At 49.1% G+C, this 71,321-nt stretch overlaps 4 protein-coding genes across 4 annotated transcripts; 3 read left to right on the forward strand and 1 right to left on the reverse strand.

Annotated features, from left to right (window-relative positions):
• Positions 1 to 39,969: 39,969 nt before the first annotated feature.
• Positions 39,970 to 41,604, forward strand: LOC125536567 (remorin 4.1-like). The gene is made up of 2 exons (XM_048699803.1): positions 39,970 to 40,896; positions 41,004 to 41,604. The coding sequence occupies exons 1-2, from the start codon at positions 40,162 to 40,164 to the stop codon at positions 41,193 to 41,195; spliced, it is 927 nt and encodes a 308-aa protein (XP_048555760.1). The 5' UTR covers positions 39,970 to 40,161; the 3' UTR covers positions 41,196 to 41,604.
• Positions 41,605 to 43,322: 1,718 nt separating this feature from the next.
• On the reverse strand, positions 43,323 to 48,545 carry LOC125536568. Its single transcript, XM_048699804.1, has 3 exons — positions 48,146 to 48,545; positions 46,611 to 46,963; positions 43,323 to 46,505 (listed from the first exon to the last, which is right to left on the reverse strand). The coding sequence occupies exons 1-3, from the start codon at positions 48,351 to 48,353 to the stop codon at positions 43,512 to 43,514; spliced, it is 3,555 nt and encodes a 1,184-aa protein (XP_048555761.1). The 5' UTR covers positions 48,354 to 48,545; the 3' UTR covers positions 43,323 to 43,511.
• Positions 48,546 to 48,646: 101 nt separating this feature from the next.
• LOC125536569 lies at positions 48,647 to 50,119 on the forward strand. The gene is made up of 2 exons (XM_048699805.1): positions 48,647 to 48,957; positions 49,683 to 50,119. Exons 1-2 carry the CDS (start codon positions 48,699 to 48,701, stop codon positions 49,928 to 49,930), a joined length of 507 nt encoding a protein of 168 aa, XP_048555762.1. The 5' UTR covers positions 48,647 to 48,698; the 3' UTR covers positions 49,931 to 50,119.
• A 14,811-nt stretch (positions 50,120 to 64,930) lies between these two features.
• LOC125536570 (polygalacturonase inhibitor 1-like) lies at positions 64,931 to 66,375 on the forward strand. The gene has a single exon (XM_048699806.1). The coding sequence runs from the start codon at positions 65,041 to 65,043 to the stop codon at positions 66,046 to 66,048; it is 1,008 nt and encodes a 335-aa protein (XP_048555763.1). The 5' UTR covers positions 64,931 to 65,040; the 3' UTR covers positions 66,049 to 66,375.
• Positions 66,376 to 71,321: the final 4,946 nt, after the last annotated feature.

Below are 71,321 nucleotides of genomic sequence, written 5' to 3' on the forward strand. Positions count from 1 at the left end.
CACCTCGTGTGTCCCCTGACGTGGGGTCCAAGTCCATCAGGTGTGTTTCCTTCCAAAAATAACTTCTCCAGTTGATTTCGTCTCGTTTCGACTCCGTCTAATATTCCTTTTCTTCGAAACACTGAAATAGGCATAAAACAACAAATCTGGGCTGGGCCTCCGGCTAATAGGTTAGTCCCAAAAGTAATATAAAGTGGATAATAAAGCCCAATATTGCCCAAAATAGTAGATAATATAGCATGGAGCAATCAAAAATTATAGATACGTTGGAGACGTATCAAGCGCCAGTCCGGGTTAGTTCCATTCAAATCATGCAAGTTAGAGTCCAAAACAAGGGCAAAAGTGTTTGGAAAAGTAGATACGATGGAGACGTATCAACTGCCCCAAGCTTAACCCATTTCTTGTCCTCAAGCAATTCAGTACGTCGGGCATGATGTCCTTTGAGCATTGGCCCTCTACTATTCGGGCACCCACCAGGACATCGTCGAAGTACCGCTCTGGCTTGAGATGGTCCTTGCCTTCAGGTGGGCCTTCAGTTTCCACAACGGTGGCATTCATCTTCACCCAGTGCATCTTGACACGGGCAAAGGCCATCCACGCACCTTCTATGCACGCCGAGCGCTTCACAGCTTCAACTCGAGGTAGTGCATCGGTGAGTCGCTTCACCAGGCCGAAGTAGCTGCTAGGAATGGGTTCGTCTAGCCAAAGATGGACTATGATATCCTTCATGGCCAGACCGGACATCCTATGTAGCTCTGACAGTTGCATCATCTGGTTGTTCAACATCGTCGGATGCTCTGGCGCCAGAAACTGTGACCAGAATAGCTTCTCTGTCGTGTTCCCCTCCTGGGCTCGGAAGATCCGCAAAGGTGTCTGGAGAACTCCACAGTCGAGTGAGCAAGGAATTTCTTTGAGCCCCAAATATACTCTACAAAAGAAAGGACTTACCAGTCGCTATCTGTTCGGCCTGTCGAATCTCTTCACAAGCACTCCGGGACTCGGTCCATGCCTCCTTGGCCTCATGGAGGGCTTTGGTGAGTTCGGCTGCTTGGGCTGTAGTATTCTACTCCAAAGTCTCACATTTGCTGATGGCGTCTTTCAGCTTATGCTCCACTTCGGCCACCCCCTCTTCATGCTGGCAGCGAACGACCTGTTCGGTCTTTAAATCCGCAGCTGCTTTATCAGCGGCTGCTTTGCTCGCTTTCGCCTCCTCCTTGGCTTGGGCAAGGGTGCTCTTGAGGGCCTCGACCTCGGTCGCGCTACCTGCACCCATAATCACAGCAGTACATGAGTTACACTCTGAATTTGCATAAGTACTTCAGATATATGATTAAACTCTTTTAAAAGTACACGCATACCTTGTGCCTCATCGAACTGCTTGTTAATACGGTCGGTCTCATCATCGGCCAGCTTCAGCTTCTGATTGAGTTCGGAAACTTCAGCGGCCTAGGCGGTTGCCGCCAACAGGGAAGCCTGTTGAAAAAAAAGCACGTCACCTTCTCCGAATTCAATGAGATCCTCTGTTCGGCTTTTTTCAAAAACTTGATAGAGTACGAGGGGCTACTATCTATATACAGGTATATTTCCTTCATATGAAAAGCATCTAGAGCATTGCGTCGCATACCTCGAAGCCTGTTAGCAGGCAGGTAAAGGCTTCGTTCAGCCTGCTCTTGGCGGACTGAACCTTCTCCACCACCACACCCATCAAGGTGTGGCGCTCCTCCATGATGGAAGCACACCATAGTGCTTCAATCAGAGCATTCGGCGCATCTAGATTAGTAGAGGTCGCCGTTGGAGCTGATGCTCCTCCCTCCTTCAAAGGGAGCTGCTCGCCAGATTCCGGAACCGTATTGGTCTACGGAATGGTGTCCGGCCGGGGCTCGGACTAGTCAGGGACCCCGCCATTGGTCGCCATGGGGGTCGCAACACCCATGTCTTCGGCAGCCGAGGTATTACCCTCGGGCACCGTTTCGACCACCTTGCTCACTCCTTTGTGGCCTGGAGAGGTCCTTCAAGACAACACTTCGGTGTCATCCGCGGCGGGGGCGGAGAGGCTCGCGGAGGCGTCTCGCTCTCCGCCATCTCAGGCGGCAGAGAGCTCCCCTCAGATAGTGAAGGGTTGTGGAGGTCGCGAGTAGGGCTAAAATACACACTGCATAATATGTTATATTAAAAGTATAGAGGACCAAATACTTGTAATGAATCCTTTTGTACTTACGATTCGTCCAGGGGCTTCGCCCAGGGAAGCCTCTTGGGGATGGGTTCGGCCTCTGAATCTGAACCATCCGAGAGGGTCACCTTCCCCCTCTTGGACACCCCCTCCTCCGGGTCTAAGGAGGCTTCCATCTTTTTTTCCCTCCCCTTGAGAGGGGAGTCGCTTTTCGCCTCCTCTTCCCCTTCGTCTTCATCTTCCTCGTGGGAGGAGGGGATTTGGGTTTCTCCAAACACCGCATCCAAAGTACCCATACGGCGGGAGACACCCTTGGCCTCCTTGCCCTTCTTCTTGGCCTACTTCTTCGGTGCCTGATAGGGCACCGGGACAAGCATCCTCGTTAGCTGGGGAGTGGCCGGATCAGGCAGCGGAGTCGGACACTTGATCCGCTCCGCCTTCGCTATCCATGTAACACCCGGACACACCCGCCGGTGGTCGTTACTCCTGGCGGGATCTAGACTGGCCCCATGGATCAATACTAGCCTTTTCTGCGCACTTTGTCCTCACTCGTGCGCTCCCGCGAGCAACTTCCCGGTCGGTCACCCATCCTGAAACTACTCCAAGCTGAGCATGCTTAACTTTGGAGTTCTGTCGGAATGGGCTCCCGGAAAAGAAGGAATTCCTTATTGATATGAGTAGTCTATCATCCCTATTAAGCCAAGTGTAACGCCCACGATGCGGCTATATCTCCCACGTGTCGAAGCACGACTTAGAGGCATAACCGCATTGTAAGCAATGTCACAAGTGAGGTAATCTTCACACAACCCATGTAATAAATAAGAGAAAGTGATACATAGTTGGCTTACAGTCGCCACGTCACACAATGCATAAATAAAATTACATTCATCCAGTTACACTCAAGGTCCGACTACGGAACCAAAATGAAAAACAACCCTAAATGCGACAAAGATCCCCGATCGCCCCGACTGGGCTCCACTACTGATCAACTGAAAAACGAAACAACACAATGAACACGATCTTCAACGAGCTCCTCCTTGAGCTCAGTTGCGTCACCTGCACGGTATCAACGGCACCTGCAAGCTGGTTTTGGAAGTAAACTGTGAGTCACGGGGACTCAGCTATCTCACACCCTCGCGATCAAGACTACTTGAGCTTATAGGTAGGGTAAAAGGTACGAGGTGGAGCTGCAGCAAGCACTAGCATATATGGTGGCTAACTTACCCAAAAGAGAGCGAGAAGAGGAGGCAAAGCACGGTCGAGAATCTATGATCAAGAAGTGATCCTAGAACAACCTACGTCGAGCATAACTCCAACACCGTGTTCACTTCCCGCACTACGTCGGAAAGAGACCATCATGGTTACACACGCGGTTGATCTATTTTCATTAAGTTAGGTTTCAGGTTTTCTACAACCAGACATTAACAAATTCCCATCTGCCCATAACCGCGGGCACGGCTTTCGAAAGTTCATAACCCAGCAGGGGTGTCCCAACTTAGCCCATCACAAGCTCTCACGGTCAACGAAGGATATTCCTTCTCCCAAGACAATCCGATCAGACTTGGAATCCCGGTTACAAGACATTTCGACAATGGTAAAACAAGACCAGCAAGACCGCCCGATGCGCTGACATCCTGATAGGAGCTGCACATATCTCGTTCTCAGGGCAACACCGGATGAACACTACGTACAGCTAAAACCATCCCTCAAGTTTCCCGAGGTGGCGCCGCAAGTGGCTCTGTTTCGAACCAACACTTATACAAGCACTGGCCCGAGGGGTTAAAATAAAGATGACCCTTGAGTCTGCAGAACCCAAGGGAAGGTGGTAGGTTGTTAGTGCAAATGGTAAAACCAAGGTTGGACCTTGCTGGAGGAGTTTTATTCAAAGCAAATTGTCAAGGGGTTCCCATTATAACCCGACCGTGTAAAGAACGCAAAATCAAGGAACATAACACCGGTATGATGGAAACTAGGGCGGCAAGAGTGGAACAAAACACCAGGCATAAGGCCAAGCCTTCCACCCTTCACCAAGTATATAGATGCATTAATTAAATAAGAGATATTATGATATCCAAACAAATATCCATGTTCCAACATGGAACAAACTCCAATCTTCACCTACAACTAACAACGCTATAAGAGGGGCTGAGCAAAGCGGTAACATAGCCAATCAACGGTTTGCTAGGACAAGGTGGGTTAGAGGCTTGGCTTAGCAGTATGGGAGGCATGATATAGCAAGTGGTAGGTATCGCGGCATAGGCATAGCAAAAGAGCGAGCATCTAGCAAGCAAAGATAGAAGTAATTTCGAGGGTATGGTCATCTTGCCTGAGATCCCGCAAGGAAGAAGAACGAGTCCATGAAGAAGACAAACGGACGAAGTCGAACGAATCCTCACAACTCTGGAACGAAACCGAAGCTAACGCGAGAAGAAACCCGGAAAGAAGCAAACAACAAAGTAAACAACCATCACCTAAGCATGGCATGATGCACAACCAAGTATGATGCATGTCCGGTTTAAATATGCATGGCATGGCAAAGTGCAACAAACCAATCTACAAATTAAGTGGAGCTCAATATGCAACGGGTTGCATATTGATGGAACACCACATGACTTATTTAGTTCTCTCTCGTTTAGGTACTCAACAATATTAAATGTTGTTAAACATGGCAAGGGGTTAAGCAAATGAAAACTACCTATCTAGGCAAGTTTAAATGAGGCCGGAAGAACAAGCAACAAGTCCGGAAAATCCTCATGTGCATATTTATGGATTTGGTACTGTTCTGCCCTAAGCCATATTTTAGAGTTGTTAAACATGCAAAGTGATGCCACCATGTTAAACTAGACATTTTCCACCCCATTTACCTATAAAGATTATTAGATTTGGAGCTACGGTTATTTAGTTATGAAATAAATCATTTTAGCATGGCAAGGGAAAAATTTAAACAAACAACGTTTTAAGCATTTTACACATAGATGAAAATGGCATATTATTAATCTACACATAATTCTAAGCATTTTTCATATATAACTTGTTTTAATATGATGCACAGTTTGAGAGATAAAATATGCATGAACAACAGGGGGGTTTCTGTAAAACAGTCATCTCTGGAATAAAAGCTAAAATCGCAGGCAGGAAAAAAACATAACAGGCTGAAACTAAGCAGAGGCCCAACAGGGAATAAAGAAATAAAAAAAATACAAAGGAGGCGCTGGGCCTCACCATGGGCTTTGGCCCAGTTGGCAACGCAGAGGAGGGCCGACAGGGGAGCTGGGCATGGAATCGGGACGAGGCCAGGAGGGCGCTGGAAGCGACCCACGCGGCAGGATGCAGTTTGACGCGTGCATTTGTCACAGTCGTCGATCCAGAGGGTCATCGAGGGGCACGCCTTGCTCATCCTCGTGCTCGAATCAGAGGAAGTAGAGGCCGGCAGCGAGGCTTCGGACGACAGCGGCTTGGACCCGGCAGGGGAGATCCAGATCAGGTTCCACCCTGGTGATCAACGAGGGCAGCGGCGCCATGACGGTCGACGACCACACCTGCAGAGAAGAGAAAGGGACTTTCAGAGAGAGAGCAGCGGGGAAGGAGGAGAAGGAAGCAGGGGCTCGTGAGAAGCGCTCGGGGATGCGAAGGAGGAACGGCGACGCGGCGTTCAGGAAGGCTGGGTTCGGGGGGACTTGGCGGCCTCCATCCATGGTAGCTCGAGGTCGTCGGCGCTGGGTGGTCTCTGGGAGACAGAGAGCTCCAAATGAGAGAGAGAGAGAAGAACGGGAAAAGGAGGAAGGGAAGGAGAGGGCGCGAAGGGTCCTGGCCTGATGGATGAGGGCGACGCCGTGGTGGTTGAGGTCCCCGGCAGCGACGGGGCTGACGAGGATGCGGCCGCAGCGCGCTTGAAGATGATGATGGTGAGGGAGTCCTGGATTAGGGGGTGTTCAGATAGCCGAATTATACCTTCAGCCGGACTCCCGGACTATGAAGATACAAGATTGAAGACTCCGTCCCGCGTCCGGAAGGGACTTTCCTTGGCGTGGAAGGCAAGCTTGGCGATACGGATATGAAGATCTCCTACCATTGTAATCGACTCTATGTAACCCTAACCCTATCCGGTGTCTATATAAACCGGAGGGTTTTAGTCCGTAGGACAACATACAATCATACCATAGGCTAGCTTCTAGGGTTTAGCCTCTCTGATCTCGTGGTAGATCTACTCTTGTACTACCCATATCATCAATATTAATCAAGCAGGACGTAGGGTTTTACCTCCATCGAGAGGGCCCGAACCTGGGTAAAACTTCGTGTCCCTTGCCTCCTGTTACCATCCGGCCTAGACGCACACTTCGGGACCCTCTACCCGAGATCCGCCGGTTTTGACGCCGACATTGGTGCTTTCATTGAGAGTTCCTCTGTGCCGTCGCTGTCAGGCCCGATGGCTCCTACTATCATCAATGACGATGCAGTGCAGGGTGAGACCTTCCTCCCTGGACAGATCTTCGTCTTTGGCGGCTTCGCACTGCGGGCCAATTCACTTGGCCATCTAGAGCAGATCGAAAGCTACGCCCCTGGCTGTCAGGTCAGATTCAGAAATTTAAACTACACGGCTGACATCCGCGGGGACTTGATCTTCGATGGACTCGAACCACCGCCGAGCGCGCCACACTGTCACGACGAGCATGATGTAGCTGTGCCACCGAATAGTGCCCTGGAGGCCGCACCCGCATCGGCTCCGACCCTTAGTTCGGAGCCAACCACGCCGATCGAGGATGGGCGGTTGGACGCCACCTCGGGGGCTGTGATCCCAACGGCGGTTGAGCCGAACACCAGCCCCGTACTCTGCGAGACTCATGACTCCACGAAGCCGGATTCTTCTCCGGACTCCGAACCCTCTGCGCCCCTGCCGATCGAATCCGATTGGGCGCTGATCATGGAGTTCACCGCCGCAGACTTCTTTCAGCACTCGCCTTTCGGCGATATCCTGAAGTCACTGAAGTCTCTCTCTTTATCAGGAGAGCCCTGGCCGGACTACGGTCAGCAAGGTTGGGGTACGGACGATGAAGAAATTCAAAACCCACCCACCACCCACTTTGTAGCCACTCTCGACGAATTAACCGACATGCTCGACTTCGACTCCGAAGACATCGACGGTATGGACGCCGATGAAGGAGATGATGAAGAACCAGCGCCTATGAGGCCCTGGAAAGCCACCTCGTCATATGACATATACATGGTGGACACCCCAAAAGAGGGAGAGGGCGATGGAACAGCGAAGGATGACCCCTCCAAGAAACAGCCCAAGCGCCGGCGTCAGTGGCGCCGCTCAAAATCCCGCCAACACAAAAACGGTGATTCCAGCACGAAGATAATAATACTCCGGAGAGTGCCGAAGAAAACCCCCTCCAGCAAGGTTTAACACAGGAGGATCGAGAAACCAGCCCTCATGAGAGAGCGGCAGACAGAGAGGTCGAGGACGATAATTATATGCCTCCCTCCGAAGACGAGGCAAGCCTCGACGACGACGAATTTGTCGTGCCAGAGGATCCCGTTGAGCAAAAGCGTTTCCAACCCAGGCTTATGGCCACGGCAAGAAGCCTCAAGAAAAAACAGCAACAGCTCCGAGCTGATCAAGATTTGCTGGTTGACAGATGGACCGAAGTCCTTGCGGCCGAAGAGCATAAACTCGAACGCCCCTCCAAGAGTTACTTGCTACCCCAATTAGAGGAGGAAGCACTTGATGCGGCCAAACGGCCACCTCGTGGCTGCGACAGAGAGGCCTCCCAGCCCTCCACTCAAGCCGCACCCCGTACCAAGGCACGGGAATATGCGCCGGACTTACAAGACTTGTTGGAGGACAAGGCAAGGCAAACACGATCGATCTACGGATCGCGTGGGCACCCCACGGCTCGAGACGATAACCGTCACGCCGGCCACAAATTCGGCAGGGCCAAACACAGTAGACAAAACTCATTGGAGCTACGTCATGATATTGCCCAGTACAGAGGCACCGCACACCCACTGTGCTTTATAGACGAAATAATGGATCATCAAATCCCCGAGGGTTTCAAACCTGTAAACATCGAATCATTGATGGCACAACAGACCCTGCGGTATGGATCGAGGATTATCTCCTTCATATCCACATGGCCCGCGGCGACGATTTTCATGCCATCAAATACCTCCCACTCAAGCTTAAAGGACCAGCTCGGCATTGGCTCAACAGCTTGCCAACAGGATCAATCAGTTGTTGGGAGGACCTGGAAGCCGCATTCCTCGACAATTTCCAGGGCACTTATGTGCGCCCCCCAGACGCCGATGACCTAAGTCACGTAATTCAGCAGCCAGAGGAATCAGCCAGGCAATTCTGGACACGGTTCCTAACAAAGAAAAATCAAATAGTTGATTGTCCGGACGCTGAGGTCCTAGCAGCCTTCAAGCACAATATCCGTGACGAGTGGCTGGCCCGACACCTTGGACAGGAAAAGCCGAAATCTATGGCAGCACTCACGACATTCATGACCCGCTTTTGCGCGGGAGAAGATAGCTGACTTGCTCGTAGCAACAATATGACCAAGAACCCTGGTAGTTCGGACACCGGGGATATTAGTGGCAGGTCGCGTCGCAACAAGCAGAAGCGCCGCATTAACGACGACAATGCTGAGAATACGACAGTTAATGCCAGATTCAGAGGCTCTAAATCCGGTCAGCGGAAAAAGCCATTCAAAAGGAATCCTAGGGGCCCATCCAGCTTGGACCGAATACTCGACCGCTTGTGCCAAATACATGGCACCCCCAAAAAGCCGGGCAATCACACCAACAGGGATTGTTGGGTGTTCAAGCAGGCAGGCAATTTAAGCACCGACAATGAAGACAAGGGGCTACATAGCGACGACGACGAGGAGCCCCAGCCGCCGGACAACAATGGACAGAAGGGTTTCCCCCCACAAGTGCGGATGGTGAACATGATATATGCCACCCACGTCCCAAAAAGGGAGCGGAAGCACGCATTAAGGGACGTATACGCGGTAGAGCCAGTCGCCCCAAAGTTCAACCCATGGTCCGCCTGCCCGATCACCTTTGATCGAAGAGACCATCCCACTAGCATCCGTCATGGCGGATTTGCCGCATTGGTTCTAGACCCAATTATTGACGGATTTCATCTCACTAGAGTCCTCATGGACGGCGGCAGCAGCCTGAACCTGCTTTACCAAGATACAGTGCGAAAAATGGGCATCGATCCCTCGAGGATTAAGCCCACCAAAACGACCTTTAAAGGCGTAATACCAGGTGTAGAGGCCAACTGTACAGGCTCAGTCACACTTGAAGTGGTCTTCGGATCCCCGGATAATTTCCGAAGCGAGGAATTGGTCTTCGACATAGTCCCATTCCGCAGTGGCTATCATGCACTGCTCGGACGAACCGCATTCGCCAAATTCAATGTGGTACCGCACTACGCATACCTTAAGCTCAAGATGCCAGGCCCTCGTGGAGTAATTACGGTCAATGGAAACACCGAACGCTCCCTCCGAACGGAGGAGCACACGGTGGCCCTTGCAGCGGAAGTACAAAGCAGCCTCTCCAGGCAGTTCTCCAGTCCGGCCATTAAACGTCCGAACACCGTCAAGCGCGCCCGGAGTAACCTACAACAAGACCGCCTGGCACGTTCCAAGCAGGCGTAGCAATGCGGCCCCAACCCCAACCCTAGCAAAAAGGCGACGCCAGTACTTCGCGTACATAATTACGCTCTAGAAATACCATGGGCATAGGGGGAGGGGCACCATCACGGCACTCCCAAAACACGGCTTAAACCGCACCAGGGGCTGCCGATTTTTTACTTTTCTCTTAATTCCAGGACTCTACTCTTCGGAAGGCCTGTTCGACAGTTCAATTGCCGCACAAACGATGCAAGAACCAGGGAAGCAGACAAGTCATGCCGCATTACGGAAATCCCAGGTGGTCTCTATCACGAGCAGTATACCTGTTTCGCATACTATTCCACAGCTTGCCCCTGGAGCAGACAGGTTAAATAGTCCAACTTTTCGTTTATCGCATTATTTGTATCGTTCTGCTTTGATCGCAGCTATTTCTAATAAACAATGCATAGCTTTTGTCTATTTTTGCACTATCTTTTTATAAATAAATGTTCCTTAACGACATGTTGCACCCGTACAACTTGGTACGGCCAAAATACGCCAGGGGCTTTTTAGCACCCCTCAATATGGTGTGAGAAGTCCGAACACTTTCACAAATGCGGCACCCCGAACTTATAGCATTATATGCATCGGCTCCGAATCATGTCTTGGGTCAATAGTTGGGTTTGCCCGGCTCCTATGTTTTGGTGCCTTACGTTCCGCTATATCGGCTAAGGTAGCACTAGGAGAACCACTGCGATTATGCCCCAGTTGAGCTGGGCCGAGCACCTCAGTGGAGAAAGCTAAAACTGACTGTCATGATGAAGCGAGAGCTGGTCGCTGTTCGAGAGGTTTTTTCGAGTCCCTAAAGACTTATGCCGCTTAGGGCGACGAGTCGGCTCTGTCCGGCCAAGGCGTGGATAGCGCCCCGAACTCGGTCTTCCGAATACTAGGGGCTTCGCCGAAATTTAAAATTATAGAATTCTATGGCTAAGTGAGAGTGTTCATGCATTATAGTCCGATTGCCTCGTTCGTCGGGCTGAGCGCCTCCCTCGAAGGACCCAAACATGGGAAAAAGAGCGTCCAGATTTATCCCCGAACACCCCAGCACTAGTGGCAAGGGGGCAGAAGCCAACGACTTGCCATCTCTCAGTATTGATAAACAGCCGCACAGAAGGTAATATTTTAAATTCAAGCAGCATTGCTCAGCGCATATGAACAAGTTTTCAGCGCACAGGACAAAAACGAGCGAGTTTTACTCAAAAATTACATCCCTAGTACATTCATCCGCCACAAGGCGGGCACCCTTCAGAACATCCTTATAGTAATTTTCGGGCTTGCGATGCCCTTTCCCCGCTGGTGGCCCGTCCTTCACAAGCTTCTCCGCATCCAGCCTGCCCCTGTGCACCTTAGCACGGGCAAAGGCCCTACGGGCACCTTCAATACAGACGGAGCGCTTGATGACTTCGAGCCTTGGACGGGCCTCCACCAGCTGCCGCACCAGCCTGAAATAGCTCCCAGGCAGAGCCTCTCCAGGCCACAACCGAACTAGGAGGCCCTTCATGGCCTGTTCGGCCGCCTTGTGGTGCTCGACCAGTTGCTTCAGCTGGTCGCTCAGGGGCACGGGGTGTCCGGCCTCAGCATAATGAGACCAGAACACCTTCTCGTCGAGCTTCCCTCCTCGGCTCGATAGAATGCGGCGGCATCGGATACACTCCGGGGAAGATCTGCAAATGCCCCTGGAGAGCTCCGGATTCGGGTAAGTATCAAGTAACTCACATTTATGTGTTTACTTTGCATAAAGAATGCCTTACCCGCCGCTATTTTCTTCACCTCATCCAACTCCTGGAGGGTCTTCTGGGATTCGGCCTTGGCAGACTTGGCATTTTCAATAGCCGCCGCGAGCTCGGACGCTCGCGTCTTTGAGTCAAGCTCCAAACTCTCATGTTTCTTCATGAGAACCTGGAGCTCTTCCTGCACCTTGCCAACCTCGGCCTCATACCTCTCCCGCTCGGTGCGCTCCGCGACCGCACTCTTCTCGGCCTCGAGCAGCGCTTGCTTAAGGGTCGCCACCTCAGATGTGGCCCCTACAATAGCCATGTTAATCCTGTCATTTCTTGCAATTGCACCTTTTTATATACATATTCAACCAAGGTATTTCTTACCTTCCTTCTCCTCGAGCTGCTTCTTGGCACGCCCGAGCTCTTGCTCGGACTTCTCGAGGCTCTGGTTCAGCGTGTCCACTTCCGCAGTGAGTACAGCGGACGCCAGCAGAGAAGCCTGCACACGCATATTGACTCCTTTTGTTAGACTCATGTGAATTTTTTGATCCTCTATTCGGCTTTTCTTCCCGAACGCCCAACAGAGCATCAGGGGCTACTGTCTATGCGGTAATATCATTTACACATTATTTACTTACCTCAAAGCCTGTCAAAAGGCTAGTACAAGCTTCAGTCAGTCCGCTCTTGGTGGACTGAACCTTCTGGACAACCGCACTCATAATAGCGCGGTGCTCCTCGTCGATGGAGGCTCCTTGGAGCGCCTCCAACATATTGTCCGGCGCCTCCGGGTGGACGGGGGTCGCCGGCACGGTGGACTTGCTCCTCTTGGAAAGAGGTCCCCCGCCGGACTCCGGAACCCTTGAAGGTTCCGGAGCGGTGTCCGGCCTAGAGCCGGACTTGGAGCCCTGGGGGGTTTCATCCCCATTACTCCTGGAGTCCGGGAGGTCGCCTTGCGGCGCCTTCGGGACCACCTCCTCCCTGCTTGGAACCTGTTGGGACGACACCTCGGTGTCGTCCATAGGGCGGGGGGAGGAAGCCGTCGGAAGCGAGTTCACATCCGACGAGTCCAGTGAGCCGCTCGACGACGCGTCGAGCCGGTCTTTGGGTGGGCTGCATAAGCATATTCGACATAAGGGAAAGCTGTGCAATAAACGAATACTATGAATTACTCCGGTATCCGGATACTTACGATTTTGCCAGGGGCTTGGCCCTGGGCTGCCACTCCTCTTCGCCGTCGTTGGCGTCATTGGAGTAGTCCGGAGGAAGAGTTTTTCCCTTCTTGGACCCTCCGGCCTCCTCAAAGAGGGCGGCCTTCCTTTTCTTCTCTCCTCCCGCTGTAGGGGGAGAGGTCTCTTCTTCTTCCTCCCCGTCTTCACGAGAGGAAGGCGCTTCAGGACCGTCGGATGATGAATCTGACACCTCCTGGCGCCGGGCACTCTTTCGAGTCCTCGTGGCCCTTTTCGTGGCCTTCTTCTCCGGCACCACATAGGGCGCCGGAACCAGCAGCTTCGCCAAGCGAGCGTCCGCTGGGCCTTCGGGCAAAGGAGCCGGACAGTTGATCTGTCCGGACGTCACCTCCCAATCCTGTCAAAGATAAGGGAGCTTAGATCCCGCATAGAGTCAAACTATGAAAAACTGATACCCTGTAAAAGGACAAAAACAGCTTACCGCATAAGCGTGATGCTGAGTACTGAATCCGCGGTCCTCGGTAGCGGATGCGGGAGCCTCGGCGCCTTTGAAAAGCATCCTCCAGGCATCTTCGTACGTCGTGCCGAAGAGCCTGTTTAGAGTTCGATGCTGCGCCGGGTCGAACTCCCACAGGTTGAAGGCCCGTCGTTGACACGGGAGGATCAGGCGGATGAGCATAACCTGGACTACATTGACAAGCTTGAGCTTCTTGTCCACCAGGGTTTGGATGCATGTTTGGAGTCCGGTCAGCTCTCCTTTTTTACCCCAAGACAGGCCTATCTCCTTCCAAGAGGTGAGCCGCGTAGGGGGGCCGAATCGAAACTCAGGGGGTGCGACCCATTCGGCGTCGCGCGGCTCGGTGACGTAAAACCACCATGATTGCCACCCCTTCAGGGTCTCCACAAAGGAGCCCTCGAGCCACAGGACGTTGGCCATCTTGCCAACCATGGCACCGCCGCACTCCGCCTGGCTTCCGCGCACCACCTTTGGCTTGACGTTGAAAGTCTTAAGCCATAGGCTGAAATGGGGGCGGATGCGGACGAAAGCCTCGCACACGATGATAAACGCCGAGATGTTGAGGACGAAGTTCGGGGCCACATCGTGGAAATCCAGGCCGTAGTAGAACACGAGCCCCCGGACAAATGGATGCAGAGGGAAGCCCAATCCGTGGAGGAAATGGGGGAGGAATACCACCCTCTCATGGGGCCTAGGAGTGGGGATGAGCTGCCCCTTTTCGGGAAGCCGGTGCGCGATGTCGCTAGCCAGATATCCGGCCTTCCTCAGCTTTTTGATGTGTCCCTCCATGATGGAGGAGACCATCCACTTGCCTCCCGCTCCGGACATGACTGGAGAAGGTTGAGGTGGTAGTGCGGACTTGGGCGCTGGAGCTCGAGTGCGCAAGAATGGATAGGCAAAGGAGGAAGAAGGCGTGGGTGAAAAGGTGGATCCTTATCCCCTTATATGGGTGGACGCAACTACATGTCCCCACCAGCCTGGTAAAACTCGCTTATCTCCAAGCACCGTAATCAAAGGCGCGGTTGGGTTACCCATGCTCGTATTGATGAGAATCCCGGAATAAGGGGACACGATCTCTACTTTGACAAGACGTGCCAAGGAAACCGCCTCGCATGATGCGCTGAGGTGGGATAATGAAACGACTCGGATAAAAGCTTGGCCATGGTGTGTCGCACTACGGAATACGTCAGCAGATTAGATTTGTGTAAATATTATTCTCTCTATGGCAATATGTGGAAAACTTATTTTGCAGTGACGGACACTATCTTTGTGTTTAAAATCTTCTATAAGGTACTTGGAGGAGGAACCCGCCTTGCAATGCCGAAGACAATCTGCGCGCCGGACTCGTCGTCATTGAAGCCTGGTTCAGGGGCTACTGAGGGAGTCCTGGATTAGGGGGTGTTTGGATAGCCGAACTATACCTTCAGCCGGACTCCCGGACTATGACGATACAAGATTGAAGACTCCGTCCCGCATCCGGAAGGGACTTTCCTTGGCGTGGAAGGCAAGCTTGGCGATACGGATATGAAGATCTCCTACCATTGTAACCGACTCTATGTAACCCTAACCCTATCCGGTGTCTATATAAACCGGAGGGTTTTAGTCCGTAGGACAACATACAATCATACCACAGGCTAGCTTCTAGGGTTTAGCCTCTCTGATCTCGTGGTAGATCTACTCTTGTACTGCCCATATCATCAATATTAATCAAGCAGGACATAGGGTTTTACCTCCATCGAGAGGGCCCGAACCTGGGTAAAACTTCGTGACCCTTGCCTCCTGTTACCATCCGGCCTAGACGCACAGTTCGGGACCCCTTACCCGAGATCTGTCAGTTTTGACACCGACAATGGGGAGGCAACAACTTGAAGGCCATGACGGGGCTGGTCTCGGGAGGGGTTCGTCTCCCTGTGCTTGGCGAAGACGGCATGGAGGCCCTCGAGCGGGAGAGGCTGCAGAGGCTCGGGCTCCTTGATCCAGATCGAGGCAGGGAGGAGATATGCTCTGGATTGGCTGGACACGAAGCCGAGTGAAGTTTGGTGGGGTTGCGGCGCTGCAATGGGATGGATCAGGGTGGATCCCGATGGGGATCTGGGAGATGATTGCGGCGGCGGCGGCAGGGACAAATCCGTAGATTCTAGTGTTTGTCCAAAATAGGCTAGGCAGTTTTTATATAAGGAAAGAGAGGGAGTTTAGGGTAGATTTGGACCCTCTGATCAAAATTGGGAGGTTCAAGAAAAACTAGGTTAGGAAGCCCAATTAACAAAACGGAGATGTTTTGTAGATGTTTGGGGATGATCCGGACACAACGATGGCGACTGCCTGGGTCGGGTCCGGGACAGCTTTCGGACGCGCGCGCGAGGAGGTTCGCGGGCTGACGAGAGAGGTTAGTTTGGACCTAGCGGTAGGTAGTGGGCTGTGTAGACGGTCTCGAGCTGAGAGAGGAGAAGAGAGGGAGGCCCGGCGACTGTTTCCAAAGACCGAAAATGTCCGACGATAGACCGGCTATACTGCCGCTATAGTTATTCGTTGGGGCATCAAATGGACTCCGAACACGATGAAATTTGACAGGCGGTCTACCTACACTAAAATAAGACCGCACGCCAACTTTCATCCCAGTCCTAGAACATTTTCCGGCCACTTATAAAATAATATTTCGGACATGCCGCGGGCGCGTGCAAGTGTGGTTGGACTCAAAACGGAGAACGGAAGGAACGGGGAGACCCGGACGGATGCAAGTTTTGAAACATGATGATGCAGTGCACATGATGACATGATAAAATGCAACACGCAAGCAAAAGACATGGCAACGACAACGAATAACTAGGAGACACCTGGCATATCGGTCTCGGGGCGTTACAACACTCCACCACTACGAGAGGATCTCGTCCCGAGATCTAGAATGGCACCGGAGGGAAAAACGGAAGAGAAAGAGAAGAGGTAAAACTAAGTTGCTTCTTTGACAAACGAGTGAAACCAAAGAACCTTGAGAGGTCGAACAACTTGAAAGAAAGAAAACAACAAAGATGAACAAAGTTGAAAGCACTCCGTTAAGAAAGAGGAATAAGAAAGAACCAATTCGGACAACACTCTAGTTGAAAAGAGATGCAAGACTTGATAAGTAGAAAAGAATTTGAGCAGAGGGCACAACACTCCGGTTAAATGGATAAGCAAATGAAAGAAAAAGATCTTGACAAAACAAGAAGATGGGTTGAAGAGAGCAACATCACAATGCCTCCAGAAGAAATGAGAGGACGGAATAAACATCATTGAAATGAAAGGATGGAGAAGAAAAGGTCCACTTATGCCACAAGTGAGCTTGGAAGGCACCCTTCCAAGAGGGTTATAACGGAGTTGTTGGAAAACCAACAACGAAATGAATAAGTTTGTAGTGGGCTTATGGAAAAAAAAATCTCAAAATCAAGAGGTGAAATACTGCCACTCATGGAAAAAGATTGGATTGATAAGAACAAGGAGACGAGAAACTTATTTCACCGGTAGGATAAATGAAGAACTTGGGTCATTTATAAGCACCATAAATAGCGACAATCCTTAGGGAAGGCTTTAGGTGAAATATAACCCAAGATAACTCCAATGACGAGATTGATGGATTTAAAATATCTCATTCTTGATAACTTGTGAATCATGAAACACGAAGGAAAATTATCAACAATGACATAACACCACCTCAAAAGATAAGATAGAACGAATTGCACTCCGCATTGCAAGATGAAGAATGCTTGAGCTCCCTTAAAAAGAATCTCAATGAACACTTCGAGAAGGAATTAAATCCTTGATGAACCATCATGTAGAGCCTCCATGAAGAACTCTGGTAACAAAAGGATGATCAACCGAAAAGAAAGAGAAGTTGAAAATACAAGGTGAAGCCTTGTAATCATTTAGATGGATCTCTGTGGTGATATAATTGTGAGAGCTTGGAACTCCGGAAAAAAAAAGATGAAACAATGGAAATAGAGAATTGATATCACAAACAAACTCCGGAAAGAAGAAAGATAAACAAATGAAATGAAGAATTTGATGAGCCTCCGTAATAAGGAATTGAGTTATTCGATGAAACAAAAATAAGAATTACATTATGCTTATCCTTCATCAATTTAAATTGATGACCAGCAACGGATTTGGCATACTACTTATTCTCGTAGAAAGGATTAAGATAGATATAGCGCAAACTTGAGGAAGGTCTTCGACGAATCCACCGGTAGGATTGAAACAACGAATGAATTGATATGATAACAAGGTAAGAGAACATCTTGAACGAACCACCGTAAGAATTAAAAATGAAAGTGGAAAAGACACAAATCACTGGAAAGAATTGGAAAATGAATGACGATACTTGAGGGTATTTGATACATGAGGACGAATAGATCGCGAACTTATTAGAGAATATTTGAATGATGCCCGGTAAGATTTGGAGAAAGAGAGCTGAAAGCTGAGAATGAGTAAATGCTGAGATGATGGGCTTCGGAGAATCAAACTGAAAAGACTCCTGAATTGCTCCAGATGGGTGAAAAGAATTTTCACAATCAAAACAATTATGAGAGGATGGCATCAAGCTATCACAATGAATCTTTAAGAGAAAGGAGAAGATATGGAGGAAAACTCTTCTTCGGTCTTCAAAATCCGAGCATGACGACGAGAAACACCACCATGAATTGTTGAGATACTCCGGGAGAATGAATATTAGAAAGGTTGAACCGACGATGAAAAGAATTTGAAAGATCTTGGAGAAGGCATTTGACTGATGATAATTCATTCTTACGTCAAACTTGGGAAAAGAATTTGAAAATAGCTCCGGCAAAATTAGAAGAGTCAGGTAAGATCCTGTGAAAGACCTATGGGTTAGGGCCCACTCAAAAGAAACACCGTTGAACAATTTAAAAGAGAGATTACGTCGGTTGAAATAAATGGCTTGAATGAGGTAACATCCTCAAAATATCTTGGACGGAATGATAATGGAGACACAAATCTTCTTAGATATTATCAGCACTCAGGAACAATTGAATAGCGAGAAATGACTAAATGTGAGGTGCACCGACATGAGAAGGTATTTGAAACGAGGAAAAAGGATATGATCAACAAAGCTTGAATTAAATCCACCGGAGAAGATAAAAGAAACGAAGAATGATGAGCTTGAAGCTCCATTAGAATATTCATGAGAATCCCAGGATACAAACATTGAAAGAAAAGAATGGAGAGACTTCCACCGATAAACTGGATAGTTGAATAAGAAATCTGAGTCTTGAAAAAAAAGGGGGGGGGGGGGGGGAAAACAAAGGCAATTTGGAACAGATGAGGCAAACACCGTTGAGGAGAACTGATAATTGATCTTGCGAATGTTGAAGTGATCGGATCCACTTGAAGAGAGACACACCGGTTCAAAAGAAATTGAAATGACAAACTCGATGGTCGAGAAGGATTAGTATTCACATAGGAATATGAGAACACCACTTAGGAAAAGGCATGGAATCAACACTTGACATTGAAGCAACTCGAATACCACAACAAAACAAAACAAAGGATTGGCTTGCAGAAAAAGCCGAAACAAACATATGATAGAGATTTCGTTCGAAGTTTTCGTGGTGGAGCCTACACGGGCTCGATCGTAGAACACCATCATGTACAAGGCAGTGCACATGACATACGAAGCGTCCCCGGGTTAGCATAGCCAAGGACTCTTTAAGACACAACGAGACCACTGTAAAATCAACCGTGGATAGGCGGATCACTAGACGTCGAACCCCAATTTCATATCATACATCTGTCGGAAAGATATCCTAAGATCTACTTGAATTCCCACTTATAAACTCCCGAAATTTTCCAGTTATGCGATCAGGTGTTGGGGATACAGGGGAAGCATAATATCTCACCCAAAACTAACAAATCCTACATCCAGATGTATCCATCCTTCAACACATAACCAAGAAACCTTCGGAAATCATTTACCTCAACCTTCGAAAAGCATCCGTTATATGAGTTATGGCAATACTCCCGAACTCCCACCCCAGTACTGGGTGGCGTCGAGGTTATCTCACCAACAACTGCATAAAAGAGGTTTTCGATGTCGGCGAAACTCAGGTATTCCAGAATTGCAACGATAAAATTGTGACGACAACACCTCGGAGCTCAACTCCTCGGGACACTGCCACAACCCCTATATGTCAGGAGGCAACAAGAACAATGTTCTCGTCACAAAACCATCGGAACGATTCCCAGATACCCGCGTGATCCTAAATTTTTTTAGTGAAATTTGAGAAGAGAAGAGTCAAAACTCTACGTCAGGATGCCTCACCAGAGCGATGAAGGGACTGAAGAGTAAAAGGAATCCTACTCTCCGATATATATAATCCTAAAAGACTCAAAACATTTTTTCTAGACTCAACAATGCCAGTGATTCGATCAAGCAGGGGGCTCCTAAGTCGGGGAAGGCTCTAATACCAACTTGTAACGCCCACGATGCGGCTATATCTCCCACGTGTCGAAGCACGACTTAGAGGCATAACCGCATTGTAAGAAATGTCGCAAGTGAGGTAATCTTCACACAACCCATGTAATTAATAAGAGAAAGTGATACATAGTTGGCTTACACTCGCCACATCACACAATGCATAAATAAAATTACATTCATCCAGTTACACTCAAGGTCCGACTACGGAACCAAAATGAAAAACAACCCCAAATGCGACAAAGATCCCCGATCGCCCCGACTGGGCTCCACTACTGATCAACTGAAAACGAAACAACACAATGAACACGATCTTCAACGAGCTCCTCCTTGAGCTCAATTGCGTCACCTGCACGGTATCAATGGCACCTGCAAGCTGGGTTTGGAAGTAAACTGTGAGTCACGGGGACTCAGCAATCTCACACCCTCACGATCAAGACTATTTAAGCTTATAGGTAGGGTAAAAGGTATGAGGTGGAGCTGCAGCAAGCACTAGCATATATGGTGGCTAACTTACGCAAAAGAGAGCGAGAAGAGGAGGCAAAGCATGGTCGAGAATCTATGGTCAAGAAGTGATCCTAGAACAACCTACGTCGAGCATAACTCCAACACCGTGTTCACTTCCCGAACTCCGCCGGAAAGAGACCATCATGGTTACACACGCGGTTGATCCATTTTAATTAAGTTAGGTTTCAGGTTTTCTACAACCGGACATTAAAAAATTCCCATCTGCCCATAACCACGGGCACGGCTTTCGAAAGTTCATAACCCTGCAGGGGTGTCCCAACTTAGCCCATCACAAGCTCTCACGGTCAACGAAGGATATTCCTTCTCCCAAGACAATCCGACCAGACTCAAAATCCCGGTTACAAGACATTTCGACAATGGTAAAACAAGACCAGCAAGACCGCCCGATGCGCTGACATCCTGATAGGAGCTGCACATATCTCGTTCTCTGGGCAACACTAGATGAACACTACGTACAACTAAAACTAGCCCTCAAGTTTCCCTAAGGTGGCGTCGCAATTGGCTTTGTTTCGGACCAACACTTATACAAGCACTGGCCCGGGGGGTTAAAATAAAGATGACCCTTGAGTCTGCAGAACCCAAGGGAAGGTGGTAGGTTGTTAGTGCAAATGGTAAAACCAAGGTTGGGCCTTGCTGGAGGAGTTTTATTCAAAGCAAACTGTCAAGGGGTTCCCATTATAACCCAACCGTGTAAGGAACGCAAAATCAAGGAACATAACACTGGTATGACGGAAATTAGGGCGGCAAGAGTGGAACAAAAGACCAGGCATAAGGCCGATCCTTCCACCCTTCACCAAGTATATAGATGCATTAATTAAATAAGAGATATTATGATATCCCAACAAATATCCATGTTACAACATGGAACAAACTCCAATCTTCACCTGCAACTAACAACGCTATAAGAAGGGCTGAGCAAAGCGGTAACATAGCCAATCAACGGTTTGCTAGGACAAGGTGTGTTAGAGGCTTGGCTTAGCAGTATGGGAGGCATGATATAGCAAGTGGTAGGTATCGCAGCATAGGCATAGCAAAAGAGCGAGAATCTAGCAAGCAAAGATAGAATTGATTTTGAGGGTATGGTCATCTTGCCTGAGATCCCGCAAGGAAGAAGAACGAGTCCATGAAGAAGACAAATGGACGAAGTCGAACGAATCCTCACAACTCCGGAACGAAACCGAAGCTAACGCGAGAAGCAACTTGGAAAGAAGCAAACAACAAAGTAAACAATCATCACCTAAGCATGGCATGATGCACAACCAAGTATGATGCATGTCCGGTTTAAATATGCATGGCATGGCAAAGTGCAACAAACCAATCTACAAATTAAGTGGAGCTCAATATGCAACGGGTTGCATATTGACGGAACATCACACGACTTATTTAGTTCTATCTCGTTTAGGTACTCAACAATATTAAATGTTGTTAAACATGGCAAGGGGTGAAGCAAATGAAAACTACCTACATAGGCAAGTTTAAATGAGGCCAGAACAACAAGCAACAAGTCCGGAAAATCCTCATGTGCATATTTATGGATTTGGTACTGTTATGCCCTAAGCCATATTTTAGAGTTGTTAAACATGCAAAGTGATGCCACCATGTTAAACTAGACATTTTTTCACCCCATTTAGATATAAAGATTATTAGATTTGGAGCTACGGTTATTTAGTTATGAAATAAATCATTTTAGCATGGCAAGGGCAAAATTTAAACAAACAACATTTTAAGCATTTTAAACATAGATGAAAATGGCATATTATTAATCTACACATAATTCTAAGCATTTTTCATATATAACTTGTTTTAATATGATGCACAGTTTGAGAGATAAAATATGCATGAACAACAGGGGGGTTTCTGTAAAACAGTCATCTCTGGAATAAAAGCTAAAATCACAGGCAGGAAAAAAACATAACAGGCTGAAACTAAGCAGAGGCCCAATAGGGAATAAAGAAATAAAAAAATACAAAGGAGGCGCTGGGCCTCACCATGGGCTTTGGCCCAGTTGGCAACGCAGAGGAGGGCCGACAGGGGAGCTGGGCATGGAATCGGGACGAGGCCAGGAGGGCGCTGGAAGCGACCCACGCGGCAGGACGCAGTTCGACGCGTGCATTTGTCACAGTCGTCGATCCAGAGGGTCAACGAGGGGCACGCCTTGCTCATCCTCGTGCTCGAATCAGAGGAAGTAGAGGCCGGCAGCGAGGCTTCGGGCGACGGCGGCTTGGACCCGGCAGGGGAGATCCAGATCAGGTTCCACCCTGGTAATCAACGAGGGCAGCGGCGCCATGACGGTCGACGACCACACCTGCAGAGAAGAGAAAGGGACTTTCAGAGAGAGAGCAGCGGGGAAGGAGGAGAAGGAAGTAGGGGCTCGTGAGGAGCGCTCGGGGATGCAAAGGAGGAACGACGACGCGGCGTTCGGGAAGGCTGGGTTCGGAGGGACTTGGCGGCCTCCATCCATGGCAGCTCGAGGTCGTCGGCGCTGGGTGGTCTCTGGGAGACAGAGAGCTCCAAATGAGAGAGAGAGAGAAGAAAGGGAAAAGGAGGAAGGGAAGGAGAGGGCGCGAAGGGTCCTGGCCTGATGGATGAGGGCGACGCCGTGGTGGTTGAGGTCGCCGGCGGCGACGGGGCTGATGAGGATGCGGCCGCAGTGCGCTTGAAGATGATGATGGGTTGGCAATAGCTTGAAGGCCATGGCGGGGCTGGTCTCGGGAGGGGTTCATCTCCCTGTGCTTGGCGAAGACGGCATGGAGGCCCTCGAGCGGGAGAGGCTGCAGAGGCTCGGGCTCCTCAATCCAGATCGTGGCAGGGAGGAGATATGCTCTAGATTGGCTGGACACGAAGCCGAGTGATGTTTGGTGGGGTTGCGGCGCTGCGATGGGATGGATCAGGGTGGATCCCGATGGGGATCTAGGAGATGATTGCGGCGGCGGCGGCAGGGACAAGTCCCTAGATTTTAGTGTTTGTCCAAAATAGGCTAGGGAGTTTTTATATAAGGAAAGAGAGGGAGTTTACGGTAGATTTGGACCCTCCGATCAAAATCGGGCGGTTCAAGAAAAACTAGGTTAGGAAGCCCAATTAACAAAACGTAGATGTTTGGGGATGATCCGGACACGACGGTGGCGACTGCGCGGGTCGGGTCCGGGACAGCTTTCGGACGCGCGCGCGAGGAGGTCCGCGGGCTGACGAGAGAGGTTAGGTTGGACCTGGCGGTAGGTAGTGGGCTGTGTAGACGGTCCCGAGCTGAGAGAAGAGAAGAGAGGGAGGCCCGGCGACTGTTTCCAGAGACCGAAAACGTCCGACGATAGACCGGCTATACTGCCGCTATAGTTATCCATTGGGGCATCAAATGGACTCCGAACACGATGAAATTTGATAGGCGGTCTACCTACACTAAAATAAGACCGCACACCAACTTTCATCGCAATCCGAGAAAATTTTCCGGCCACTTATAAAATAATATTTCGGACATGCCGCGGGCGCATGCAAGTGTGCTTGGACTCAGAACGGACAACAGAAGGAACGGGGAGACCCGGACGGATGAAAATTTTGAAAACATGATGATGCAATGCACATGATGACATGATGAAATGCAACACGCAAGCAAAGACATGGCAACGGCAGCGAATAACTGGGAGACACCTGGCATATCGGTCTCGGGGCGTTACACCAAGCTATCACATACACCCCCACTCAGAGGAACCGACGTCCTCGTCGGGCCACAAGAACGTTCCCTCTTGGCACATACGTCTGTGCATCCAGTCCGATACATGTGCCATGCCTATTAAGCCAGGCTATCACATACACCCCCACTCAGAGGAACGGACGTCCTCGTTGGGCCACAGGAACGTTCCCTCTAGGCACATACGTCTGTGCATCCAGTTCGGTACATGTGCCATGCCATGTGCCACGACGGGTCACAAACGTCATGAACAACATGACCATGCACCCGTCCGCAAACATCCGTGTAACTGCGAGGGTCGGCTCTGATACCAACTTGTAATGCCCCGAACACACGCGCCGATGGTCGTTACTCCTGGCGGGATCTAGACTGGTCCCACAGATCAATACTAGTCTTTTCTATGCACTTTGTCCTCACTCGTGTGCACCCGGGAGCAACTTCCCGGTCAGTCACCCATCCTGAAACTACTCCAAGCTGAGCATGCTTCACTTTGGAGTTCTGTCGGAATGGGATCCCGGAAAAATAATGAATTCCTTATTGATATGAGTAGTCTATCATCCCTATTAAGCCAGGCTATCACAATCCAGCCCTGAGTAAGGGACGGAAAACTCATTATGCCCAACAACTTGTGGACTGAATGTATGTTCAGGAATAACACACTTACCGGTGTGGCCGGATTCTCGCTGTCAAGGTCGATGTCTTCGGTCGTCTGCGACCATGCTTTCCCAATGATTGGCGAGCCATTGAGATTAAATGGATCTTCAAGAGGAAGACGGACGCTAATAGTAGTGTTACTATCTACAAAGCTAGAATTGTCGCAAAAAGGTTTTCGACAAGTTCAAGGTGTTGACTACGATGAGAGTTTCTCACTCGTATCTATACTTAAGTCTGTCCGAATCATGTTAACAATTGCCGCATTTTATGAAATCTGCCAAATGGATAAACAAAACTGCATTCCTTAATCGATTTCTTAAAGAAGAGTTGTATATGATGCAACCAAAAGGTTTTGTCGATCCTAAAGGTGCTAACAAAGTGAGCAAGCTCTAGCGATCCATCTATGGACTGGTGCAAGCATCTCGGAGTTGGAATATATGCTTTGATAAAGTGATCAAAGCATATGGTTTTATACAGACTTGCGGTGAAGCCTGTATTTACAAGAAAGTGAGTGGGAGCACTACAACATTTCTGATAAGTATATGTGAATGACATATTGTTGATCGGAAATAATGTAGAATTATTCTGCAAAGCATAAAGGAGTGTTTGAAAGGAGCTTTTGAAAGAAAAACCTTGGTGAAGCTGCTTACATATTAAGCATCAAGATCTATAGAGATAGATCAAGACGCTTGATAAGTTTTTTAATGAGTACATACCTTGACAAGATTTTGAAGTAGTTCAAAATGGAACAGTCAAAGAAAGAGTTCTTGCCTGTGTTACAAGGTGTGAAATTGAGTAAGACTCAAAGCCCGACCACGGCAGAAGAGAGAAAGAGAATGAAAGTCATTCCCTTGCCTCAGCCATAGGTTCTATAAAGTATGCCATGCTGTGTACCAGATCTATTGTATACCCTACATTGTTTTTGGCAAGGGAGTACAATAGTGATCTAGGAGTAGATCACTGGACAGCGGTCAAAATTATCCTTAGTGGAATAAGGATATGTTTCTCGATTATGGAGGTGACAAAAGGTTCGTCTTAAAGAGTTACGTCGATTCAAGCTTTGACACCGATCTGGATGACTCTAAGTCTCGATCTAGATACATATTCAAAGTGGGAGCAATTAGCTAGAGTAGCTCCGTGCAGAGCATTGTTGACATAGAAATTTGCAAAATACTTATAGTTCTGAATGTGGCAGTCCCGTTGACTAAACTTCTCTCACAAGCAAAACATGATCACACCTTAGTACTCTTTGGGTGTTAATCACATGGCGATGTGAACTAGATTACTGACTCTAGTAAACCCTTTGAGTGTTGGTCACATGGCGATGTGAACTATGGGTGTTAATCACATGGTATTGTGAACTATTAGTGTTAAATCACATGGCGATGTGATCTAGATTATTGACTCTAGTGCAAGTGGGAGACTGAAGGAAATATGCCCTAGAGGCAATAATAAAGTTATTATTTATTTCCTTATTTCATGATAAATGTTTATTATTCATGCTAGAATTGTATTAACCGGAAACATAATACATGTGTGAATACATAGACAAACAGAGTGTCACTAGTATGCCTCTACTTGACTAGCTCATTGATCAAAGATGGTCAAGTTTCCTAACCATAGACATGAGTTGTCATTTGATTAACGAGATCACATCATTAGGAGAATGATGTGATTGACTTGACCCATTCCGTTAGCTTAGCACTTGATCATTTAGTTTGTTGCTATTGCTTTCTTCATGACTTATACATGTTCCTATGACTATGAGATTATGCAACTCCCGTTTACCGAAGGAACACTTTGTGTGCCACCAAACTTCACAATGTAACTGGGTGATTATAAAGGTGCTCTACAGGTGTCTCCAAAGGTACTTGTTGGGTTGGCGTATTTCAAGATTAGGATTTTTCACTTCGATTGTCGGAGAGGTATCTCTGGGCCCACTCGGTAATGCACATCACTATAAGCCTTGCAAGCATTGCAACTAATGAGTTAGTTGCGGGATGACGTATTACGGAATGAGTAAAGAGACTTGCTGGTAATGAGATTGAACTAGGTATTGAGATACCGATGATCGAATCTCGAGGCAAGTAACATACCGATGACAAAGGGAACAACGTATGTTGTTATGCGGTCTGACCGATAAAGATCTTCGTAGAATATGTAGGAGCCAATATGGGAATCCAGGTCCCGCTATTGGTTATTGACCAGAGAGGTGTCTCGGTCATGTCTACATAGTTCTCGAACCCGTAGGGTCCGCACGCTTAATGTTCATTGACGATATAGTACTATGAGTTATGTATGTTGGTGACCGAATGTTGTTCGGAGTTTCAGATGAGATCACGGATATGATGAGGAACTCCGGAATGGTCCGGAAGTAAAGATTGATATGTGGATAGTAGTGTTTGATCTCCGGAGGGGTTCCGGAAATCACCGGAAGGGGTTCCGGATGTTTCTTGAAATGTTTGGGCACGAGAACACTTTGTCTGGGCCAAAGGGCAAAGCCCACGAGGTTTTGGAAACCGCAAAAGGAAGTTTTGCGGAGTCCAGAGGCCAGACGCCAGGGTCCCTGGCGTCTGGGTCCAGATGCTGGGAACCCTGGCGTCTGGCCCTGGAGTCCAAGAAGGACTCTTGTCTTTCGGGTGAAACCGACTTTGTGGAGGCTTTTACTCCAAGTTTCGAGCCCAAGGCTTAACATATGAATAGAGGGGCAGGGCTAGCACCCAAGACACATCAAGAAACACCAGGTCGTGTGCCGGCAACCCCGTCTCCTCTAGTTTGTCCTCCGTCATAGTTTTCGTAGTGCTTAGGCGAAGCCCTATGGAGATTATTTTTCACCAACACCGTCACCACACCGTCGTGCTGCCGAAACTCATCTACTACTTCACCCCTCTTGCTGGATCGAGAAGGCGAGGACGTCACCGAGCCGAACGTGTGCAGAACTCGGAGGTGCCGTGCTTTCGGTACTTGCATCGGTCGGATCGTGAAGACGTACAACTACATCAACCGCGTTGATATAACGCTTCCGCGAACGGTCTACGAGGGTACGTAGACAACACTCTTCCCTCTCGTTGCTATGCATCACCATGATCCTGCGTGTGCGTAGGAAAATTTTGAAATTACTACGTTCCCCAACACGTGGGTATATACATATTGCTTGCCGTCACTAGTTGATTCTTGATTCAGCGGTATTGTTGGATGAAGCAGCTCAGATCGACATTACGCATACACTTACGCGAGACTGGTTCTACCGACGTGCTTCGCACATAGGTGGCTAGTGGGTGTCAGTTTCTCCAACTTTAGTTGAATCAGTTCAATGAACAGGGTTCTTTCTGAAGATCAAAAAGCATTCACTATACCACGTTGTGGTTTTTGATCCGTAGGTAAGAACGGTTCTTGCTAAGCCCGTAGCAGCCACGTAAAACTTGCAACAACAAAGTAGAGGACGTCTAACTTGTTTTTGCAAGGCATGTTGTAATGTGATATGGTCAAGATATGATGCTAAATTTTATTGTATTAGATGATCATGTTTTGTAACAGAGTTATCAGCAACTGGCAGGAGCCATATGGTTGTCGCTTTATTGTATCAAATGCAATCGCCATGTAATTGCTTTACTTTATCACTAAGCGGTAGCGATAGTCATAGAAGCAATAGTTGGCGAGACGACAACGATGCTTCAATGGAGATCAAGGTGTCAAGCCGGTGACGATGATGATCATGAAGGTGCTTGGAGATGGAGATCAAAGGCACAAGATGATGATGGCCATATAATATCACTTATATTGATTGCATGTGATGTTTATCATTTAAGCATCTTATTTTGCTTAGTTTGACGGTAGCATTATAAGATGATCTCTCACTAAATTTCAAGGTATAAGTGTTCTCCCTGAGTATGCACCATTGCGAAAGTTCGTCGCGCCGAGACACCATGTGATGATCGGGTGTCATAAGCTCTACGTTCACATACAACGGATGCAAGCCAATTTTGCACACGCAGAATACTCGGGTTAAACTTGACGAGCCTAGCATATGCAGATATGGCCTCGGAACACTAAGACCGAAAGGTCGAGCGTGAATCATATAGTAGATATGATCAACATAGTGATGTTCACCATTGAAAACTACTCCATCTCACGTGATGATCGGACATGGTTTAGTTGATATGGATCATGTGATCACTTAGATGATTAGAGGGATGTCTATCTAAGTGGGAGTTCTTAAGTAATATGATTAATTGGACTTTAAATTTATCATGAACTTAGTCCTGGTAGTATTAGCATATCTATGTTGTAGATCAATATCTCGCGTTTAGCTCCCCTATTTTATTTTTGATATGTTCCTAGTGAAAATTAAGTTGAAAGATGTTAGTAGCAATGATGCAGATTGGATCCGTGATCTGAGGATTATCCTCATTGTTGCACATAAGAATTATGTCCTTGATGCACCGCTAGGTGAAAAACCGATTGCAGGAGCAGATGCAGACATTATGAATGTTTGGCAAGCTCGATATGATGACTACTTGATAGTTTAGTGCACCATGCTTTACGGCTTAGAATCGGGGCTTCAAAGACATTTTGAACGCCACGGAGCATATGAGATATTCCAAGAGTTGAAATTAGTATTTCAAACTCATGCCCATGTCGAAAGGTATGAGACCTTTGACTAGCACTTTGCCTACAAGATGGAGGAGAGTAGCTCAGCTAGTGAGCATGTGCTCAGAATGCCTGAGTACTACAATCACTTGAATCAAGTGGGAGTTAATCTTCCAGATAAGATAGTGATTGACAGAGTTCTCTAGTCACTATCACCAAGTTACTAGAACTTCGTGATGAACTATAATATGAAAGGGATAACGGAAACGATTCCCAAGCTCTTCGTGATGCCGAAATCGACGAAGGTAGAAACCAAGAAAAGCATCAAGTGTTGATAGTTGACAAGACCATTAGTTTCAAGAAAAGGACAAAGGGAAGAAGGGGAACTTCAAGAAGAACGGCAAGCAAGTTGCTGCTCAAGTGAAGAAGCCCAAGTCTAGACCTAAGCCTGAGACTAAGTGCTTCTACTACAAAGGGACTGGTCACTGGAAGCAGAACTGCCCCAAGTATTTGTCGGGTACGAAGGATGGCAAAGTGAACAAAGGTATATTTGATATACATGTTATTGATGTGTACTTTACTAGTGTTTATAGCAACCCCTCAGTATTTGATACTAGTTCAGTTGCTAAGATTAGTAACTCGAAACGGGAGTTGCAGAATGAACAGAGACTAGTTAAGGGTGAAGTGACGATGTGTGTTGGAAGTAGTTCCAAGATTGATATGATCATCATCGCACACTCCCTATACTTTCGGGATTAGTGCCTAAATAAATGTTATTTGGTGTGTCCGTTAAGCATGAATATGATTTGATCATGTTTATTGCAATATGGTTATTCATTTAATGTCAGAGAATAATTGTTGTTCTGTTTACATGAATAAAACCTTCAATGGTCATACACCCAAGGTGAATGGTTTATTGAATCTCGATCGTAGTGATACACATATTCATAATATTGAAGCCAAAAGATGCAAAGTTAATAATGATAGTGCAACTTATTTGTGGCACTGCCGCTTAGGTCATATTGGTGTAAAGCGCATGAAGAAACTCCATGTTGATGGACTTTTGGAATCACTTGATTATGAATCACTTGATGCTTGCGAACCATGCCTCATGGGCAAGATGACTAAGACTCTGTTCTCCGGAACAACGGAGCGAGCAACTGACTTATTGGAAATAATATACACTGATGTATGCGATCTGATAAGTGTTGAGGCTCGCGGCGGGTATCGTTATTTTCTTACCTTCACAGATGAGTTGAGCAGATATGGGTATATCTACTTAATGAAACATAAGTCTGAAACATTTGAAAAGTTCAAAGAATTTTAGAGTGAAGTGGAAAATCATCATAACAAGAAAATAAAGTTTCTACGATCTGACCGCGGACGCGAATATTTGAGTTACGAGTTTTGTCTTCATTTGAGAAAATGTGGAATAGTTTCGCAACTCACACGACCTGGAACACCACAGCATAATGGTGTGTCCGAATGTTGTAATCGTACTTTATTGGATATGGTGTGATCTATGATGTGTCTTATCGATTTACCATTATCGTTTTGGGGTTATGCATTAGAGACAGTTGCATTCACGTTAAATACGGCACCATCTAAATCTGTTGAGATGACACCGTATGACTATGGTTTGGCAAGAAACCAAAGCTGCCGTTTCTTAAAGTTTGGGGTTGTGATGCTTATGTGAAAAAGTTTCAAACTGATAAGCTCGAACCCAAATTGGAGTAGTGTGTCTTCATAGGATACCCAAAAGAAACTGTTGGGTACACCTCCTATCACAGATCCGAAGGCAAGATATTTTGTTGCTAAGAATGGATCCTTTCTAGAGAAGGAGTTTCTCTCGAAATAAGTGAGTGGGAGGAAAGTAGAACTTTATGAGGTAATTGTACCTTCTCCCAAATTGGAAAGTAGTCCATCACAGAAATCAGTTCCAGTGATTCCTACACCAATTAGTCAGGAAGCTAATGATGATGATCATGAAACTTCAGATCAAGTTACTACCGAACCTCGTAGGTCAACCAGAGTACGGTCCGCACCAGAGTGGTACGATAATCCTGTTCTGGAAGTCATGTTACTAGACCATGACGAACCTATGAACTATGAGGAAGCGATGATGAGCCTAGATTCCGCAAAATGGCTTGAGGCCATGAAATCTGAGATGGGATCCATGTATGAGAAAAAAGTATGGACTTTGATTGACTTTCCCGATGATCGGTGAGTCACTGAGAATAAATGGATCTTCAAGAGGAAGACGGATGCTGATAGTAGTGTTACTATCTACAAAGCTCGAATTGTCGCAAAAATGTTTTCGACAAGTTCAAGGTGTTGACTATGATGAGATATTCTCACTCGTATTGATGCTTAAAAGTCTGTCCGAATCATGTTAGCAGTTGCCGCGTTTTATGAAATCTGGCAAATGGATGTCAAAACTGCATTCCTTAATCGATTTCTTAAAGAAGAGTTGTATATGATGCAACCAAAAGGTTTTGTCGATCCTAAAGGTGCTAACAAAGTGAGCAAGCTCTAGCGATCCATCTATGGACTGGTGCAAGCATCTCGGAGTTGGAATATATGCTTTGATAAAGTGATCAAAGCATATGGTTTTATACAGACTTGCGGTGAAGCCTGTATTTACAAGAAAGTGAGTGGGAGCACTACAACATTTCTGATAAGTATATGTGAATGACATATTGTTGATCGGAAATAATGTAGAATTATTCTGCAAAGCATAAAGGAGTGTTTGAAAGGAGTTTTTCAAAGAAAGACCTCGTGAAGCTGCTTACATTATTAAGCATCAAGATCTATAGAGATAGATCAAGACGCTTGATAAGTTTTTTCAATGAGTACATACCTTGACAAGATTTTGAAGTAGTTCAAAATGGAACAGTCAAAGAAAGAGTTCTTGCCTGTGTTACAAGGTGTGAAATTGAGTAAGACTCAAAGCCCGACCACGGCAGAAGAGAGAAAGAGAATGAAAGTCATTCCCTTGCCTCAGCCATAGGTTCTATAAAGTATGCCATGCTGTGTACAAGTCCTATTGTATACCTTAGCATGATTCTGGCAAGGGAGTACAATAGTGATCTAGGAGTAGATCACTGGACAACGGTCAAAATTATCCTTAGAGGACTAAGAAAATATTTCTCGGTTATGGAGGTGATAAAATAGTTCATCGTAAAGAGTTATGTCGATGCAAGCTTTTTACATTGATCTAGATGACTCTAAGTCTTGATCTAGATACATATTGAAAGTGGTAGCAATTAGCTAAGATTAGCTTCGTGCAGAGTATTGTGGACACAGAAATTTGAAAAATACATACGGATCTGAATGTTGCAGACCCGTAGACTAAACTTCTCTCACAAGCAAAACATGATAACTCTTTGGGTGTTAATCACATAGTGATGTGAACTATATTATTGACTCTAGTAAACCCTTTGGGTATTAGTCACATGGAGATGTGAATTAATCACATAAAGATGTGAACTATTGGTGTTAAATCACATGATGATGTGAACTAGATTATTGACTCTAGTGCAAGTGGGAGACTGAAGGAAATATGCCCTAGAGGCAACTATAAAGTTATTATTTATTTCCTTATATCATGACAAATGTTTATTATTCGTGCTAGAATTGTATTAACCGGAAACTTAGTACATGTGTGAATACATAGACAAACAGAGTCTCACTAATTTGCCTCTACTTGACTAGCTCGTTGAATCAATGATGGTTATGTTTCCTAACCATAGACATGAGTTGTCATTTGATTAACGGGATAACAACATTAGAGAATGATGTGATTGACTTGACCCATCCGTTAGCTTAGCACGATGATCATTTAGTTTGTTGATATTGCTTTCTCCATAACCTATACATGTTCCTATGACTATGTGATCATGCAACTCCCGAATACCGGAGGAACAATTTGTGTGCTACCAAACGTCACAACGTAACTGGGTGATTATAAAGGTGCTCTACAGGTGTCTCCAATGGTGTTTGTTGAGTTGGCATATATCGAGATTAGGATTTTTCACTCCGAGTATCGGAGTGGTATCTCTGGGCCCTCTCAGTAATGCACATCACTATAGAGAGAATTCCTTATTTAACACCGTGTCTAAATTTTATGACAAATTATTTCTTCCCTATCTAACAAAGAGTGTAAATTTTATGCCTTTTATGACACTTTTGTCTATTTTTGAAGGAAATATGCCCTAGAGGCAATAATAAAGTTATTATTTATTTCCTTATATCATGATAAATGTTTATTATTCATGCTAGAATTGTATTAACAGGAAACATAATACATGTGTGAATACATAGACAAACAGAGTGTCACTAGTATGCTTCTACTTGACTAGCTCATTGATCAAAGATGGTTATGTTTCCTAACCATAGACATGAGTTGTCATTTGATTAACGGGATCACATCATTAGGAGAATGATGTGATTGACTTGACCCATTTCATTAGCTTAGCACTTCATCGTTTAGTTTGTTGTTATTGCTTTCTTCATGACTTATGCATGTTCCTATGACTATGAGATTATGCAACTCCCGTTTACCGGAGGAACACTTTGTGTGCCACCAAACGTCACAACGTAACTGGGTGATTATAAAGATGCTCTACAGGTGTCTCCGAAGGTACTTGTTGGGTTGGCGTATTTCGAGATTAGGATTTGTCACTCCGATTGTCGGAGAAGTATCTCTGGGCCCACTCGGTAATGCACATCACTATAAGCCTTACAAGCATTGCAACTAATGAGTTAGTTGCGGGATGATGTATTACGGAACGAGTAAAGAGACTTGCCGGTAACGAGATTGAACTAGGTATTGAGATACCGATGATCGAATCTCGAGCAAGTAACATACCGATGACAAAGGGAACAACGTATGTTGTTATGCGGTCTGACCGATAAAGATCTTCGTAGAATATGTAGGAGCCAATATGAGCATCCAGGTTCCGCTATTGGTTATTAACCGGAGATGTGTCTCGGTCATGTCTACATTGTTCTCGAACCCGTAGGGTCCGCACGCTTAACGTTCATTAACGATATAGTATTATATGAGTTATGTATGTTGGTGACGGAATGTTGTTCGGAGTCCCGGATGAGATCACGGACATGACGAGGAGCTCCGGAATGGTCCGGAGGTAAAGATTCATATATTGGATGATATGGTTTGGCCAAGGGGTCAGGCCCATGGGGCTATAAGTCGGTGCAAAAGGAGTTTTACGGAGGCCAGGGGGCCAAACGCCGGAGACCCTGGCGTCTGTCCAAGGACCAGACGCCGAGGCCCATTGCGTCTGGGCCAGACGCCAAGGATTGTGGCGTTTGGTCCTGGAGTCTGAGTGGGACTCTTGCCTTTCGAGCAAAACCGACTTTGAGGAGGCTTTTGCTCCAAGTTTCGACCCCAGGGCTCAACATATAAATAGAGGGGCAGGGCTAGCACCAAAGACATTAGGAAACACCAAGCCGTGTGCCGGCAACCCCGTCCCCTCTAGTTTATCATCCGCCCTAGTTTTCGTAGTGCTTAGGCGAAGCCCTGCGGAGATTGTTCTTCACCAACACCGTCACCACGCCGTCGTGCTGCCGGAACTCATCTACTACTTCGCCCCTCTTGCTGGATCGATAAGGCGAGGACGTCACCGAGCCGAACGTGTGCAGAACTCGGAGGTGACGTGCTTTCGGTACTTGGATCGGTCGGATCGTGAAGACGTACGACTACATCAACCGCGTTGATATAACGCTTCCGCGAACGGTCTACGAGGGTACGTAGACAACACTCTCCCCTCTCGTTGCTATGCATCACCATGATCTTGCGTGTGCGTAGGAAATTTTTGAAATTACTATGTTCCCCAACAATTTTGAGCCTCAATGACAACTGAGAAGACTCCTTTGCCCCTCATGTTGTATGTTTGTGCGCGCGTGCGTGCTGTTGTGTGTGCGCGCGCGTGTGTGCTGCTGATGTTGTGTGTGTGTGTGTGCGCGCGCGCACGTGTGCACTGCTGATATTGCCTGTGTGTATGTGGTGTTGCGTGTTTGTGTGTGTGCATGCGTGTGTATGCTGCTGCGCGTGTTGCTCAGTGTGTTGCCGCGTGACTGCATGTTTGTGTGTGTATGCATGCTGTTTTGTGTGTGTTGATTCGTGGGTGTGCGTTGTTGTGTGATGCGTGTGTGTGTGTTGTGTGTGTATGTGATGCCGCTGTGTGTGTGTGTGTGTGTTGCGTGCATGTGCACGTCTTGCCATTGTGTGTGTGCTACTGCCCCATACTGATGTTGTGTGTGTGCTACTGTTCCGCACACATACATATCACATGAAGAGCAAAAGGGTCTTTTCAGGTGTCATTTAGGCTTAAAATGGACGAAAGTGTCATAAAGGGCATAAATTTTAGACTCGTTGTTAGATAGGGAAGAAAAGGTTTTCAGTGTTAAATAAGGAAACGAAATTTAAGATAGTGTTAAATAAAGCATTGTGACTAATGAGTTAGTTGCGGGATGATGCATTATGGAACGAGTAAGGAGACTTGCTGGTAACGAGATTGAACTAGGTATTGAGATACCGACGATCGAATCTCGGGCAAGTAACATACCGATGACAAAGGGAACAACGTATGTTGTTATGCGGTTTGACCGATAAAGATCTTCGTAGAATATGTAGGAACTAATATGAGCGTCTAGGTTCCGCTATTGGTTATTTACAGGAAGTGAGTCTCGGTCATGTCTACATAGTTCTCGAACCCATAGGGTCCACACACTTAACGTTCGGTGATGATCGGTATTATCAGTTTATGTGTTTTGATGAACCGAAGGTTTTTCAAAGTCCCGGATGTGATCACGGGCATGACGAGGAGTCTCGAAATGGTTGAGACATAAAGATCGATATATTGGATGCCTATGTTTGGACATTAGAATGGTTCCGAGTGGTTCGGCCATTTTTTCGGAGTACCGGGAGGTTACCGGAACCCCCCAGGAGAAGTTATGGGCCTTATGGGCCATAAGAAGGAAGCACACCAGACCACAAGGGGCAGGTGCGCTCCCCTTGGGCAGGAGGCCGAGTTGGAATAGGTCTGGGGGGGCCTTTCCTTCTCTCCTGCTCCTCCTTCCCTTCTTCTCCTACTCCAACTAGGGAAGGGGGGAATCCTACTCCCGGTGGGAGTAGGACTCCCGTAGGGCGCGCCATAGAGAGGGTCGGCCCTCCCCTCCTCCATTCCTTTATATATAGAGGAGGGGGGCACCCCATGGACACACAAGTTGATCATTGATCCCTTAGCCGTGTGCGGTGCCCCCCTTCACCATAATCCACCTCGGTCATATCATCGTAGTGCTTAGGCAAAGCCCTACGACGGTAGCATCATCATGACCGTCAACACGCCATCGTGCTGACGAAGCTCTCCCTCGACACTCAGCTGGATCGAGAGTTTGTGGGACGTCACCGAGCCGAACGTGTGCAGATCGCGGAGGTGTCGTACTTTCGGTACTAGGATCGGTCGATCATGAAGACATACGAATACATCAACCGTGGTGTCATAACGCTTCGCTTATGGTCTATGAGGGTACGTGGAAAACACTCTTCCCCTCTCGTTGCTATGCATCACCATGATCTTGCGTGTACGTATTTTTTTTTGAAATTACTACATTCCCCAACATGTAGAACCACTCTTGTTGCCAGACCTTGACGGTCTCCACAAAAGGCCCCTTTAGGCGGTGTTGGGGAGCTTGCTCACCATGGCGCCGCTGCAGTCCGCGTGCTGCCCGTCGACCACCTTCGGCTTCACATTGAAGACATTGAGCCAAAGGCCGAAGTGTGGGGGGTGCGGAGTAGCGCCTCACACACGACGATAAACGCCGAGATGTGCAGGAAAGATTTTGGGGCTAGATCATGGAAATCTAGCCCCAAGTAGAACATGAGGCCACGGACAAAGGGGTGGAGGGGGAGCCCTAGCCCGCGGAGGAAGTGAGGGATGAACACGACCCTTTCGCCGGGCTCCGGGGTGGGGATGACTTGCTTCTTAGCAGGGAGCCTGTGTGCGATGTCCGCAGACAGATACCCCGCCTCCCGGAGCTCCTTAATGTCCTTCTTCATGACGGAGGAGGCCTCCCAATTGCCCTTGGAGCCAGATCCAGACATGGCCGGAGAGGTTGACGGTGGTGGGAGAGATTGAAGTTTGGGCGCTGGAGCTCGAGGATGGGAAAGCGGGAGAAGGAAGAAGGTATGGGAAGAAGGAGGAATCTTTATCCTCTTATATAGGCAGTGAATATCAACCCCCCCCCTCAAGCCTTAAAACTCGCCTGTTCCCCAGGGGTCGTGCGAATGGCACAGTTAGATTACCCAAACCATATCGATGAGGATCCCGCAATAAGTGGACACAATCTTTGTTTTGACAAGACATGTCAATAGAGGCTGCGCCTCAAAACACGAAGCGGGAGGCAAAAAACGGTTCAAAATGTTAAAGGGGTTAGATGTGGCGTTTCACCGAAAAATTGTCAATTGACAGGCATTATTTTGATTAAATATTTTGCCTTCGTGGTTGAGGGTTGTGATTATCATGCAGAGCCGGATACAACTCTTTCATTCAGAAGATTTCTTTGAAGTATTCGGGGGGAGGAACCTGCCTTGCAATGCTGAAGACAATTTGTGTGCCGAACATATTGTCATTGAAGACTGGTTCTGGGGCTACTGAGGGAGTCCTGGATTAGGGGGTCCTCGGGTGTCCGGGCTGTGTGATATGGGCCGGACTGATGGGCCATGAAGATACAAGGTAGGAGACCTTCCCCCGTGTCCGGATAGGACTCTCCTATGCGTGGGTGGCAAGATTGGCGTCCGGATATGTAATTTCCTTCTTCTGCATACCGACTCTATACAACCCTAGGCCCCTCCGGTGTGTATATAAACCAGAGGGTTTAGTCCGTAGAGGTTATCAGAATTCATATAGGCTAGATAGCTAAGGTTTAGCCATTACGATCTCGAGGTAGATCGACTCTTGTAACCCCTATACTCATCAAAGACAATCAAGCAGGAAGTAGGGTTTTACCTCCATTAAGAGGGCCCGAACCTAGGTAAACATTGTGTCCCCTTTGTCTCCTATTACCTTCGATCCTTAGACGCACAGTTCGGGACCCCTTACCCAAGATCGGCCAGTTTTGACACCGACAACACCCGCTCCGCATCCTCCTCCCTTGCACAATATCCACCATGAGAGCGAGTGGGAACGCTCCATGGGAGAGACTGTCGTCGGATATGAAGCACGAGATCGCCGCCCTTGTGGCCGCCTAGCAGAGCTGACGTGCCATGCGGATCGAGGCCGGCATGCCTGCTAGCTTCCTCGAGCTCTCCGTCGACGATCCCACAATGGAGACGAGGTCCGACGACGACACCGCCCCGGAGCCGGCATCGGTGCATGCCTGCTTGACCATAGAGCAGGCGTAGGCGCATTACGACACTGCCACGGCGGATGAGGAGCAGCCTACGCGGGCTCCTATGTCGGCGTTCCGGCAGGCGCAAGAGGAGTAGAGGTACAACCTGCTCCTCCTCAAGAAGCACCGGATGGTGGAGGGCCAAATCTACGGCGAGTGCGCAAGCGAGGAGGTCGTAGCTGCCATGGCCACGACGAACTCGTACTTCGTCGCGGAGCAGCAGATGCTCTATAAGGCCATGCGTGCTCAAGGCGACACTCGCAACACAGTACCGGCGCAGCCGGACGCAGACGCGGCCGCACAAGCGCTGGCGGTCGAGGACGAGAACACCGCCAACTGTGCGTCCTACATGTCGTTGTCCAACTTTCGGGTGCACTTGTGGCAGGTGGACAGTGACAGACCGTCCACGTCTATTATAGAGCTCACGTCCACCGGGACCGGCAACGGATAGGTCGCAGACTCCTTCGAGGATGAGTAGGGCATGGGAGGTGGCAAGGCATTGTGTCCCAAATGGGCCGGTCCGTCTCCCATGTTCTACTCTTCCTCGCCGAAGACCGCACCTTCACTTCACGGGTCTTAAACCTCGTCGCTGTTCATGGAGATAGCAGATGAAGAACGTGGTCGCCGGTGCGGAATACAAAGGAAGTGGACGACGGGTACCGCCGTAAGATAGCTTTAGGGTCGGACCCATTTGTTTGTCCTAAATGTTCAAAATGTACTGAAAAATCTTTGTAATGTAATGAATTTCGTTCTGTGTATATGAAGATTCACCATTTTTGCGTGAATTTTGTCTAGTTAGTTGGTACCCGACTTGAAATGTATGCGGGCAGCATTGGGTGATCGTGTGAGTCACAAATGTCTCCCGCCAAATGTCTCCTCCCACAAAAAGCGCATCGCCGTAAATACTGAAATAAATCCACTAATAATGCGAGCATCAAAACTTAAACATTGATGGTTTGAGAATACCACTGCCCCTCAAATTATCCAATCCAATCACAGGTTGGTTTGCACGTCGGAGATGACTCGGTACTAGTATACGATGGAAACCTGAAGAGTGCAAAGAGATGGCCAAAAAAAATCATGTGGTATTATTAAGGGAGGCAAAGAGGATGATGCATGGTGGAACGGAAATATGATAGTGTGAGTCAGCGCACTTTGCCCACGCGACCCTTGCGCTCCCAGAAAACAAACATAATCTCCGGAATAAGAAAGCGCGACGAAGCAGCACCAAAAGGAGCGGGAATGGAAACCGAAATAGGAAAATATCCCGATTTCTTTCCTCTCACTCTCTAATCCCCGCCCTCCATTGGTGGGCGCCTCCGCTGCCACAACCTGGCCTCTATTTAAGAAGGCTCCTTGCGCCACCATCCTACTCACCACCGCACCACAGACCACACCCGCACCGCTCAGCTCAGCTCGATCGCATCCCCAGCCTCAGCTCAGCTCCAACCGAACTCAAATTAATCGCAGATGGTTTCTTGTGCGACAGTAGTGGCTTAGCGCATTAGCGGCGGAGGTTGGTACGATCAGGTAGGCCGGAGGTGAGGTGCCACATGTTGAGTGGACAAACGGCGGTTAGTGGCAGCAGCAGCAGCAGCATCGTCAGCCGCGGCGTCGAGCAGGGAAGCGGGAGCGGGGAGCAGCAGCAGCACCAGCGGCGGCCGATCGAGGAGGAAGAGGAGGAGCCAGAGTTCAGGGACATCCACGCGCTGAGCCCGCCCCGCGCGCTGAGCCTGTACCGCCGGAGCCGGCCGGGCAGCAGGGACTCGTGGGGGTCTGCGGCGGGGGCAGGGGGGAGCAGACACACGTCGATCCGCTCCGTCGGGAGCGACACCGCCCCCAGCGAGCTCTTCCCTACTATGAGCAGGGAGTTCTCGGCCATGGTCGCCGCAGCAGCCAGCGCTAACGCCTCGTCCTCCGCCGCGGCGGGCCACAGGGAGAGCGTGGACCGCGCGGCGAACGAGGACGCGCTGGGGAGGATCGGCGAGGAGGAGCTGGAGGAGACGAACCCGCTGGCCATCGTGCCGGACAGCAACCCCATCCCGTCGCCGCGCCGGGGGCTGTCGCCGCGCCCGGTGGAGGTGGCGGCGCCCGGTGCCGGTGCCGGACAGGGCGACGAGGTGTCGGTGGGGCAGGTGAAGAAGGGCGAGGTGGAGACCAAGATCGCGGCGTGGCAGATCGCGGAGGTCGCCAAGGTCAACAACCGCTTCAAGCGCGAGGAGGTGGTGATCAACGGGTGGGAGGGCGACCAGGTCGAGAAGGCCAGCGCATGGCTCAACAAGTACGAGGTACTACACACTGCTCCAATCCTCTCCATCAACGATCAATCCGCACCAGACCATGCTCTCTCTGAATGAATTCTGATCGTGTGAATGTGAAACTCCGGTGCGTGCAGAGGAAGCTGGAGGAGAAGCGGGCCAAGGCGATGGAGAAGGCGCAGAACGAGGTGGCCAGGGCCCGGCGGAAGGCGGAGGACAAGCGCGCGTCGGCGGAGGCCAAGAGGGGCACCAAGGTGGCGCGCGTGCTGGAGCTCGCCAACTTCATGCGGGCCGTCGGGAGGGCGCCCACCAAGCGCTCCTTCTTCTGAGCCGCCCAGCCCTGCTCTGCTGCTCCTCCTCCTTGATCAACGTCCCGCCATTGTTTCGCTTTTTACTCGCCGTCGCCGTCGCCGGATCGTTCACTGCTTCGCTTCACAGGAACCTCCTTTGCTCGCTGCTTCGCTGTGTGGAACTCTCGTTTTAGTGTTGTATCCACATGTATGGTGTGGTGTGCCATCGTTCCCTCTTTCTTCCTTCTGCATTTCTCGTGTTCGATATGGAGTACTTAGTACATAGCATAAGAATGGAAGGGTGTGCTCTGCCTGCTCAGTCCAAGTGCAAGAGCCGCCTGTATTTTGTTTTTGTTTTTGTTTTTGTTTTTTGTTTCCGATCAAGGATATTGTGTGTGTGTCAATATGAACAAGATATGCAGTAAATTACTGTTGTGTGGTGTGTGCACATTCGCAAGCCTTTTGAATCACCAGTTTCTTGATTTCTAAGTGTTCATCCGTGTCATTTATTTCAGCTGAACAGTCCTTTCTCTGTCCCCCAACACCTTGTCCGGCTTCTTTTATGGTTTCTTCAATGCTCGACTAACAACACTTTGACATAAAAAATCTTGGAGGCCCAGTGTACTGACGAAGAGTTGCTTTTGTTTTGACTTCTCAAGATCTGGTGAAGAGTAGTCAAACGATCAGTAATTTGGAACTCAAGTACCAAACTGAGTTCTCTGCCTTGATGATGGCATGCGACCTACCGGCTTCACTGTGAACAGCAGAACGTGCCCTGACTTGTCACTTCACCGGCAGAACGTTAACTAGGTGAGAGTCACTGGTGCGTATTCGAGAGAACAAAAAAACAAGGTGACAGTCATGCAGCACGCATGACATATCTGAGCGTATCCATTGCAAATCGGAAATTATTTTTATGTGTTGGTCTCGCGTAGTTCGATAATGCTCCAAATTAGCACAACCAAGCTCAACCAACATCAGTTACGTACCCTCGATTGACAGTGACCTGTGCTCTTCATATTGCTCTTGTGTGCTGAATTCAGAAGTATCTGAGCTTGGCAACTTTGGATTCTCAGCATGGGGGCATAGAATAATGACGCTCGCCACTTTCATATACTAGTACTACATTTTATACGAATTCCGCAGAAATTTCAGTTCGATAAGAAAGAACAGGATCTCTGCGAATCAAAGAATTGTTAAGATTTCTGTTGACTAGAAATAGTAGTTTGATGGTAACAGCGTGCCTGTGCATGTGAATGCAGCACATGTATGCATTTTTTTGCTGTTGCATTGCATACCATCATCATGGACACAAGACGACCAGGCGTCAATGCTGGATCAGACAATACCTGAATAATTCCGTGCGCTTGTTCAAAGAGAGAGGATACGAATCCCATGGATCCCCTGCACTTGGACACCTATATTGGCGAGCATGGCCAGGGAGTGGGCCTCCGTCTTGTAGTTAAATGTCTCTACCTTGTAGTGGGGCGCAGCGGCCCATGAGCAGGACCAGCCCATGTGCATGCATGCATCATCGTCCTCTCTCTAGCCTAGAGAGAAAAACATGGTGGGGGCAACAAACAAGCTCACATGCCTACACAATGTGAGCCTGTTCTCCTGTTTGATCACGTCGCATATGGCGTGTTCCGAATAATTGGTGGTTACATTGATCATGAACGAGGTGGACTCTGCAAGCGCCGGAAATGCGAGAATCCAGTCGTGAATTACTACTGGCTGGGGCTTCGTGTTAATTTTCTTCCGAGTGGAAATAGGCTTACTGGTTGCTTTTTGACCCAAAGGAAATAAAAAAGCTATCGTGGCTTATAAAAGGGTTTTCGACACGCTCTTATATTATGGTATGGATGAGTATCAGATAATCACAGTACACAACTAAAAAACGTACTCCCTCCGTCTGAAAATACTTTTCGGAGAAATGGATAAACAAGTAAGCACTATCACAAAATATAAAAGAGAAAACTACCATAAAACAATAAATATTCTTCACAAGAAGATGACGTGATCTTCATGTCTGAAGAACATTTTCAGAGTGCTCGTATGATGAAGTTTACTCTTTGCAGTTTTGGATACTTCAATGATTTAAAGGTCAATTTTCATAAGGTTAAACTTTGTTATTTTGGTCACGCTAAATATGCTGCACACCACACGGCAGAAAGGCAAAGTGAGCCAAAGCTACATTTATACTGTTCGGGGAGATATATACACAAAAGCTGCATGGCCGTGGAAGAAAACTCTGTGATCACTTTCGTACATGCCACACCAGTTAAGAAATAACTAAAAAGTGCAGCTGAGGATACGAGTCTTATCTCTGACAAGTAGAGCCATTACGCATTTAACCTAGATGAGGCTACCAGGATGTTCTCCACTGCTCCCTCCAACAAATGTCTCTGAAGTTTTTGGCAGATTGTCTACACTGGCAAAAAGCTCGTCCGCCGCAGAAGCATACAAGCTTGAAGGCTCTGGCAGATCAACCACGTCAGCGAAAGGCTCGTTCACTGAAGGAGTATATGTCTCTGAAGGGTTTGTCAGATCAACCACATCAAGCAAGGGTTTGTTGGAGGCACAAGCATCGACCTCTGACGATGCCGGCGCATCAACCACGTCAAATAAAGGCCCATCCATGGCAAAGGCATCATCATCTGAAGATGGGAATGTAGTGAACAAATGATTCGAACCAAGGCCAGCAGCATCACTGCCAGCCTCCTCCACAGCAGAAATTTGCGATTCAGAATCAGATGATTCAGCAAGCAAGACTTCGAGAGAAGGGCTGCTTGTACTCATTCTCTTCGATACGAAAGCCATTCCCAATATGTCATTCTCCTGTGAGCCCACAGTTGGTCTTACATCAGGACCAGCTCCATTGCCCGCAAAAAGATCTTCCACATGATTTCCAGCCGCGACATTCCCTGAACTAGTAGCTTCTCTGTAAGAATCTCCATCAGATGGTTCCATACTACTCAAATCTGACAAGGAGTGTTCTACCTCTGGTTTTCTGGAGCTTTCCCTGGGACCTGAGTGCAAGCTGCTACAGAATACAGAGTCCATCCCGCCAGAAAGCCTAATGCTGCCCTTTGTATTCTCCAGAACTCCATCCTCATCTGACAGGGTTTCCATTGCATTGGTACTGTGCCCACCAGAAAGCATAATGCTGCCCTTTGTATTCTCCAGAACTCCATCCTCATCTGACAGGGTTTCCATTGCATTCGTACTGTGCCTGTTAGCACCATTTGCAGGAGCTGCATGGCTTGATGGTTCAAAGGTTGTCTCGATGGATATGTCATCACAAAAATTTCCATCTCCCTCATCAACCTCTAAAGCTTTCTTCAATAGCGAAAGTTGGAAGATTGGGTTCTGCTGGCTCGCTTTGCTGTCACCACCTTCCAAGTTCTGATGTGCTCCTGTCAATGTTCTCTGGAAGGACGGAATTGCAGCGTCACCACAGCACACCTCAGAAGTACCATTCCTAAAAGCAATCCGTGCCGCCAGAAACTCTGCCAATGGTAAGGAAGGTCTGCTTTCATCCACTTGAGCTGTCTCACCAACAGATTGAAATATGGTAGGAGGTTTTGCCTGAGTTCCGCCATCAACAGACCCGAGGTGTGTAGCAAGCTGAGAAGGATCATCCACAGGTTCACTGCTTGTGACAAGCGGAATCATGTACGAACTAGGACCATTGTTCTGCCCATTTACCTGAGTGTAATCATCTATAGATCCTGTAAGAGACTGTGAAGGAACAACCAACAGTTCAGTGCTAGCAAATGCCTTCTTGTCCGGATTCATATCAATATTCTGTCCATTTACCTCAACACTGCTAACCAAGTGTGCCTTAGATACAGAAATGAGTGGAGCCGCATCAACCTCCTGAAAAGATATCAAGGTACTAATCTTCTTTGTGTCACCAAAGATGCCATGAAAGTCGTCTTTAGTGGATGTGTCATGAAGATGTCCATGAGAAGGGAAGGAACTAGAGGAATCATCAGTATTTCCACAACTTACATTACTGGCAGTGCAAGCAACAGACTTTGAAGGTGATGTTCCTTTGGTGGAAGTGAGAAATGCCTCCAAGGCAGACGCTAATGCGCCATCGACAGATACAGGAGTTTTGCCTTTGAAGCTGTTGTCAGTGCTTTTGCTCAGAGTATCATTAGAATTTGTACGACCATCATCAACATTGTCAGCTTCTGCTTGTTTAACTTCCTCCACTTCATCCTCTTCATCATTTAGGAATTCAGGAACCTTGATAGCTAGACCTGGGGAAGTCTTGCGTTCTCTCTCAACAGGTAAAGGCCCACCATGAAGCTTCTCACATATAAACCCAGGTTCACAGATGAAATCAGGTGCCTTAAGGACCCTTGGCACAACATTAGGTCCATGTAAATTAACTGTATTCTCATCAGCCACATCACAATTAGAGTAATCTTCTGAAGAAAATTCAGGTGCCCTCATAACCAAGCCTGGCTGCCTGTTCATCACAGAGGCAGAAGTTCCAGAATTCCCACCATTATGTTCCTTTTGCTGCGAGTTAATTGTATCAGAAAAAACATTTGGTGCTGACATTCTTGCAGAAGAACTTCGTAGAGACTGAATCTCTACAGAGAATGAATCAAACTGCTGCTCCAGTCGTTGAAGCCTTGCCTCAATGCTACTGAGGGGCCTCATCATTTTGTCCTCAAACCTAGAGCAACATAACTCCACCTTCTCCACCTTAGAGATCAGAGTATCCAGCATTCTCTCAATGTGATTGTGTGGAGTAACATTTTCATTCATAATAGGACTAGCCTCCGGGTACAGATTTGATACTGTCTTATCCTTCGCCAGTGTCACTTGTACATTTTCTGTTGTTATTACAGGCAATGGAAGAGGCTTGGGATCATTTAACGGGAACTCATGTTGGTTGCCATCATCATCACATATCGTACCACTCTGCGCAGGTGGTAGTCTGCTCTGCACTCCAGCTGGCCTAAATTTGGAATCATTTGTACCATACAGCCCTGCTTCTTTCGCTATGTTTCCACATGGGATGCTATCTTTCAACGCGCAGCCTTCAGGAAGTTGGGCTTTCAAGCCCTCAGCAAAATATTTGTCATCTATTTTGCAGTCCCTAGATTTGGAAATTTGCATAAGGCCAGGAACAAGCATAGCCAACAAAGAACTACCTCCCATGTTTCCAGGACCTGCTACTGAATCATCACTGCTGGATTCAACAAGATCAGCAAATATGTAGATCTCTTCAATATGCACTGATGTCTTTGACTGAAGTGAAAGAAGACGGACAGTAAGAGATACACATGGGTTTGCATCAGTTATCTCAGCAGTTGCTTCGTAGTGAGCCTGGAATGGACAAAATAAAACAAAATTATAGTATATGTAAGAAGCTAAGAAAATTTCTTTGATAGCGAGTACTAGACAATGGCTGTTGACAAAAAAGGGAAATACCAGAGTATTTTTCTGGCAGATTCCTATCGCATTCCTTTCTTCTTGAGATTCTGGCGTGTAATTTCCAAGAGGAGACTCAGGAATTTTGACTTCAACCCAGCTATCTTCATCACTACTACTTGTAACACTTTTGGCCTCTTGTTCATGCTTTTCGCCGGTTGCAGCATTGCTACTTGCCTGAGATACACATTCTTCACCAGGAGGCTGCGGTTCTTGAGCAGCAATTCCACAGCGTACAGTGCATAGATAATCTTTACTTGCATCCTTCAGGTCAGTTGAATAGTATATTTCATAAGTTCGAGCTGTGCTTCGCACATACACTCTATGAATCTCGTACTTTCCTGTGAAACTAACTGAAGAAAAGAAATGGATTAGATACACTGATAATGAAATGGAAAATGGTTTGATATTTATTAGCAGTAAAATATCGCATAGTATTTCTGGAACAAGATGGAGACTGCCAGGAAACTGGGTCATGAAAGGCACTGTGGTGTACACAGAATGAGATGGAGCCTGACACCACAAAAGGATGGATGTACAACGAGAAATAAAAGTATTGCTTCCACTGTTTGTATTCTAACATAAGCTAGCCGTCAAAATTCTGCAATTTATCCCAATTAAAGGAAGGAGATAGATCATGGGAATTTCAACATGATCGATGTTGGGTGGACTATTCATACGGAACAACTTACTTTGATTTCAGGCTAGTCGAAGATGTGGAAGCTAGAGTTGTAAGATGATGCAGATATATTCTAAAGTAGTACACGAAACACCAATTACGGTGATCATGTGCAGAATAAGAAACACTGGAGTATAATGTATTTAAGATATTTAAAGCTAAATGCTCGGGCGTTGTTATGGAGATTAAATGCCCGCGCATTGCTACAAAAGTTCCGTCCCACAATGTAAGATGTTTTTGCAAGCCATTTTAGCTTGTAAAAACGTCTTATATTATGGGACGGAGGGAGTATTTAATTGCATGAGCTGGTTAGACGCTTGTGTCATTGTAGTACCTAGCTTTGTGCAGATAAAAAAAGTACTATCTCAAAATATACAGCAATCAAATCAACTAACCAAAGGATCGTGATACATCTGTCTGCTAAATAGAAAGTAGCATAATTGCAGAAATTAATTTCTGGCAACTTAAGAGGCAATCTCAGAGGGTGAATGGACCACCACCAACTCAGATATTATAACAGTTTAAGATATACTGCAGTTTGTGGTATCCACTTCTAGCATGAGCTTGTGAACAAGAACTGGAGCATCTATGATGATATTGTAGTCCAATTTCAACGGACTCTGCACTGGAACCCAAAACAGCGATGGCCAGTTTGGGGCTTGGCTTGTGCTAGCCAACTAGGGTTTATCCACCCATACGCTGACTACGGCGACAGAGCAATTCCCGACAGCGCGTGCATCTGCATCCAACCAGCGACAGGAACCATCGCAACAAAGCAATTCGCGATCAAACCGCGCAAACTCCTCCAGTAGGCTCGACCTTTCCAGAAAATCCAAGAGAGAAAACGAGTACTCACTCGTAACATCGCAGGGAGTTGGATCCTCGCTGCCGTCGGACGGCGGGCGGGCGAGAACGACGGCCGCGGGGGAAGTCTCGGCGTCGTCTTCGGTCGTCTCGAACGACACGGCGTCCTCGACCGCCGCGCCTCCGGCTGGGGCCCAGGTGCTAGTCGCCGTCCATGGCCTCCCGGGCTCGCCTACCGATCCCGATCCAGGTGTCCCCATCGCTCGCGGTCGCCGCCGCCCGCCGCTTGGGCGGAGACGGTGGGTATCGGCGGTGGCGTGCCGGCGGTGTTCGCCGTTGGTCGCCTCGCTCACTTCCGGATTCCGCGAGCGCTCGCTCGGTACGCGAATCTGGTGCGGGATCCGATCTTACGGGCCCTCGCAGTAGAAGATTTGGGTTGGCCGCGTACTTCGCCGTCCTACCGTTAGGCCTGTAAATGACGCCGACTCAACCTATGGGCCTTCCGCGCGTTGGGCTTCGGCCCGTTTTCAAATCGTTATCCACACCGCGAATGCTCCACCACCGCAGGTGCAGACGATGCTTCCCGAGCGCTCGCGGCAAAGAGGATGCAGCTGCGCTCCCTCCCGTTCGCCGCGAGCGCCGTGGCCGGAAGGAGCTTCCTCGCCGCTATTCCTCGGCCGGTGACGGAGAGAAGGACGCGCCTACGTTGCAACGCGGGCAACTCCTCGTCGTCGTCATCGGAGGAGGAGGGCCGCGAGCTTAGCACGGCGAAAGAGGCGCTGCGGCGGCTGGCGGAGCTCGACGCCCAGCTGGAGGGGCTGAAGGAGCCCAAGATGAGGCCGCCGCCGCCCCCTCCTCCCCCGGGTAATCATTGCCTTTTCCCACTCCGTTCTCCTCGTGCCAAGTTGCCTGCCTCTCCGGTTTTCCATGCGTCCATGCTCCCCTGTCCTCCCGTTCAATCAGTCGTCTAGAGTTCGAGATCTTCATAGCGGCCAATAATAATTGATTCATGTAAGTTCGCCGTTCGCGTGTTCTCTCGAATGAAAATTTATTAGTTGGGCTGCCTAACCTACGGAGAAGAGACGGATCAATCTTCAATAACCTACTCTGAAACAACTGCTCGATGGAGCAGGTCATTTGTTAGCCTCGTGGTGCATACTTCAGTATACAGCAGAGCTAGTCATTTCTCAAGTACTGTACCTACGAATAGTAGACGTATTACTGTTTTTGGTTACAGAATGCGCAGGAACTGTTCATTTCCTCATTTGTTTCTTTTGTAGCAGTAGTACAGTAGTGGCACTTACTTTACAGCGTAGAGCGATGCTTCTAGATATACCAAGCCCGAGTGATCCGTACAATTCATCAGTTGCTAGGCCACGACAGCACATTGATCCTCAAGTCGCTTCCTACTTTTTCTAGGGGAGTACCATGTGCTTGCGAGCATAGCATGTGTGGAAGTAGTCCTGCCGTTTCAAATTACTCGTCGTGGTCACAGTCCATGCCATTGCTTTGCCTGCTTGATCACTTCTGACTTCTCTGCTAACTTCTCTGTATGGGTACTTGTGTATTTACTTCTGTTTTGTTCACAGATCCTTTCATGGACCGCGATATGATAATACAGCGAGGACGCCCAAGTGATGAGCTCCCAGAAATGACCCCGGCCTACGTGACGTTCTCGACTCTGGCAATTTTTATCTTGACCATCTTCACCAACGTGGTGTTCAACGTGTACATCAAGCCTTCCGTGGACGGCGCCGATCAGCCGGTACGAATCCAGAGAGTGCCTCTGGCTGATCCTAGCTTCCAGCAGCCCGGCAATTCTAGTGATAGCTCGTAGACGTATATGCATGACACGATAATACAGTTTGATACAGTGGCAAGGGCTGTGCTTTGCAAGTTAACTGAAGCCATGTGCCTCATCCCTCATATTTGCGGCATTATGTACTCCCTCCGTCCCTCGTATTTAGACAAATTTAAGACAAGAATTTTAAGACGAAGGAAGTATTTAAGACCCACATGCTCTAAACAAGCTGTGCTGTTGCTGGCCTCGGCCTTGAGGGTTTTCATCATTATGGAACAAGGTGCTGCACATGTGTCCATGGGGCTTCACCTGTAGTATGTGTATCTTTTTTCTTTTCTTTCGATTAGCGGCTTCCATCGACTCAATGATGATCAATCAATTACAGTCAGCAGCACAATGATCTCCTGGATCGAATATATCAGACCCAACTTGTGAACCAATTAATTGTGTCAGCGGTGATCATGGACGCTGAACTTGGAGAGCAAATTGCCTCTTCTCTCGCACTAATCAGCCAATGGCGCGGCAAACTGTTTGCAGCAACATGCATATGCTGATGCCAAAATTCCAAAAACGCCGACATGGATGAGCTGTGGGCAATGGTCGTGCGGCACGCGACAGAGGCGGAGCAGCAGGGTACGTAGCGTACGCCCGTGGTAGCGGTCCCGGGCTCTGCGATCTTCTACTGTGTCTCTACTGGTTTTTTCTTGCAGCTGTCTATAAATTTATATGTAGTATACTGTATTTCTTTGTCTCTCTTGATTTAATTTTCTCCCGTTTGTTGTATTTAGCTTGTTTCGTCCGGATTATACACTGCCCCTGCTATAGCTTGTCGGCAGTTCTTGGGTTCCCGTAAAGATCACACAGCTTTCTCGTTGCCTTTCGCTTTCCCTATGCAAGATTCTCGATTGCTTTCCTATCGTAGACACAGTACATCTTGATCTGTCTCCTATTTCCTCACAGCTCGAGCCATTCCTAATTTTTTCTCTATTTTATTTATTTATTCTTTGGTTTCATTAGAAATACCAGTAGTTTTTTACGCCTGATGTTGAAGAAAGTGTCCCGGGGAAACTAGTCCCTCTGTGAAATCCTGAAAAACCCAAACATGCGCCGTTGGATCTAGTACAATCTAAGGGCTAGATCACCCACCCACTCATTTTGGTGTGTTTTACAGAAAAACCCAAGGGCTTCATGTAATAGAATAACCAGGCCTGTGGATGCTTGCATGCAAAACACGGGACTTGATCTGCATCCACATTCTAGATGCGACGGCCCACGTTCGAATTTCAAGTTTTCACCGAGTGATTAGATTTCCACCGGATACTCTTTTCTATTCTACTACGTGGCGACACAACAGATCCAACTTTGACCCTAGTTTGAACCTCGCATGTAGGCCTTCCGTGCTGGCCCTGTTTATTTCCCCTTCTTTCTTTCTTTCTTTATTTATTTATTCATTTCCCTTATCTTGTGCTTACCCAACCTCGAACAAATACCTGGGCGTGTTTGTTTAGAGGAATCTCGTAACATGGACGCCATAATTTATCTCTGCCAAAAGAGAACATACTTCAACTCTCTCATGGATCGAGTCACCGAGTTCCAGCCCAGCGACCAACATCTCACGTGCCGTGACCTAGTGTTTTTTCACCCTCTTCTTTTCTTTTGAGGGAGACCTTGTGTTTTTCCTAGTAGTTTGTACACCTACTACAAAGCGGTGTTGACGAGTTGCGATTTATCCATTCATTTGGTGAAGAGTGTACATTTAGCTTAAAAATGTGCTCATACAAAGGGATGCGGAGTTTCTGCACCCGAGCTCAAATGAGCTCGGGTGAACAGTAAAATCAAAACTAAATTAAAAAAAAATAAAAAATTCAATTTTTTTTGGGAGAAACATTGACAAAAGTTCTAAGTGCTTGCAAAAATTTGTCATGAAATCACATTTCTAGAAGGCGTGGCAAAAAAAAACAAAATCAGTACTCTGAAAAAGCTACTTCCAAAAGCATTTTGGAGCACTGAATTTGTTTTTTTTTTGCCACGCTTTACAGGAATGTGATTTCATGATGAATTTTTGCAAGCACTTAGAACTTTTGTCAATGTTTCTCCAAAAAAATGGAATTTTTTGATTTTTTTTTATTTTTTTTCGATTTTACTGTTCACCGAGCTCAAATGAGCTTGGGAGCAAAAAGGCACTTTCGCATACAAAGAGTATATTTATATCTTTCCAATGCACTTTAAAGTGGAAAAAATGATTTTCTCTCATCACATGGTAATCAAATATCAATAACATTCTACACATGGTCTTCTTAATTTCTATAACACTTAGCTCATTAGGATTGAGTAATTAAAGAGGCGAGAGATGGTGGCTCGCACCTTTCTAATGTTTTTTTTTACTTCACTCAATAGTTTGTCCTAAAATTTCTATACGTACACTTTTCATCAGATAGGGTACTAGCGTTGGCTCGTCGCTCTTGCGGTGCTCGAGAGGGCTAGAAAGAAGTAATGCGCTTGCACCAACAACTTGTGCGAGAGAGATGCAAACACGACATTCATTCATCTCAAGGTTGCGCCACAATGATGGATGGGTCGCTTCAGATGAGGAGAAGGAAAACATTGTGAGGGAGCATTTCTCTCGTACAATGGGGAAGGCTGGTCGGCGGCAAGAGGACTTCAACTGGCAGGCTTTAAACCTTCCTGCGACCCATCTCCATAGGATTGACAACCCTTTTACCGAGGAGGAGTTCGAGGGTGCCATCAAAAGTCTCCCTTCCCATAAGGCGTCGGGGTCGGGCGGGTTCATTGACGAGTTCTCCAAGAGTTGTTTGGATGTTATCAATGATGATGTTATTGCAGCCATCAACAACTTTTCTAACATCCAAGCGGCCCACTTCCAGTGGCTCAACTCGGCAAACATTGTGCTGCTACTGAGAAAAGAAGGTGTTGAGAGCATTCTCGACTTTACGCTGATTAGCCCGATCTATGCCATTGCAAAGATTATTGCCAAAAAATTTGCCTCAAGGCTTGCCCCATACATGAACGAATTGGTCTCGAATGGACAGAGTGCCTTCATAAAATCCCGAAGCATCCAAGATAACTTTCATATTCGTGAGAAATTATGCACCTTGGCTCCACCGGCGGTGGAAGCCATCTCCACTTCTCAAGTTGGGTATCAATAAGGCGCTTGATACCGTGCGATGGGACTATATCTTTTACCTTCTCCAAAAGCGCCCCCCCCCTCCCCGAGGTTCAACAATTGGATTGCCGCCCTCCTTTCGTCATCCACCTCACGGGTCCTCCTTAATGGCATCCCCGGGGATCCGATCAGGCATGGTCGTGGTCTCTGGCAGGGAGATCGCTCTCCCCTCTCCTTGTCATCCTTGCCATCGACTCCCTTCAACGGGTGCTTCGGTTGGCAGCCGAGCAGGGCCTCCTACACGACTTAGGTGGTCGGGGTGGTCAATTCAGGACATCGCTCTATGCGGACGACGTTGCATTTTTTGTCTTGCCAATTATATAGGACGTCCAGGCCATCTCTAGTATCATGTAGAACTTTGGGGAAGTCGTCGGGCTTGTAACAAATTTCCAAAAGATGCTCGTGGTCCCCATCCGTTACAATGGATTGGACCTTGGTAATATCATGCAAAGCCTTCCGGCGGTGCGATCGACATTTCCCATGCGATACCTTGGGCTGCCCTTGTTGGCTAGGCGGTTAAAAAAGATCCACTTCCAACAACTCAAGGACCAAGTCGCAAGCAAATTACCACCTTGGCAAGGTAAACATTGCACGACAGCGGGCAGAAACACCTTGGTCAAGTCCATCCTCACCACCATCATGATATACCACATCACAGCGCTCTCGTCATTCCAGTTGAGGTCCTTCAAGCCATTGACAAGATCCGTGGGGCTTTTATCTGGGTGGGTTCCGACAAGATCTCTGGTGGTAAATGCAAAATTTGTGGGACGCCTGCATGATGCCCCGTGAACCTTGGCGGCCTTCGAATCCTAACTTGGCGAAGTTTGCTCGAGTCATCCACCTAAGCTGGCCATGGCTTGAGTGTATTGCGTCAGAAAGGACTTGGGTTGGCATTGGGAACCCATGCGACAAGGAGGATATGGACTTTATTTCACGCCCTTACAAAAGTCAATGTGGGGGTGGGAGCGAGGCGAACTTCTAGGAGTCGGCCTGGCTAAATGGTCTACGACCTAAGCTCGTTAATCTTTGGCATGTCCAGCAACAAGAGGTAGTGTATCAGAAAGGCCCTTTAGAATAGTGCTTGGGGGAGCAAATTCAGTTATTAAAATGGCTTAAGGGGCACACACCCAGAAATTCATCACACTTTTAACTCTGATGGCCCAAGTGCATCTACTGAAAGTGCGTTATATCGACTAGAGGGGGGTGAATAGGCGATTTTTATGAAATTCTTCACTGATGAATTTGCCGGTGAGGAAATTCCTTAGCGAAGAACTACTAGCAGCGGAATAAGTACTCAAAAGTAAACATAACAGAATACAAGCATAGTCATCATGATGAAATGAAGACAGGCACAGAGTACAGGAAGCGTAATCACAGGATAACACAGGATGAAGACAAACAGACTGAAGAAATTGAACTGAGGAAATTGAAAAAGTCTTCAGTCAAAGTCTTCAAACACAGATATGAACAAACACACAACACAGTTATAAGGAAATGAAAGAGTTGAGGAAATAGAACCAGTAAGCTTGGCGAAGACAATGATTTGGTAGACCAGTTCCAACTGCTGTCTCAGTTGTACGTCTGGTTGGAGCGGCTGAGTATTTAAACTCGAGGACACACAGTCCCGGACATCCAGTCCTGAACACGCAGCTCGGGACACCCAGTCCTCACTATATTCTCCTTGAACTAAGGTCACACAGACCTCGTCCAATCACTCGTGGTAAGTCTTCAGGCGACTTCCAAACCTTCACAAACTTGGTCACTCGGCGATCCACAATTCCTCTTGGATGCTCTAGACCATGACGCCTAACTGTCTGGAAGAAGCACAGTCTTCAAAGGTAACAAGCGTCGGATCCACGCAGGATCAATCTCTTTAGTGATGCTCAATCACTTGGGGTTTGTAGGTGTTTGGGTTTTGGGTTTTTGTTTTTTCCTCACTTGATGATTTTTGCTCAAAGTCCTCAGAGGATGGGTTGCTCTCAAATGACAAGTGTCAGTTTCTCTCGGAGCAGCCAGCCAGCTAGTGGTTGTAGGGGGCGGCTATTTATAGCCTAGGGAGCAGCCCGACATGATAAGACATAAATGCCCTTCAATGATATGACCGTTAGGTGGATAGATATTTTGGGACAGCTGACGCATAGCACAGCAACGGTCGAAATTTTGAGTAGTAAAATCCTCAGGGCTATCATGTTCCTCACTGTGTAGGCAATCCGCATAGGCGAATTCCTAACTCCTCAGTCAGGACAAATTCCTCAGAGACCAGAAGAACTTCGTCTCTGTCACTGAAGAAATTGACTGAACTGTATGAGATTTCCAATGGCTTCACTCAAAGGGATTGGTAGGTGTAGGATTTTGAGTTGAGCATCACATGGAAAATTTTCCTTGGTATTTCCTCGACCCCCTTTAACAGTACGGTGTTTCCTATGACTCAAGAAAGAGAAAAACAAAACTATGAAAACGAAAGTCTTCAAGCTTCATATTCCTCGCATGAATATCAAGTCTTCACGGACACACCAATTTCTTCACTTTCAAAGTCTTCATGAAAGTCTTCAGAAATACCAAAATCTTCAGTCGAAGATATTCATTTTTAGGGGTCGACTTTTCCTGTAAATATCAAACTCCTCATAGACTTACAGACCTGTGTACACTCACAAACGCATTAGTCCCTTAACCTATAAGTCTTCAGTACACCAAAATCACTAAGGGGCACTAGATGCACTTACATTTATAAGACGATATGACGACACCATCCTTTCGAAGTTCATCGCCTCGGATCACTACTTTGTAGCCTCGGCATACAAAGCACAGTTTTGCAGCAGCATTGCAACATGCTTCAAAAGCATGATTTGGAAAAACTCGACATCGCCAAGATGGAAGTTCTTTGCTTGTGTAACGAACCAGAGAGGAGGGGATCGGAAGTAGGTGAGGGAGAGCGAGAGAGAGACTTGGAGAGGAAGAAGGGGGATTGCTTCGAGAGGAAGGATTAGGATGAGTTGACAGTCTGTTACATCGCATACCCTGCCATAGGCGGTTGGCTGCCCCTTTTATCACTCCCTCGCTCTCACTCACACACTCTTAAAGCTGGAGCCCGATCCTTGACACGTCACACTGGACAAGTGGCAGACAAGTAGCCAGGTGTGACATTCCCCCCCCCCCCCTTGAGAGCAAGCTCCGTCTTCAGTGCTGTCGTCTCCGTCTTCAGTGCCGTCGTCTTCGTCTTCCCAGAGGAGAGCCATTGGAAAGCGTTGCCGTAGGGTGTCATAGTCCTCCCATGTCGTAGCTGAAGTAGCGCTGGTCCCCCATTGTACCCTGATCTAGACGACCGGGGCATTGCCCTTCTTCATCATGCGTCGCTCCAGGATGCGCGTGGGTGCCGTGGTCGCCACGGACAGATCAGGCACCCGTGGAAGTTCTGAGTACACCGACGTGAATGGCTTCAACTGCGAGACGTGGAAGACCGGATGCAGGCGGCTGGCTTCCGGCAGGTCGAGCTTGTACGCCATGAGCCCGATTCGCTCGATGACGGTGTAGGGCCCGAAGAACTTGTAGGCGAGTTTGGCGCAGGGCCGGCTGACGACTGATTGCTGAACGTAGGTTGAAGTTTTAGGAGTACCTGCTCGCCCACCTAGAACTGGCGCTCGGTGCGATTGCGATCAGCTTGTTTCTTGCAGCGCTTCTGGGCACGCTCCAGCTGGGCGCGTATGTGCGCTGTGTGCGCCGCCCAGTCCAGGTCGTCACTGGTGGACGCGTCGCTTGGCCAGGCCGCCATGGCTCCCAGGTTGGCCTCCTTCCCGTACAGCGCCTTGAACGGTGTGCAGTTGAGCGACGAATGGAAGGTCGAGTTGTACCAGAACTCCGCCATGAGCAGCCAGCGACGCCACTTGCCCGGGGTGTCGTGCACCGCGCACCGGAGATACATCTCCATGCACTGGTTCACTCGTTCGCTTTGGCCATCGGTCTGCGGGTGGTAGGCGGTGGAGTACAGCTGCTTCGTGCCGGTGCCAGCGAGCAGCTCCCGCCAACGATTGCTGGTGAAAACCTTGTCGCGGTCGGAGACGATCGAGGTGGGCACCCCGTGCAGCTTGACCATGTTGTCCCAGAACGCGCGCGCCACCTGCGCGGCGTGGAAGGGGTGACGAAGTGGAATGAAATGGGCGAACTTGGTGAAGCGGTCCACCACGACCATGATCATGTCGAAGCCTTCCGATGGCGGCAGCCCCTCCACGAAATCCATGGTGAGGTCTTCCCAGGGCGCTGATGGGATGGGCAGCGGCGTCAAGAGTCCGGCAGGCTTGGTGTGTTCGTGCTTGGCCTGCTGGCAAGTCACGCACTGTTGCACGAACTCCTCGGTGTCGCGCTTGAGCCCCTGCCATTCAAAGTGCTTGCGCACGCGCTGGTAGGTTGCTGTGACGCCAGAGTGGCCGCCGACCGCGCTGTTGTGGAGCGCGGCGATGAGCTTGGTGCGAAGCGCAGTGTTGGCGCCAATCCACAGGCGGCCACCGCGACGGATGACGCCGTGGTGCAGTTCGTAGCCATCGTTGCCGGGGCTGGTGATGGCAAGTTTTTGCAGTCGATCCTGGGCGTCCGGGTCGGTGGAGTAGGAGTTGAGCACCTCCTGAATCCAAGCCGGCTGGCACGCCGAGAGCGCGACCAGGTCGAGTTGTTTGCCCACACGAGACAAGGCGTCGGCCGCGCCGTTGTCGAGTCCGCGCTTGTACTGAAAGCAGAACTACAGCCCGACAAGTTTCGCCATAGCCTTGCGCTGCAGCTCGGTCTCGAGGTGTTGCTCCCCCAGGTTGCAGAGCGACTTGTGGTCAGTGAGGATGTCGAAGGGGCCGCGCTGCAAGTAGGGGCGCCACTTGTCGATCGCCATCATCACCGCCAAGAACTTCTTCTCGTACGTTGAGAGCTTCTGGTTGCGCACGCCGAGCGCCTTGCTGAAGAACGTGACCGGGTGACCTTCCTGCACCAGCACAGCCCCGACGCCCGTGTCGCACGCATCGGTCTCGATGGAGAACGGCTTGTCGAAGTTGAGCAGGGCGAGCACTGGCGTTGTCGTCATCACAATCTTGAGCCGTTCGAACGCCGCTTGCGCCTGCTCGCTCCAGGAGAAGCCCTTCTTTTGAGGAGCTGCGTGAGGGGCTTTGCGATGATGCCGTAGTGCGGCACGAACTTCCTGTAGTAGCCGGTGAGCCCCAGGAATCCACGCAACTCAGTGACGTTCGTCGGCGCTGGCCACTGTTCCATGTCCAGCGTCTTGTCCTTGTCAGTGGCCACGCCCTCCTTGGAGATGACGTGCCCCAGGTAGTCGATGTGGTTGCAGGCAAAAGTGCACTTGCTCTCCTTGACGAACAGTTGGTGCGCCCGCAACAACTCGAAGACGATCCGGAGGTGCTCGATGTGTTCTTCCATTGTTTCACTGAAGACAAGGATGTCGTCAAGGACAATGATCACAAATTTGCGCACATACTTACTGAATATGGCGTTCATGAGGCATTGGAAAGTTGCTGGGGTGTTCGTTAGGCCGAACGGCATGACCCTGAACTGAAAATGTCCGTGATGCGTCTTGAACGCGGTCTTGGCCTCGTCCTCCTCGCGCATACGAATTTGGTGGTACCCCACGCGGAGATCCAGCTTGGAGAAGACTGTTGCGCCCGCCTGTTCGTCAAGGAGCTCATCGACGATCGGGAGCAGGAACTTGTTTTTGATCGTGGCATCATTCAGACGGCGGTAGTCGACGCAAAACCTCCACGTTCCGTCCTTCTTCTTGACCAACAGGACCGGCGCCGCGTACGGGCTGACGCTGTGCGTGATGACGCCGGCGTCGAGCATTTCCTTGACCTGGCGCTCGATTTCGTCCTTCTGCAGCGGCGAGTAGCGGTACGGGCGAGTGTTTGCGGGGACTGCGCCTTCCACCAGTGTGACGGCGTGGTCATACTGGCGATGGGGCGGCAGGCCCTGGGGAGCGGCGAAGACGTCGGCGAATTCCTCCAGGAGGTCGCCGAGGGGCGTCTGGCTGGCGCATTTGCACCGTGGTGGCGGTGCGCGCCCGCACGTGTCCACCATGGCCATGGCCCAGACGTCGTTGCCCGCGATCATCTTGCGCAGCTCGTCGGGTTTGATCGCCTTAAGGGTGGTGGATGCCTTGGTGGGCGCGCCCCGGAGCGTCACCTCTTCGCCGTCGTGGGTGAACTTGACCCACTTGTCTTGCCAGTGGCATGTCATGGGGCTGTGCTGGGCAAGCCAGTCCATGCCCAGAATGCCATCGTACGCGCCAATGTCCAGCTCGCGCATCGGTTGCAGGAGAGACGGTCACTGTTGGCGACGTGCACGCCCACCCGCGGCATTTCTTCTGTCGCCAGCCCGAGACGACCGACGAAGGATTTGTTGACGAAGCTATGCGAGCTGCCCGAATCAAGGAGAAGTAGCATGACCTGATTGCCCACCAGTGCGCGTAGGCGGATCGTCATCGCCGAGTCCGTGCCGTCCAGAGCGTGCGACGAGAGGAGGCAACACTCGGGAGCATCCCCAGCAGGAGCTGGCGGCTGCGCGACCGGTCTGGGGTCGTCGAGGAGTTGCAGCGCGTGGATGGTGTCGTCGGAGAGCACCTCGCCGTGATCGCCGACACTGATGGTGAGTAGCTGGGCTGGCTGCGCACACCGGTGCTCCCGCGAGTATCGGTCGTCGCACTTGAAACACAAATTATTGGCGCGGCGATAGTCGCGGAGTTGCCGCTCGTGCGCGTAGTCGTCCGTGGGGGCGCGGTTGGGCGCGGCCGCCCGGGGTTGTGGTGGAGCCGCCGCCGGTGGGGGTCACCCGCTGGTGTGATGCATGGGCGCACGCGCGTCGTGCCCAGTTCCTCCTCTTGAATACGCGCCAACACCGACGCCCTGGTGATGCTTGAGGGCGCCTGCAGACGAACCGGGGCGCGTAGCTCGTCCTTCAGGCCCAGGATGAACTGAGTGACGAAGAACTTGGTGTTGATGGATGGATCGAGCGTGAGCAGGTGGTACATTTGCTCGTCGAACGCCGCACGGTACTCGGCGACCGTGGTGGTCTGCCGGAGTTGAAGCAGCTTGTGCATGACCACCTCGAACTCGTCGGCACCGAACTCCTCGAGCACGGCGAACGTGAAGACCTCCGAGGTGATGCCACGATGTGTTTAACGAAATGCTTGCAGCCAGTTCGCTGCTTGGCCTTCGATATACAGCGCCGCGGTGGCCACCCAGTTGTGTGGTGCGACCTTGTAGAGCTCGAAGTACGCCAGGCAGCGATCTAGCCACAGGTATGGAGCGGAGCCATCGAATCGGGGGAAGTCGTGCTTCGGTGGCTTGTGGTAGTCGTTGCCGTAGTGGCCCGCTGTTGGGGAGGGAGCGGCGGCCGGGGCCGCGAATCCGCCCTGTGGAGGCACGGGAATCAGCGGGGGTCGATGGTCCCCGAGACGCGCGTGGGCGGTCGCCGGGCGGCCCTGTTCGGTGGCCACACGCGGCGAGTGTGGAGGCGGCGGGGCGGTGGTGGGGGTTGTTGCGGAGCGGCGGGTTGGTGCAGCACGGTGGTGACCGACCCCGACGGCGATGCTGAGCCTTCCACCGTCTTGCGAGTCGCGTCGACGTCGGCCTGCGTCAGATCGATCTGCCTGGAGAGGCCGCGCACGTCCTGCGAGATCTGCGCGTTGAAGGCGGCCTAAATCTCGATATGCTTGTCATGGACCGCCTTCTGCTCGTCCATCTTGACGAGGAGGGACTCGAGCATCTTGGTGATGTTGTTGTTGCCCTCGTCCATGGCGGCCAGTACCTGATGCGTCGTTGCCGAAGCTTTGGAGGGCGCCATCGCCGTGCTTGGAAGAGATCGAACCCCGCGACGGATTTCGTGTGAGCTTGCCGAAGCAGCACACACCGCGCGCGGTGGATGTTACCGATCTGCAACCAGCGCGAGGGAGAAAAAAATTCGGGGCGATTTGGCTCTGATTACCAACTGTAACGAACCAGAGAGGAGGGGATCGGAAGTAGGTGAGGGAGAGCGAGAGAGAGACTTGGAGAGGAAGAAGGGGGATTGCTTCGAGAGGAAGGATTATGATGAGTTGACAGTCTGTTACATCGCATACCCTGCCACAGGCGGCTGGCTGCCCCTTTTATCACTCCCTCGCTCTCACTCACGCACTCTTACAGCTGGGGCCCGCACACTGGATAAGTGGCGGACAAGTGGCCAGGTGTGACAGCTTGGTTGATTACACAAAATCGAGTATGGATGGCTGACCGCCTCGGTAAGCATGGGTGGCCAAACTAACTACAAGGATTATACGGATCGCTGGCATGGGTTCAAGGACGTCAAATCATGCCGAGATAGCAGGCTTTGATTTACCGGACACTTGCCTTCGGGTGGCCAAACTTGTTGTAAATCCTCTCTTAACTAATGAATGCACCGAGTCTTTCGCCCTTTCCAAATTAAAAAAAACACTAGCGCGCAGGGAAACCAGCCGCTTACTGTTGTACGTTTGACTTTAGTTGGCAAGCTACAATCAGATCTGAGAAGTAAACCGACCGAGGACTGAGGTCCAGCATCACTCGTGCCATCCTTTTCGTCCAGGAACTGCAGCTGCATGCATCGCCCCCCATTTGGTGTGGATCATGCATGTGCGTCCCCAGATCCGGTTCATTTCATCGGGAGCAACCGGACAAGCGCTTGGACTGCGCGATCGGGACACCGGACGGACGGACACGTCGCCGCGCCCGCATCCGCATCCGCGGCCGTCGGCAGGTCGTCGCCCACGCGCGAGTTCGCCGGCCGCTCCCCGTGCACGCGCGTGCGTGATCGGGAGGCAGGAGGCTAGGCTCTCCTAGCCGCGAGTTGCGACGCGACGCCAAGAGCTGATGGGCGCGGTGTCGAGCCCTCGGCGACCGGAGCATCGTCGTCCGCGCCGATCGCGACGGGTCGCCACCGGTGGTGGGCCGGGCTGGGGCGCTCGCGCGCAACGCAACGCGACGATGCATCGGGGGATGGACCGACGCCTTTCTTTCTTTCACTTGACAGCACGCTCGCTGTCTGTCTGGGACGATTCGTGAGCGGGCGCGAGAAATCGATCGGTAACAATAATTGCGGGTGGCGGAACGAATCGATCTGCCTGGCCCGGCCCTGCCCTGGGCGGTTTGGCCGGGCATGTGAAGTGAAGCTCACCCGCGCGCGGGCGGTGGCCCGGCAGATCGCACAGGCCTGTGGACGCGGCCAATTACTTATCCCTGCCCCTGCCCCTGCGTTGCGTATTCACTCCGGCCTGCGGCGGCACAGCACAGCGACGACAGCTGCTAGTGATCGGTTCTACTTTTTCACGAGCGCATCCACGTGATCGCCCGCCAGCCAGCCACTTGCTAGTTGTCACTCGCTGACACACCCGCTCGCTTGCCAGTAGGCGAGGCGAGCATCGATGCGTGGTGTACACTCACTCGAGTAGTACCACAAATCTTATCTTACCAGAGCTAGTAAGATCTTTTGCTCGCTCCTCTCTTTCTATTGCATTGCATGGCATGCGGCCGGGCCAGGTGAGCTGTGCGCTGCTCGTCATCGGGCGGCCCGGAAAGCCGAAAGAATCCTTTTGCTTTTCGGCATCGCTGCCTGCCTTGCTTGCTTCCCCGGGCGCCTCTCTCTTTCTTTCTTGCTTGCTTCCACATGCGCTCTCGTGTGCGGCCTGAACCCTGTCGGACACGTCCATGCCGCATTATTCAGCCTCCTCTCCTCTCCTCTCCTCTCCTCACATGGGGCGCTGAAACGGTGAGGGACTCGATGATGCCGAACCGGGCTAGAGGGCGGCCACTAGCTCGTACGTTTCGGGTCAGAGGGGCAGTCAGTGCGTGCCCGCTGCCGGCTTCGTTGTCATGTGTGAGTGACTTACGTGCCACGGCAGGAGGTGCCTTCCATGCCTTGTGGAGTAGAGTACAGTATGTACATTTCATTCTTGGCTTCCTGCTCCGGCGATTAATCTCGTAAAAAAGATTGCATTTGATCATGCGTTTCCTTGCGAAATTTTCGAGGAATCCAAGCGCGAAAAAGGGTTGTACTCTGGCAAAGGAGCGTACGTAATTCCTCCCCGCAGGATAACTGTTTCTTGCGATAATTCTACACCTACGAAACGTTCTACGTAGGGTTACGTAACCTTTTATAAAATTCTCTTCCCGGAAGTAACTAGTTAACGAGCGCTTCTTCGGGAGCCTCGCAACGATCCATTCGCCACGTGTTGCGCTCTGAACGATTCCTTCGAATTTTGTTTTTTATTTTTTCGCACGCGTTTTTGGTTTTTTAAACTTTTTTTGGGGTTTTTTTTGACGTTTTGGTTTTTCCCCGGTCTTTCTTAGCTTTTCGATAAAAAAAAATTCAAAAAAAAATTCGCGAAAAAACACATTTTTTTCGTGAAAGTCACGGTTTTTCTTCCGCGAGAGGCACGACTGTGCTTTAGCGAGAGTCACGGCCGTGCCTCTCGGAAACGAAAAAAAACATGTTTTCTGTTTTTTTCTTTAGTGAGAGTCACGGTTTTGCTTTCACGAGAGGCACGGTTGTGCTTTCGCGACAGTCACGACCGTGCCTCTCGAAAAGGGAAAAATAAAACGCGTTTTCTGTTTTTTTTTGTTCGTGAGAGTCACGGTTTTGCTTCCGCGAAAGGCACGGTTGTGCTTACGCGAAAGTCACGGCCGTGCCTCTCTGAAAGAGAAAATAATACGTGTTTTCTGTTTTTTTTCTTTCGCGAGAGTCACGGTTTTGCTTTCGCGAGAGGCACGGTTGTGCTTTCGCGAGAGTCACGGCCGTGCCTCTTGAAAACGGAAAAAAACACGTTTTCTGTTTTTTCCTTACACGAGAGTCATGGTTTTGCTTTCACGAGAGGCACGGTTGTGATTTTGCGAGAGGCACGGGCGTGCCTCTTTCGGAAAGGAAAAAAAACTGTGCTCCTGGTTCGGCTTTTTTGCCCTGTTTTTTTCGTGAACAAAAAATTCGTCAAAATCTATCAACATGGGATCTAGTTTTGATGAACTCGACGCGAGGAATCCAATGGTGAAAACAGTTCGTGATTTGGACACACGATTTAAAAGATAAAATGTTTTGAATAAACGAATCTAGAAAAAAAGAAAAACTTAACAGGTTGCGACTTGTCGCGACCTGGGAAAATAGAGTGTTGTTTGAAACAAGTACTCTTTAATTAGTGATTTTGTCTCTTCCCTCCTTGATTTTAACTGGGGTGGGCCCCAGCTGCAAATGCTGGCCCAATTAACAAACCCCGCCTCAGCTTTTACGTAAAATCTGAACGTAACATTAGCGTATGTGTAGCATTGCTCTGTTTCTTGGATTTAAAAAGCTCTAATTGTTCTCTTGTGGCTAGGCGACGCCGGTCTTGGTTATGGGAGATCGGCAAGCACATGTACGTGCATTAAGACTGCTACGTGACGAGCCCAATTATGCGGAGGCCGAAAAACGGACGAGCGAAAGCCCGGGTCCGGGAGTTCCCACATGCTATGCTAATCTAAATCATGCACGGACCAATGACGCCATATATTGACCTAAAAAAAACAATGGCGCCATACGACGCGAGTCGAGCCGAACCCCACTGGGATGCTTCCCGGTTACCGCCGCTCCTTGTCCGGTTGCAGTCTGGGATTCATCCACCGGAATGGTTCCGTTTCCCGCGCCATGCCGTGCTGCTGCCGCCGCCTCGTGCCCCTCCCTCGCACTCTCTGGGCCACCTCACCACGTCCCGCTTCGATCTTCGATGGTGGTCAAAAAACCTAGCCAAAGTATAAAAATAAAAAATAAATTAAAAAAGGTGGGACATTTATCCCCGGCCTCACGCCCTTTTAATACCGCCACCTCCAGAGCTCAGCTCAGCTCATCACTCCCGCACTCAACACTTCCGCCACCTTGGCCTCCTCCTCCATAGCTAGCTAGCAAAGCTGAGCTAGTAGAAGGTAGCCACAGGGCGACGATGGCGCCGACTGCCTCCTTCCTCCCGCTGCTGGCGCTCCTTCTGGTGGCGACGGCGCATTGCTCGCCGCTGCTGCCCCAGCGGTGCCCGCAGGCCGACCGGCAGGCGCTGCTCCGGGTGAAGCAGGCGCTGGGAAGCCCGGCGACGCTCAAGACGTGGTCGCCGGCGTCGGCGGACTGCTGCGCGTGGGACCACCTCACGTGCGACGAGGCCGGGCGCGTGAACAACGTCTTCATCGACGGCGCCGACGACGTGCGCGGCCAGATCCCGTCCGCGCTGGCGGGGCTGACGGCGCTCATGTCGCTCTCGCTCTTCCGCCTCCCGGGCCTCCAGGGCCCCATCCCGGCCTGCCTCACCTCCCTCTCCAAGCTCGAGTTCCTCACCGTCTCCCACACCAACGTCTCCGGCTCCATCCCGGACTCCCTGGCGCGCCTCCACAGCCTCGACTCCGTCGACCTCTCCAACAACAGGCTCACGGGCGCCATCCCCAACTCCTTCGCCGACATGCCCAACCTCCGGTCGCTGGACCTCCGCCGGAACCAGCTCACCGGCCGCATCCCGGCCAGCCTCGTGCAGGGGCAGTTCCGGTCGCTGGTGCTGTCCTACAACCAGCTGACGGGCCCGATCCCGCGCGACGACGCGCAGGACGAGATCAACACCGTGGATCTGTCGCACAACCAGCTGAGCGGCGACGCGTCCTTCCTCTTCTCCGAGGGGCGGCCCATCGGCAAGGTGGACCTGTCCTACAACAACCTCGACTTCGAGCTGAGCAGGCTCAGGTTCCCCAAGGAGCTGACGTACCTGGACCTGAGCCACAACCGCATCAGGGGCACCGTGCCCCGGTCGCTGGAGGCGCTGTCCACGCTGCTCACGCTGGACCTCAGCTACAACAACCTCTGCGGGCCGCTCCCCAAGCTGCACGGCGTCATGCGGCACGGCTGCAAGGCCTACGAGCACAACCTCTGCCACCGCGGGGCGCCGCTCGAGAGCAGCTGCCACCAGCTCTGAGCTCGCCGCCGGCGCCCGGCAGGCGTACGTTATATGAGTGGTGTGTTGGCGTTCTCGTGCGCATACGGACGCACGAAGGACGGTGCTTTGGGGCTTAGTAAACTCACTAGTGGAGTGGAGCACCGCGGTGGTGGCAATGCCTGACACGCGCGGTCCTTGAGCTTTGTGTACGAAACGATAGAGATGTGTGTGCGTGCCGTGTCCTGTGTGTGTACCGTCTGGAGATGCGCCCGAGAGTGTGTGTGTGCCCGTGTTCGGGATGGATGGATCATCCCAGTTACCTGATGTATCAACTGTTAAATGGTAATTATGTTTGGCTTACTTTTACATGCTTTTCTGAGAGGCATACAAATGTATGCACATACAGCAAGAGATGTCTGAAAAACGCAGCAGAGGGTGGGTGAGAACTTAAAAGTTCAGTTCATGCATGCACATACAGCAAGAGATGTCTGAAGGATTCTGAAATCCGAACACATTTGACTCAGCGTGCGCACAACATGCAAAAACTGATGGTTTCAAGCGACAACAAAGTTTGTGTTATTGGCCGGAGACGAATCATACTCGTCCACTAATGAATGCACGCATTTTTTTTTGAAACAAGGTAAAAGACTTGCCATTTCATTGATAAAGGAGAAAGTTTTAGACAGAAACCGCAGAGCGGCAAATAAGAGGCCTACTCTCACGGCACTACAACACCCAAATGTTTCGCTCCAGCCATAGCCCAAAGTAACACCTCCTGTTTGATTTTGTTGATGATGACCATGAAAGAGGCCGCCGAGTTGCGGAAGACTCTAGCATTGCACTCCGACCAAACCTCCCAAGAGATGAGCATCATAAGAGAGGCAAGCGCCTTGGGCGAGTCAAGACGGAGCTGAAGGTTTCCATTCCACCATTCTCTGACCGAAGCCCTCGTCACCCAAGTAGACGTGGTGCTGTGATGCATGCCAAGCCACGGGAGGACGTCATTCCAAATGCGCATGGTGTAGCGACACTGGAAAAGCAGATGAGCCGTGGTTTCTTGGGTTTGCTTGCAAAGAGGACATAGTCCGCAGTTAGGCCAACCACGACGGCTCAAGCGGTCCAAAGTCCAAATCCTATCTTGAAGAACAAGCCAAGCAAAAAACTTGCATCGAGGAGGCGCCCACACCGTCCACACTGAATGGACAAGGTCCGAGTTGGTGAGGCCTGAAGGAAATATGCCCTAGAGGCAATAATAAAGTTATTATTTATTTCCTTATATCATGATAAATGTTTATTATTCATGGTAGAATTGTATTAACCGAAAACTTAGTACATGTGTGAATACATAGACAAACATAGTGTCACTAGTATGCCTCTACTTGACTAGTTTGTTGATCAAAGATGGCTATGTTTCCTAGCCATAGACATGAGTTGTCATTTGATTAACGAGGTCACAACATTAGGAGAATGATGTGATTGACTTTACCCATTCCGTTAGCTTAACACTTGATCGTTTAGTTTGTTGCTATTGCTTTCTTCATGACTTATACATGTTCCTATGACTATGAGATTATGCAACTCCCGTTTACCGAAGGAATGATACGTCTCCAATGTATCTACTTTTCCAAATACTTTTGCCCTTGTTTTGGACTCTAACTTGCATGATTTGAATGGAACTAACCTGGACTGACGCTGTTTTCAGCAGAATTACCATGGTGTTATTTATGTGCAGGAGCAAACGTTCTCGGAATGACCTGAAACTTCACGGAGCCACTTTTCAGAAAATAAGAAAAATACCTGCAAAAGATGAAGGCCAGGAGCCCACCACCTCTCCACGAGGGTGGGGCGCACGCCTGCCCCCTAGGGCGCGCCCCCTACCTCGTGGGCCCCCTGTTGCCTCTCTGACTCCAACTCCAACTCCATATATTGAGTTTCGGGGAGAAAAAAACAGAGAGAAAAAATCATCGCGTTTTACGATACGGAGCCGCCGCCAAGCCCTAAAACCTCTCGGGAGGGCTGATCTGGAGTCAGTTCGGGGCTCCGGAGAGGGGAATCCGTCGCCATCGTCATCATCAACCATCCTCTATCACCAATTTCATGATGCTCACTGCCGCGCGTGAGTAATTCCATCGTAGGCTTGCTGGACGGTGATGGGTTGGATGGGATCTATCATGTAATCGAGTTAGTTTTGTTAGGGTTTGATCCCTAGTGTCCACTATGTTCTGAGATTGATGTTGCTATGACTTCGCTATGCTTAATGCTTGTCACTAGGGCCCAAGTGCCATGATTTCAGATCTGAACCTATTATGTTCTCATCAATATATGAGTGTTCTTGATCCTATCTTGCAAGTCTATAGTCACCTATTATGTGTTATGATTCGTTAACCCTGAAGTGACAATAATCGGGATACTTACCGGTGATGACCGTAGTTTGAGGAGTTCATGTATTCACTATGTGTTAATGCTTTGTTCCGGTTCTCTATTAAAAGGAGGCCTTAATATCCCTTAGTTTTTGTAAGGACCCCGCTGCCATGGGAGGGTAGGACAAAAGATGTTATGCAAGTTCTTTTCCATAAGCACGCATGACTATATTCGGAATACATGCCTACATTACATTGATGAACTGGAGCTAGTTCTGTGTCACCCTAGATTATGACTGTTACATGATGAACCGCATCCGACATAATTCTCCATCACCGATCCATTGCCTACGAGCTTTCCATATATTGTTCTTCGCTTATTTACTTTCCCGTTGCTATTGCTATCATCACTACAAAATACCAAAAACATTACTTTTACTACTGTCACCTTTTGCTACCATTACCACTACTATCATATTACTTTGCTACTAAATACTTTGCTGCAGATATTAAGTTTCCAGGTGTGGTTGAATTGACAACTCAGCTGCTAATACTTGAGAGTATTCTTTGGCTCCCCTTGTGTCGAATCAATAAATTTGGGTTGAATATTCTACCCTCGAAAACTGTTGCAATCCCCTATGCTTGTGGGTTATCAAGACTATTTTCTGGTGTCGTTGCTGTTGGAAATATGCCCTAGAGGCAATAATAAATTAGTTATTATTATATTTCCTTGTTCATGATAATCGTTTATTATCCATGCTATAATTGTATTGATAGGAAACTCAGATACATGTGTGGATACATAGACAACACCATGTCCCTAGTAAGCCTCTAGTTGACTAGCTCGTTGATCAATAGATGGTTACGGTTTCCTGACCATGGACATTGGATGTCGTTGATAACGGGATCACATCATTAGGAGAATGATGTGATGGACAAGACCCAATCCGAAGCCTAGCACAAGATCATGTAGTTCGTATGCTAAAGCTTTTCTAATGTCAAGTATCATTTCCTTAGACCATGAGATTGTGCAACTCCCGGATACTGTAGGAGTGCTTTGGGTGTGCCAAACGTCACAATGTAACTGGGTGGCTATAAAGGTACACTACAGGTATCTCCGAAAGTGTCTGTTGGGTTGGCACGAATCAAGACTGGGATTTGTCACTCCGTGTGACGGAGAGGTATCTCTGGGCCCACTCGGTAGGACATCATCATAATGTGCACAATGTGATCAAGGAGTTGATCACGGGATGATGTGTTACGGAACGAGTAAAGAGACTTGCCGGTAACGAGATTGAACAAGGTATCGGGATACCGACGATCGAATCTCGGGCAAGTATCGTACCGATAGACAAAGGGAATTGTATACGGGATTGATTAAGTCCTTAACATCGTGGTTCATCCGATGAGATCATCGTGGAACATGTGGGAGCCAACATGGGTATCCAGATCCCGCTGTTGGTTATTGACCGGAGAGTCATCTCGGTCATGTCTGCATGGCTCCCGAACCCGTAGGGTCTACACACTTAAGGTTCGGTGACGCTAGGGTTATAGAGATATTAGTATGCGGTAACCTGAAAGTTGTTCGGAGTCCCGGATGAGATCCCGGACGTCACGAGGAGTTCCGGAATGGTCCGGAGGTAAATAATTATATATAGGAAGTGCTATTTCGGCCATCGGGACAAGTTTCGGGGTCACCGGTATTGTACCGGGACCACCGGAAGGGTCCCGGGGGTCCACCGGGTGGGGCCACCTGCCCCGGGGGGCCACATGGGCTGTAGAGGGTGCGCCTTGGCCTATATGGGCCAAGAGCACCAGCCCCAAGAGGCCCATGCGCCAAGAGAAGAGGGAAAGGAAGAGTCCTAAAGGGGGAAGGCACCTACGAGGTGCCTTGGGGAGGAGGGACTCCTCCCCTGGCCACACCCTTCCTTGGAGGAAGGGCCAAGGCTGCGCCCCCCCTCTCCCTTGGCCCTATATATAGTGGGGGGAAGGGAGGGCAGCAATACCTGAGCCCTGGCGCCTCCCTCTCCCTCCCATGACACATCTCCCTCCTCCCGCAGCGCTTGGCGAAGCCCTGTTGGAATCCCGCTACTTCCACCACCACGCCGTCGTGCTGCTGGATCTCCATCAACCTCTCCTCCCCCCTTGCTGTATCAATAAGGAGGAGACGTCGCTGCTCCATACGTGTGTTGAACGCGGAGGTGCCGTTCGTTCGGCGCTAGGATCATCGGTGATTTGGATCACGACGAGTACAACTCCATCAACCCCGTTCTCTTGAACGCTTTCGCGCGCGATCTACAAGGGTATGTAGATCCACTCCTCCCTCGTTGCTAGATGACTCCATAGATTGATCTTGGTGACACGTAGAATTTTTTTTGAATTATTGCTACGTTCCCCTACAGTGGCATCATGAGCTAGGTCTATGCGTAGTTTCTATGCACGAGTAGAACACAAAGTAGTTGTGGGCGTTGATATTGTTCAATATGCTTACCGTTACTAGTCCAATCTTGATTCGGTGGCATTGTGGGATGAAGCGGCCCGGACCGACCTTACACGTACTCTTACGTGAGACTGGTTCCACCGACTGACATGCACTAGTTGCATAAGGTGGCTAGCGGGTGTCTGTCTCTCCCACTTTAGTCGGATCGGATTCGATGAAAAGGGTCCTTATGAAGGGTAAATAGCAATTGGCATATCACGTTGTGGTTTTTGCGTAGGTAAGAAACGTTCTTGCTAGAAACCCATAGCAGCCACGTAAAACATGCAAACAACAATTAGAGGACGTCTAACTTGTTTTTGCAGGGTATGCTATGTGATGTGATATGGCCAAAAGGATGTGATGAATGATATATGTGATGTATGAGATTGATCATGTTCTTGTAATAGGAATCACGACTTGCATGTCGATGAGTATGACAACTGGCAGGAGCCATAGGAGTTGTCTTAATTTAT

This window comes from Triticum urartu, chromosome 2 (assembly GCF_003073215.2).
Source record: "Triticum urartu cultivar G1812 chromosome 2, Tu2.1, whole genome shotgun sequence".
Taxonomy (NCBI): Eukaryota; Viridiplantae; Streptophyta; class Magnoliopsida; order Poales; family Poaceae; genus Triticum; species Triticum urartu.

What these genes read in the sequence shown, in the direction of transcription:
- LOC125536569 (XM_048699805.1), top strand. Translation starts at nt 48,699, where the DNA reads ATGCAGCTGCGCTCCCTCCCGTTCGCCGCGAGCGCCGTGGCCGGAAGG. An exon ending in GCCGCCCCCTCCTCCCCCGG is followed by an intron (nt 48,958 to 49,682) that starts GTAATCATTGCC and finishes TTTTGTTCACAG; the next exon opens with ATCCTTTCATGGACCGCGAT.
- LOC125536570 (XM_048699806.1), top strand. Translation starts at nt 65,041, where the DNA reads ATGGCGCCGACTGCCTCCTTCCTCCCGCTGCTGGCGCTCCTTCTGGTG.
- LOC125536567 (XM_048699803.1), top strand. Translation starts at nt 40,162, where the DNA reads ATGTTGAGTGGACAAACGGCGGTTAGTGGCAGCAGCAGCAGCAGCATC. An exon ending in CATGGCTCAACAAGTACGAG is followed by an intron (nt 40,897 to 41,003) that starts GTACTACACACT and finishes CGGTGCGTGCAG; the next exon opens with AGGAAGCTGGAGGAGAAGCG.
- LOC125536568 (XM_048699804.1), bottom strand. Translation starts at nt 48,353, where the DNA reads ATGGGGACACCTGGATCGGGATCGGTAGGCGAGCCCGGGAGGCCATGG. An exon ending in AACTCCCTGCGATGTTACGA is followed by an intron (nt 46,964 to 48,145) that starts GTGAGTACTCGT and finishes TCTTTTCTTCAG; the next exon opens with TTAGTTTCACAGGAAAGTAC. An exon ending in TCTGCCAGAAAAATACTCTG is followed by an intron (nt 46,506 to 46,610) that starts GTATTTCCCTTT and finishes TGTCCATTCCAG; the next exon opens with GCTCACTACGAAGCAACTGC.